Here is a 72,089-nt window from a genome sequence, read left to right as displayed (position 1 = left end):
CCATATCGTGTATTGATTTTAAATGAAATGGGCTGTTAGTGGCGTGCAGTAAGTGACATACTGTACTGATGTGTCCAGGAATTTCGTAACGTAGTTAGAACATTGTGTGGCAACTTTGATGAGCCTCTGGAGCTACCGTGAGTGAAACATTGTACTTTCTGTCAATCGCTTCCTAGTTGTCTAAAACGGAAGTGCTCTCTCTCTGTCCGGTGTGTATCGTGGTATAAACTACCAGACTCATTCATATATATATTTTTACTGTTGAAAATCTCCTTGACCATTGCAGCTGGGGTATGTTTTATTACTTTGTCCATTCCTAGTTTAAAAGAAGTACAACATAGTTGCAAGCAAAACTCCAGCTCACAGTACTCACCCAAACTGTCACACCTGCTAACCATGACATACCCAAAGGAATACAAATTTTTAGCAATTTCTGTCCTACATAACTTTGTAAACTGGAAATTGTTTATCTGGTGTTTGGTATTCTATAAAAATCATCTTCAAGTGGAAGGTATGGCGTTGGTAGTGTGAAGTCGCCCCATAAAGAGGGTTAAGAGTTGGTTTGGTAAAGATTAGACTTCATCAGGGTATGACCTGACAGGTATTCTACACTCCTTCGATATATTTACCTCGACACAACATTACAGGAAGTAGAGTTTTCCCCTAAACCTTTTTTCCTGGATCTCACCAAAAGACAATGGATGGAATACAGTGCATATATGTTCATGGGTGGGCACCATGTTCTAGCTGCTCGTGGCCATCCTAAGCCTGACCCGTGGCGTTTCCTAGTGCCTCTTGCACCAGTGGTTTGGGCTACTTTGTTAAAAGCATTATTGGCCGTGGGCTCAGCGATGATGCTCCTGCCTTTCTGCTTTCCTGCCCACACAGAAGAACCAGGCAGCGTCGATGCCAACACCTTCAATTGTGAGCGCGTTCTCCTGCAAGAAGGCAACTGGTGTAGCCTTTTCAAACTGTCAGTGATTTGACATTAACTTATGGAAAACAAAGTTAACTTGGGATATATAAAGTAAGGATTACAGTATATGGTTCTGTTATGTTAGTGCACTTGCAACATTCGAAGTATATGATTTCTTCTAGGTAGGGGGAAAAAAGCCTTTTTTTTTTTTTTTTTTTTTGGTTAATCATGCTCGCTCACTTTCATGGACGTAATCTTCATCAAGCACTTTAAAAATTTATAGGAAAAAGTCTAAGTCATTATTAAAATTCGGGAGGCCATCAACAACAATCGGGATCTCTCTTCTGTGTACCTAAATTCTCTGTCATCATAACAGATACAAAGAGAACTAAAAGTCGGTGGTGGTGGGATCGTGTGATGCTGGGGGTGTGGATGTTGATGATATTGGTGCTGACATAGAGCTACGTTGGCAACCTCATGTCCCTCCTGGCAGTCAGATACATCGATGAACCCTGTCAGAGACTTGATGACGAACTTGAAACTCTGATGTCGGGTCATTCTTGTCCAGAACACTTTCATCATCCACTATCTTAAAGTGAGCAGTTTTTTTTTTTTTCAGTGTCATTGTAAGTCATGTACAGTAAACCCTCTCTATATCAGATCAGTTGGGGGGGGGAAGCCCAATCCGATGAAACTGATAATCTGCAAAGTTCGATAGTCCTCCACTGAAGAGGGATTTAAAGCAACAGCGGAAAATAAAGGAGTATAGTAACATATTCAAGTACTAAAAATGAAAACTATACCCATTTTACACTCACTTGGCCCATATCCACACCCTTGTCATAGTATTTCTTATTGATTCGCCCAACTGTGTGGGAAAAACCGCCTCGAGCATTAGTGACTGTATTCTGAGTCGCCGCGCACACTGGAATCAATCTGGTTTGATCTGGTAGGCCAAAGCTGTCTGGAAGGTTGGTGTGGTTTTCCCCGTTTACTAATTGCAGGTATCCAGTATGTACAACTGTTCTTCCGGAGACTTTAAAGTATTCATTAAATCCTATATCCGGTCTAGCGGGGTATGGTAAGGGACGGATTTACCGTAAGGTTATTTTTTTAGAGCCAAGGAATTTTCAGGTTGTCAAGAAATACTACCCAGGATATGTTTAGACAGACTATAACTACACGAATCAGTGTCTAATCACTCATGAAGTATTCCACGAGTTTCTCACATTTTTCGTTTGTAACAGACTACCATACGTTAACGACCATTCTTCCCATCAGGAAACTGTTGTCAAAGCAGATTTTCTTTTTTTATCAGCCCTTCAGTACTTGCAGAGCAAGCAATTAACATACAAGCATGTCCTGTTCCAAAAGGTTAATTGACTTCCCAGTCCTAATCGCCAGTTATCTTTACAGTATGCCAAACAAGTAATTATCTGGTAAAACTTCAGAATTACTATGTCCTATGGAATGAATTATTTTTCCTTAGTTTCACCTCATTATGTAATAGAAAGCTTTCAATACATTTGAGGATTACTGACAGCCTTCTACATTTCAGACGGCCACGTCGGGTCCACTCTGCGAACTGGGGAACCTGATGGGTATGGAACGAGTGGCTTACATATCATTCCCTGAATTGCCCCAAAGCCTGGAGACCATTGTGCTGGATGGCAGTCATGTCGTGTTTGATATGGACATCATCTATAATCACATACTGCCAAGGAGCTTTTCCCGCACAAGTTATAATGTGGTTGTCGTGTTCATTGGAATTATTTATGGTCACACCTTTTTAGTAATCTCTAACATAAAATGTAGCATATTTACACTAAATCTCATGTCCGTGGGTGGAGGGGCTCATTTGGCTTCGTTAATTTAAAAAAATGGGGAGCGTTTTAAATACAGATCACTGCTCTGGCATTTGACAAACGGCATCTTATAAGTCTTTGCAAGAAAGAATCCCTTATTGTAATTAACAGTACAATAATCCTTTCACTACATGATTAGTAAATATATTGACAGGTACTTGTGATTTTTACATGTCACGGAGCAGCTACCTCACCACTCCTCAAGGCATGCTGGCTCAGGAGAACAGCCCCTTTATGACAAGGAAAACTCAGCTGAAAGTACAGAACAGTTTGTCAGGAACTAAATAATGTAGAAAACAGTGGTCATGTGTGTTGTTCTCACACATAAGAAAGTGAAAATACTTTATAATTACATCACAATCGTAAAGGACACGAGGAATAATTATTATGCCATATACTTACTAATGTGTCGAACCTAATACTTAAAACAGTTTTATTTTCCTCGATAGGGCTTATACACAGGTGAAATCTAGCCTATATTAATAAATGGGCGAAATTCGCACATCCCAACTCCAGAACCTGCAAGAACTCACCCACGATCATCACCGCCACCTCTGTCTTCTCACTCAGCAACCTGTGGGTAGGTCCTGCCACGGACTTTTTGGATGGCCTGGAAAACCACTAGTTTGTTAGATTTTACTTTTTAACTTCCATACGCGTTTGGAGACTTTGTGTTACATCTATCTATCTATATACCTAGGCTGCTCCCCCCAAAGGAAGGGAGCTAGCCGAGGCAGGACGACACACTCCCAATTTACTCATCCACATAAACACATTCATTCGCATTTTAGCCCCTAGGGGAGAAGGGACAGATCCTCACCGCACCAGACCACACAAGGGTCAACTGCGCAGTGCAGTCAGTGACATCCGTAGCAGGGTTCGACAGCAAAGCTGGTTTACCCCTGCCACATAACAATGGACCCACCCCCTTACCCGCACCTGACCTGATCAGCTGATCAGACCAAATGCTGGAGAATATCCCCTCAGGGCTGCGTCATCATTTATTCATTCACAAATTCTCTCCAATCATTTCTGTCAAGTGCAGCCACTCTTCCTTGCTCAACAAACATCCCTCTCGCATCCAATGATCTCTTCACACTGTCGTTCCATCCTATTCGTGGTCTTCCTCTCAGCCTTACACCTCTCACATCCGATCCAGCTAACTTTTTCTCCAATCACTCATCATCCATTCTCCCCATATGCCCAAACCATTGCAACACCCTCTGGCCAGCTCGATCAGCCATCTCCCGCACAACTCCAGTTCTCCTTCGCATTTCATCATTTCTCACTTGATCCATACGCATCTCTCCACACATACTCCTCAGACACCTCATGTTCATTACATTCAAACTTTTGCTCTCTGCTACACCCATATTCCATGTTTCAGCCCCATATAATGCAGTCGGTACCACAACACCATCATATAGCCTTCTCTTTACATCCATTCTAAGCGAATGACATCTAAACACTTTTTTCATTCTTCCAGGCACCTTTCCTACTTCATTCATTCAAAACTTCACTTCTAGATCTATTCTTCCATCCACAGCAACATGTGACTCTAAATACTTAAAACACTCTACCTCCTCAAGCAACTCATCATTCAAAACTATATTCAGCCTCCTAACGTCTACCAACCTCGTACACTTCATCAGTTTACTCTTATTCTCATTTACTTTCAAATTCCTCCTTTCACACACCCTTCCAAACTCCTCTACCAACTGTCTCAATATCTCCTCTGAATCAGCCACCAGTGCAGTATCATCTGCAAACAGCAGTTGATTCAGATTTCTCTCTCTACCATCAGCATTCACCAAACTCAGTCCTCCACCTAACACTCTTGCATTCACCTCCCTTACAACACCATCCATATAAATATTAAACAACCAAGGAGACATCACACATCCCTGCCACAGCCCCACTCTCACGGGAAACCAATCACTTACAGTATTTCCCACACTTATACACGCACTACTATTCACATAAAAAAATTTCACTCCTTTTAGCAACCTACCATCAAGTCCATACAATCTTAAAAGCCTTCCTATCGATTCTATCATACGCTTTCTCTAAATCCATGAACGCCCAAAACACATCCTTACCTTTCGCTAAATACTTTTCACACACATGTCTCACAGCAAACACCTAATCCATGCATTCCCTCCCTCGCCTAAAGCCACACCGCTCATCACCAATCACTCCCTCTGTATTCTCTCTGACTCTCTTAACACTCTACCATACACCATACCTACAACACTCAATAGACTTGTACCCCTAAAGCTAGTACATTCATACTTATCACCCTTACTTTTATACAACGGGACCACACAAGCACTTACCCAGTCAATTGGCACCATACTTCTCACAAAACACACATTCAACAATCTTACTAACAAATTAACAATTGGGTGAGGGGATCGGGGACCCCCTCCTCTGTTTTTATAGTTCCTATAAACCTTGGTTGAAAATTTACCAAGAATGTATTTTAACATTAATTTTGCATTAAACATGCCGCTCCATCCTTAGGTAGGATTTAGTTTACTGATGTTAATGGAATATTGCGGGTTGGTTGATAAAGGAAAGGATTACGGCATTATATGTCATGTTGCTCATTTTCAGGGCATGTTGGTGGTACTGAGGTGTGGATTCCAAGTGGCCGTTGTGGTGCTGGTGTTGGAGCAGATGTGTGGTGGGACCAGGTAGGGAGAACAGGGCCAGGAGTACATACATCCAAGACACACACACCACCCTCACTATCATCACCTCTGACAACACACATCACTAATACTGAGCACGAGCTTCACATGAAATTTATATTTCACTTTAAGCTTTCAAATTCATAACAACGCACAGATTATAAATATATTATTTAATAAATAAATACACAGTAATATCAGTACAAATGACAAGTCCCTGTAGATTCATATCACCACTTTTTTTTTTTTTTTTTATGGATATCTGCAATCGCCTCGAATAATTTCTGCAAACAGATATATTAATAAATATTTGAAATACGATGACTAGTTACAAAAAGAGTATAATCTGTCTGACAACTTAACTATAGACGAGAAATGGGATGATAGATGCGAAAATATTTGTTGCCAATAACCCAAAGATAAAATCGATGAAAGTTTGGTAAAAGTGCATAAGCCATCGACTCGACTGAACAAGCTTTTGTGATACAAACTTTTCTAAATGAAATTCGTCGCCGTATCAGGCCAGTTGATATATTTTCCAATGTTTTTGAAAAGCAGGCAAAAAACAATGATTGTATATACTTTTTAATATTATTCTGTACACAACTTCATATCATCATCATCTCAGTGCCTTGATATAAGAGTGTCAAGAAGTGTTCTTTGGTCTTAGGGGCAGGGTGACTCAGTGGTAGAGCACCTGACTCAAGACCGAAATGTGGAAAGTTCGCGTCCCGTCCACGTAGCTGCCCTGCTGGGAGAGGTAATGCTCTCCCTTTACCTTGTGAATGTTGTGGCAGCCGTGGCTCAGTAGATTGGAGCGCTCCGCTCTGGCGGAAGAGTCGCAGGTTCAAGTCCTCCCAAGGGTCATTGGTAGACATCAGGAAGGGCATCTGGTCATAAAGTGATACACGCTCCAAACCTAACTCCTCTAACCAGGGGCAACGCCTTAATTAGCCCTTATCGAAAACAGGGGACACGGCGGAAAACTCAAATAATAATAATAATAAAATAATAATAATAATAATAATAATAATAATAATAATAATAATAATTTCTAATGACAAACAATTATTAAATAATCTTTCTAAAATACTGGCCACATAATATTTTGATGGCTTTAAGGAGTTACTAAAGCGGTGACTGCAAATATTAACATGACACAAGCTTTGCTACCTGAAGGATTACTGTGTACAGTGATTATTTTATTGTATGGGCCACTTAGGAGTTATGCTTGAGATATCTTAATCACATTTTTACAGCAGTCAAGGTTTTACATGGCAAAAGAAAAAACTGTTTTGCCGATTCTGCTGTAGAATTTAACAATTTAGTGAAACAGATTGGTGAACTAGATGTGCACTAGGTGACGTGATGAGAGGGGAGGGGAATGTGGTCACTGACTGGAGTGATGGGAAGAGAGGGGAAGGTATTAACTGGCTGTGGTGAGAGAGGAGTGGTAGATGTTCACTGGCCACAAAAGGGTCAGAGAAGACCAGTCTCCACTCAGTGCTTAGCTGCTGCTTCACGCTGTTAGTCCCATTCCAGTTCCACCTACTGTACATCCCCACACCCTGACCGTGAGTAATGTGGCACAGTGTTGAGTAACCACAAGCAGTAGGTCGGTGTTAATAATCTCTGCCGCATTTAAACTACTGTGTAGCTTACTTTTCAAAATGAGATCCTCTGTGATCATAATCGGATGAATGATTCACAGTTGTATTTTCCCCAGAGATAACTGGCGTTTGCTAAACTTGGACACTGACAATTAATTTTTAGTTCCATAATAAATGCAAACCGCAGTTCATTAGCTGCGGATCATTAAACAGAACTGACAGGAAGTCAGTTTATATTCCACTATCGATAACTGGGGAAAACGTACCATACTGAAAGATTTACGAAGCATACGCTTGGCTCGTATACATACTGAGAAACTATACGCAAGAGGTACTGCTGAAGGAAACTCAAATTTTTCTCTGCTTGCCTCGGTGATTTTTCTGAAATTTAAATTGTGGTGTCAAAGGAAGGTGTAATAAAAAAAAGCTCAAGTACAGCATTTTGGCTGAGCATTTTATGGAGCAGTTGGTGAGTGTGGTGTGCCTGCTGATATGGATGAGAATGGCAGTGCTTTAGTGGATATTTGTGCCGAGAGGGGGTTGGTGATAGCCAATACCCTCTTCAGGCACAAAATGATCCCCAGGTATACATGGCGAGTGATGAGAAGGGTGGGTGGTGAACTGAATGAAAGGAAGGCAATGATTGATTATGTGTGTGTGGATGAAAGAATACGAATGTGTGTTATGGATGCAAGAGTATATAGAGGTTGGGGGAGTGGACTTTCTGACCACCACTTGGTGATGATCAGAATCAAGGTCCAAGTAAAATGTAGAAATAGAAGAAGGGAAGGACGGGAGCAAAGAGTAGATGCAAGAAGAGTGGAAAGGTTACAAGAGAATGAGAAAAAGGCAGAATATAAGAGAGAAGTGGAGGAGCGATAGGTTAAATATGGATTGGAGCAGATGGGGGATGTGGAAGGTGTGTGCAAGGTATTTACAGAAGAAATTTGTGCAGCATGTGAGGTGGTGGCTGGGATAAAAAGAAGACAAAAGTGGGTGCAAGGAACAGCATGGTGTAATGAAGAGGTGAGAATAGGCTGCAGTACAAAAGAAGAAAGCATATAGTGAGCGGATGAGAAATAGGGATGTGGAAGAAGTTGAGAGACGGAAGAGAGAGTTATATGTAAAGAGGAAGAGAGAGATGAAAAGATTAGTAAGAGAGAGTAAGAAGAGAGTGGATGAGGAATTTGGAAGGAATTTAAGTGTAAAGTGAAGGGAATGTAAGAAAATGTTCTGGAAAGAGGAAAAGAGAGTTAGACAGGGTGGCAATGAAGTTAATCAGGGCGTGAAAGAAAAAAAAAGGTAGTTTATTAGTGGAGAAGGGAGAAAGAGTGAGCAGATGGAGAGAACACTTTAATGAATTGTTGAACATAGAGAATGAAAGTAATGCGAGTAAAAGTGGCTGGGGAATGGCTGGGAGAAGGAGGGATGTGAGAAGAGAGGAAGGAATCAGTAAGATGTAAGATGTAGAAGCAATGAAGAAAGTCAAAATGGGGAACGCCCCAGGAATTGGAGTGTGTGGTGAAATGCCGAAGCATGGGGGAGAGATAGTAGTAGAATAGGTGTGGAAGATGTGCAGGTTGGTCTGGGAGGAAGGTAGAGTCCCAGAGGATTGGAAGTCAAGTATAATTATTCCCTTGTACGAAGGAAAAGAGGAAAAAGAAGTGTGTGGTAATCATATTGGATTTTGTTTTCTTAATGTAATAGGAAAAGTATATGGTAGGATACTTATTGAAAGAGTTAGGGAAATAACAGAGGAATTAGTTGGAGAAAAACAGGGAGGTTTTAGGAAGGGAAGAGGTTGTGTAGATCGGATATTGATTCTTAGGTCCTTAGTGGAAAAGTTTCTAGAGTAGGGAAAGAAGTTGTATGCAGCCTTCATGGAATTAGAGAAAGCATATGACAGGGTGGAGAGACAAGGATTGTGGAAAGTATTAAGAATATATGGAGTAGGTGGGAAATTGTTGAATGCTGTGAAGGGTATGTATGAGGGGGCTAAGGCTGCAGTGCGTGTGGGTAGTGAACTGAGTGAATTTTTCTATTTGAAAGTTGGGTTGAAACAGGGATATGTCATGTCTCCATGGTTGTTCAATCTGTAAATGGATGGGGTTATAAAAGAGATACTGGGTAGAGCAGTGGATATTGGAGTGGCTCTAATGAAAGAGGGCAGTGTTTGGAAACTTCCTGTACTGTTGTTTGCAGATGACACTGTGCTGTTAAGTGAAGACGAAGGGGAGCTGCAAGGCTTGGTGGATGAGCTTGGGAAAGTGTGCAAGAAACGGAATCTAAAGGTGAATGTAGGGAAGAGTAAAGTTATGGTCTTCGAGATAAGTGAAGTCAGTGAATGTACAGTGAGGTTGGATGGGGAGGAAATGGAAAATGTTAGTAGGTTTAAGTACTTGGGTAGTGTGATGAGTAAGGATGGAAGTATGGAGGGTGAAGTGCTTGAAAGGGTACAACAAAGAAGAGAGGTTGCTGGTTCTTTGAAAGCAATGATAAGGAACAAGGAAGTGAGCATGGAAGTGAAAAAGTTACTACATGACAGTGCTGTGATACCAACTCTAGCGTACGGAAGCGAAGTTTGGACGTTGTTGGAGGGACACAAGTCAAGAGTGAGAGCAGTGGAAATGAGTTATTTGAGAGGAGCATGTAGAGTCACATGGAGAGATAGACTGACAAATAAGGACGTGAAGGAACGTTGTGGTGTGGATGTGGATGCGATAGCAAGCGTTAGGAGAAACACACTGTGGTGGTTTGACCATGTGGTGAGGATGGAGATTGAGAAACTGACGAGGAAAGTGTATGTGAGTGAGGCGGAGAGGGAGAGGGGGAGGGGGAGGACAAGGATGAGATGGAGGGATGGAGTGGAAAGGTATATGAGGGAGTGGGGTGTGAGCTGGGAAAAGGGCAGTGAAATGGCGGGGGACAGGGCGACGTGGAGGCGATTTGTTTGTGGCCACCCCATATGGAATTAAGGCGTCTGGCAATAGACAGATAGTTAGATTTTATAGCATAGTTCGATACGCTTATGCCTTCTACATTATGAGATTGTGCACTTTCGTAGGGGAGGGCGATGTTATATTTGCCACCAAACTTCCATTTGAAATTCAATACAGCAATCTCCAGGTGCTACAATACAGTTAACTGAAAATCTATTGAAATCATATATTGGCTGTTGCTTAGAATAAGTTTATGATTTTGCGACATATAAAATAGTTCCAACAGAATATTCAACATCACATACCCTCCCTCCCCCCCAACCCCGTGACATTCAAACTGCAGTATCTCGCATAACGCAGCAGACACGATGATTTGCTTAAAGTGGAATTATGGATGTCCCTCAACGGTAACAGAAGTTTATGTGAAAACCATTTTAACAGTATTTGTCATCCTGTAAATAATATATATGGTCATCGATGCAGTAAGGTTCCATATTTTGTCGAATAAGTTTCAGTACATGGGAGCACACCGGTCATGCCGATCAACCTCCCTGACAGAACGCAGCAGCTTTATCTGGATGTGGGTGGGGGGCCTGTCAGCTCGTGCCATAGTTAGGGTAACCGCGTCCAGCATCACCACAGTCTGCAGGTGGCTCAGTCGGTGGAAGCAATAGGGACACGTTGAGAATAGGCAGCGCTCAGGCAATGCAAAATCATTAATAAACTTATCAAAACCTATCACTCATTCCACTGATGAGTTAAGCATATTTGATGCAAATCGCAGAGTAGTACATTTATAGTTTCAGTGAAACTGTGGATATGCTGAGTATGCTAATCTAAATTAATACTGAGCTTCACAAAGTTGGTGCGTTCACAAACTCAGGAGTTCCCAGTAATCACCAAGTAATTTAATTAGGACCTCGGTCAACTACTTCCCGTTCGCACAATCATATATTTTTTAAAAGCCCTTCCATGATGTTTAATAATGAAGACTACATAAGTTCTTCAATGGTTTAACCATTGGTTATTATGCCAGTTTCTTATATATGATTTACTAGGTAAAATACTGCAGAACAGTTACAAGAATGCATAAAATAAGTGGTCTGTTGGCATTCATCACAATTAAAAGTCTCGTTGCATGTGTAATTTGAAACACTTATCATTTAGTTATCCAAGTGACTAAGTTTCATCTGGCAAATGCTGCAGAGAATGTACCGACTATATATGTTATAAAAAAAAAGGTGCAAGTAATGAAGCCAAAATCATGCGTAAACGAAGCCACCAATCGAAATCCCAAGTATCAATGTTTCCTGGAAGTCAACAGCAAAACTTGGCATGGGCGCATGCATACAATCTTCATCTGATTCTTATAAATATTCTGCAGCCAAACGACTTCATGTTAGTATTATATTTAGATTTACGTCTAAAAGTGTTATTTGATTAAAAATGTAATAAAAGACATGGCTGGGAATGTAAGTAATCACTTTTAAGCTACAAGGAATATTGTTCCGAAGTTTAGACGGTTAGTTTTGTTAGTTTAGCGATTCTCTTCAATTTTATCCTAATGAAACTTTTTTCCTCATTTAACTGAGTAGATATGTTAATAAAATTGTACTTTTCAACAAAGTGATATAGGAAACACGTACAAAACAGTAGTTTTGTTTACTGCATTTTTATATATCAAATTATCAGGCGAAGATTGGCAACCTTTCGGTGTCTGTGGACGCGCCTATTGCGGACTCACGCCCACTTTTGTAGAAATATTCTTCTGCATAGTTAGTTTTGCAAACTGCTAAAATTTTGAAATACCCAAACGAACAGAATTAATCAGACAGGCTGTTACCCCAGTGTGGACCTCATAATTCAAGGAGCAGTAGTGGGTAGAGAAAGTAGTTCCTCACTATCCTTTGTAGAAAAATAATGTGTCCACGTTAGGAACACTCAAGTAGAAGACAATAGAAAGATATCAAAATGTAAAGGACAATATCTTTGCCTCCTGTTAATAAAGGGTTGATTTGTCTTTCAGTTGATCTCAATGTACACAGCATCATCATGAGAGACTGTGTTCGGTCAGCTTAATAGCCTTTAGCAAGATTAGACAGATATTTTGAATTATAATAATTATAGTTGAGTATTCTTTGGAAAAATTACTGTTGTATATATATACCAAGAATTTAATGTGTTTGTCGCACGTTGTTTCACCTTTTAAGCTGCCCGCTCACATTCATGAAAACTTATGTTTCCGATTTCTATGCAAGGTCGGGTCCGAATATGTCAGGGTTGGTTAACGAAGCCATGCACGTCTTATATTTTTGTTCCATTTGGTTTACCAGATTCGTAAATTACGATGTAAATTTTGACATGCCACTCTTTAAACTTATATGTGAGTTTCTTAAGCTGATAAAAATCAATAACAAAGACACTACAAGGTGACTTTCATTAAGGTGTGACATCACACCACCTTCTTCCCTCACTTCTTACCATGTAGATTATACTACACCAAGGGAGAAGTGGCTTCGTGTGAAATAGACAGGCTTATCAATTACATTCTTGATCGGCACTTTATTTGCATCTTCTTAACACAAAATACTTGTTAAAATAAATAGTAAAATAGTAAAAGATGGTGAGTTTCAGAGTTTTGTACCCCATTTGTATAATCGGCTATAAAACAATTCAGTGCTTAGTTCACCATGGGAATCTTGTTCATAATTTTGTCTGTCTTATATTTTCCAAAGATAGCAGATCCTTAACATGCAGGTACTAAAGAAAACAGACACACCTTTCATAAACAGTAATAATCTTCTCTAGAAGTTTGTGGTGGTGTGATGCTGACTGCTGCAGGGAGATTGTGGCTCAGTCTGGGAGTTGCGTGCCTTCTGGTACACGCTTGCCTGCCTCATACCTGAGGCAAGTTGACTCTAGTTGTACTCAGAGGGAATCGATGATGATAATTATTTTAGCATTTTCATCTTAGCTTTCCTGGATGGGTATCATTAAAATACTGGCCACATTTGGACAGTATGTAATTATTTACAATCATATAATACAATAAACTTGGTCTTCTTGGCCTTTATTCCATTAAAAATAAAAAGTTCTTCAGCCGTGACACAAATGAAGGACAAGGAAACTTTAAGCATAAGAGAAGTGCGACATTTCAGGTAATACCATTATCGTAACGTTTGCTTTTCCATACCTAAGATGCCTAATTAACTGTAACCTAATGCCAAATCAAACATAAAGAACATTCCCGAACCTCAAAAAATTTGTATTCTTTTAAAATTCTGCTACTCGACATTTCAGTGGAGAAAAAAAAAATGTTACTTGTTGTGAAAATACCAGTGCAGGTAATTCTACAAATTACCAAGATATTCCTTAATATTTTCTTTGGAAACAGGCCCATTTCGGTATATTTATTTTGAGGCCAGAATAGCACAGAGTAGCACTCGAGCTTCACGACCAAAGGGTTGACAGTTCGAGCCCATAGCATGGTAAGAGATGTAGCAGTCTCTCCAAAGATCTCCCCTTGCTCTCCAGAGATATGTGGTCCAATGCTCTTAGCTCGGGGGATTATTCCTCTGGCTATAATCTAACAATTATCTCTGACGTCTGACAACCCTTTCCATGTTCAAGATAAGTTAATTATACCAATTAAACACCAGTACCATCTTATCCTACACAGTGCCCTACATCTATACTTACTGTAAATTCATCTCTGTATTTGTCAGAGAGAATTCAAGGATCGCTTGAGAGTCGCTGAACACTGGATATCATGTTGACCACAAAGCAGTGTTCCCGCTCCTCCGTCATCCTGGTGACAGACGACTTTCCATGGGCATTCTCTATGATGCAAGTGCGTCAGTGTTAGCATAAAGCAAAGCTTGGGCATTCCCAAAATGGATTAAGGAAGATAGATTAGAATATATTCGTATAGTAAAAATAAGATCTGTCCTTACATTATATAATATTGGGAAGTAGGCTGTAGCACCATCCAGTCAGGGTGATAATCAAAAGGAGGATTGGAAAGCTGGTGACAGGGAGAGCTGGAGCTCCTGTTTCACTAGCCCTCAGGGCTCTCCTGACCATCCCCCTCTACTGACCTTTCCCTGTGTGTCACTAACACGGATAGTACACCAACATACTCTCCCAAACACTTTTCTCTAAGTGTCCAGTGTGGATAACATTACATGCACCTTACACACTACACATTGTACCCTACCACATCACAGGGGTTGGTGTCAGTACGAGCATGCGGCCGGAAAACTTTGCCCCTATTACCTATGCTTTCATCTGATGGAACTTGACTCCAAAAAGTTTAATGCTAAGTTGTGATTGCATGATGTATTCAATATGCATAATTTATGAAGCAGGAGGTTAGTTAGTTAAGATTACTCCATCTATTTGATTACTATGGACACGGGCAGAATGAAGCCCGTCAGGGTGGAAAGCGAGCTGAATTACGGGGGGCTATGGCTATCGAGGGGAAGGGTAGGAGGATACAGCATCAAGGAGGGCTGAGGTGGGGGACAGAGCTACAGTCTCAGCAGCTATATTGAAGGTAGACATTCTTCTTATGAGTCTGCCTCATAGGGCAGAGTGAAGGGCTGCTGTGGCGGGGCAGTTAATCACATAGTGGTTGAGAGGCCACTCTTCAAGTTGGTGACAGTGGGGGCAGGGTTCTGGTTTCCTCCCTGCTATTTGTGAGAAGCAGCGGTAGCCCATTCGAAGGCAACGCAGGCGCTTGATGAGTGAGTTAGGTGTGCAAGGTGGAGATGTGCCTGAAGATGTTGGCTGTGGCTCTCCGTTTGATGTGAGAGAGCCTCGTCTTGAGGGGGAAAGTGATGTTAGGTAGGATGGTTGCTGAGTGAGCAGCGGCGTTGGCTCACTCATTGTTCGAGATTCCCATCTGGCCAGGCAGCCAGTGGAGGTAAATCTCTCCTCCACTCTATGAGATGGAGTCAGCAACAGCTATGACTGAGGTCAGCAGATTCACATAGTCAGTGAAGTGTCGTGCTCGTAGGCCATGCAGATATGAGAGTGAGTCAGTGTGTATAACTATCCTTTGGTGGTGGTGTTGGCTGGCATGCTCGAGGGTGCCTAATATAGTGACAAGCTCCTTCTGGTACACAGAAGCTCCAAAGGGGAGCCACCAGGACTCGACACGGCCTACACTGACGAAAGCGGCACCTGCTGACCCATCAGCAGTAACTGGCCCATTTGTGAAGTATTTGGCTGTCCCTGGGGTCCAGAGTGATGCAATTCTCCTTACACCATCCTGTCATAGGACAGCAGGCACAGCTAAGGCACGCGATGGAGGGGGCAACATTCTGGATCACAGGGGACAGCCATGACGGTGAGGGTGTGTAGTTAGGGTCAGGGAGGTCAAGGCCTCCATGAAAGGCATCAGAAATGTTAAGGTGATGAATGATATTGGCAGTGGTGTGTGCCCAGTCCTTCCTTGGATGAGCATTAAGGGACCTCTTGAGGAAGCGCGGCAGGAGCATAGAAACAGGCAGGTGTGGCCTGAGCCTGCTGTCGCTCAACTCCAGATTCTGTGCAGAAGGGAGGTGAAGCCACTCTGCACCCCATGGTTCTCAATTCGCATCCAAGGAGGGGCTCCCAGCAACACCCATGCTGGGTTCTGTAGGACATCAAGGGAGCATGCTTGTGCTCCAGAGAGCCCTACAAGACAGTTTGCACTGTCGTCCACTAGGGAATGTATTGCGTCTGAGTAGAAGGTCTTAAGGACGGGATATGAGGCACCTAGGTTGCGGCGAGAGAGTGCTGTGAGCACTCAGATTCTGGAGGTGGCTCACTCCCGTAGGTACTAGACGTGGGTGGCGAAAGTCAGGCGACTGTCAAATCACACTCCTAAGTACTGATGACTGCGAACAATGTCTAGCTGGTGACCCTGAGAAGGAGTGGACGTTCAGGGGGTAGTAGACCGAAGGGCAACCATTTGGTTTTCTCAAGATTAATCTTGAGACTCAGTTTGCAGCATCTGTCATGGAGGCAGTTAAGAGCAGTCGGTGCATGACTGTAGCAGTCCCTACAGGAGAAGACTAGCGCTAAGTCATAAACGTAGCAAAGCAGGGTGATGCCCTTGCCGAAGTCGATCAATAGGAGGTTCTCAACGAGAATGTTAAAGAGGAGAGGACTGAGCAGTCTGCCTTGGGGAGTGCTATTTGCATGTGGGTAGGAAGGGGAGAGCTGCCCATGAAAGCGGACCCTGGCAGCATGTCTGACGAAGTAATCTCGTATCCAGGAGTGGAGTCTGCCACCAACACCTCTCTCAATGAGTGCAGCCAGGATTGCGTTAGGATCAGCTAACTCGAAGGCCTTCTCAAGATTAAGGAAGAAGGCCATACCCTGACCATTTCTCACCTCACTCAGAAATGAGGCAAGACACTGTGGGATGCTTCTGCCAGGGAGATAGGCAAAGAGCCGTGGGTGTAGCAGGCCTAATTTCCAGGCAAAGTGAGAAAGGATTAGCCTTTCAGCTGTCTTTGCCATGCAACTGAGGAGTGAAATGAGGAGCATGACAGCAGGCTCACGTGGCTTGGGGATGGGGTGAATGATGGCGGTCTTCCATGATCCAGAGAGGCGTCCTTCCACCCACGAGTGGTTGACCAAGCTTAGGATGTTGGATTTGCCCTACTGTTCCGATCTTGCAAGAAGTATGTCAGGTCATCAGCGCCTGGGGCTGTATCTCTTTTGCCGCAGAGGGCCTTGTCCAGTTCCTGGCAGGTAAAGAGGTAGTCGGTGTTGTCAGGACGTGAGCAGGTGGCGTCAAAAGAGTCCCTGCTCGGGCCTCCGAGTCGTGCCTGCTCATCTTGGACTATCTGTGGAAGGTTGGTGGGCGAGATCCTCATAGCAAAATGAGTGATAAGACGGTTAGCATCCCTTGCAGGATCAGGATGAGAAGGGGTCTTTGGGTGCCTGTTGTCAGACATGCCTGATCTTTGTGCACATCTCCTTTAGGAAGAAGTGTGCATTGAGAGAGCTGCACCATCTTATCCAGGCCTCGTCCCTCATGTGCCACTTTTCTTGTGATACGTAATGCACTACTGCAGCCAGGTATTTCCTGGTTATGGAGAAAGGCCATCTCCGATGTGCCTTGCGAGCTGCATTGAGCCTGTTTCAGCTCGCAGACCCTCTCATCGTAGAACCAGTGGTCTTTGACAAGAGAGGTAGGGGGCTTAGAGAGGGGAATACTGTCTGCAACAGTGTGCTGGAGGGCAAGAGAGACTTGCTCGGCATGATTATAGAGGGAAGGGAGGAGGTGGTGTCTCCTAACAGGCCTTCTACAGTCAGCTCGTACTCAGGCCAGCGAGCCTTCCAGAAGCCCCAGCCGGGGGGTGGGGGAGGTGGCAGTGTTGGTGGGATGGTTGCCGCCTGCAGCTCCGCCACCGTAGCAAAGTAGTCGCTGGTAAGGAAGGGGTGCAGGGATCATGAAGCACACGGATGAGAAAAGTGTGAGGTCCAAACGACCACCTCTGACATGGGTTGGTTCAGTGGGGTCGTTTAGTAGGGAGACACTAGCTATTTCCTCCAGTGACATGGCGAGGTGCCGCCCTGCCTCACTGGCAAGGAAGGGCGAGGCGAGGATAGGGTGGTGGGCATTCAGGTCACCACCTATGAATGTTGGTTCAGTAGCTGCAAGGGTCAGAATCTCACCAATATCAAGAGTGCCATCATGACTCCTAGATATGTTAAAGATGTTGAGGGAGGCACTGGCAATTTGCAGGACAACGCCCTGCACCTCGACATAGTACAGGAGGGCTGAACTCAGAGCTGGTGATGTGATCCTTTACCAAGATGGCACATCCCAGCATAGCATCCTGGATCTAGGGGAGAAAGTAACCCTTGAATCCCGAGTCTAAAAGTGGAGTTCTGGGGAAGGAGCGTCTCCTGCAAGGGGATGATGTGAACCTCCTCTGTGGCAGATACCTCTTGGAGGTGGGCAAGTTTGCTCCATGCCCGTAGGCAGTTACACTGCAAAACTCGGAGGGAGGGCTGTGTGGAGTGGGGTTGTTTGTGGGGTGGAGGGACTTACTCCATGGGGAGACGAAGGGTGCGTTTTTCTGTCTGTATTGCGGCCGTGGCAGGAGTTAGCCCTGGCCTGGCGGTGGGTTGGGAGTGAGGGTGAGGCAGAGTGAGAAGTGTGGGAGGCTGAGGGGCAGCAGCGATTGTCGCCTGGGTGTGTGCTGGGGGGTGGATGGGTTGAGTGGGAGTGTGGGTCGTGTGTCCAGTTGACGGCCCAGGGTGTCCCCTGTGGTCTGGGCCACGCCCAATGCCATTTCTCAGGCCATTACTCTGAGCTCCTCTATGGAGAAGATGATCAGGGAGAGGCTGAGTTGTGGTGCGTGTCAGGTGGCAGTGAGTGAGGGGGGCATAAGCCATGGTTCGGGGATGTGGGGGAGAGAGGAGAGGTGGGAAGGCCTCCGTTGCTAATGGTGGAGGCAGTGGGGCTTCTGCTGTCTGGGTTCCCCAGATGAAAGGGTTGTTGGTGTTTCGCTGTTGCTCCTGCACCCATCTGACTAGGTGGCAATGGCCCTGTTCTACCAGAACAACTCTAGACGGGCACCTCGGGTGCCAGGCATGATGCATGCTGGTGCAGTTTGGGAAGCGGGCAATGAACGTCTCCCCAGCCTTGAACTTGGCGGGGCAGATGTTGGTGTTGTGGTTCCTGCTGCATATCCCCGCTAAGGGGAGTCACCTGGACACAGTGGCGGGGCTTGAAGCAAGGCTAGTAGTAACACCTACTCTGGAGGCATGCCTACCTTTTTAGGGTTTGGCATCTGTTGGCCTTGTGGACAAAGCACCCCCTATGTCACTGGTGGAGAAGGCCTGCTGGTGATATTAGTCCCTGCCCATCTGCCATTTGGGGATGGACTGTTGCCTCCCCACATGTTTGCCGTGCATGTTGTCCTGTAATGCTGGGTGACAGGAGTCCTGGGGGGTGAGTGATGCTGCATGATGCACCTTGCAGCTAGCAATACACCTCTTTGGTCCCTTATTCTGGCTAGACAGGCGGCCTGGTTGGGCCCGACCAGGTCAATCGCCTTGTCATGCACTGGCTAGGGTTGAGTGGGCACTGGGGGGCCTGGTGGTTCCTATCATCCTGGAGTCACCCTTGTCCAGGTCCCCCAGTGGTTACCCGTGTATACTTGTTGCCACTCTGGAGCCCTTCCAGGTTCCATGTGGCTCCATGGGGGATTTGGCCTCCCCTGCCTTGCCTCCCCGGTCTGGTGGCTTCCGTAACAGGGGTCGCAAGATGGGTAAGGAGTGTACACGGCCCTCAGAGCCCCCATGTTAGAGATTCAGATAATTTTTTTATTGCTCCTCCTGCTGCACCTTTTGTCAAGTTCTTAGTCGTTCATGGCTCCGCCGGGGTAGACCTCAGAGAAAGTGTGATATTCTTTGAATACATCGAGAACTGGTCACTGTTTGTGGTGTGGCTCCTAAAGTTGTTCCACAGGCTGACGGCAGTTTGTTGGTAGAGGTGTCTGACCCTTCTCAGAGTGCGACTGTTCTATCTCTGTCCATGCTTTCTGTTCAGTCAGTTGCATGCTACCCCCATGCTTCATTGATATCATTCTTGTGGCATTGTCTATGCTAAGGAACTACAGATTTACGATGAGGCATGCCTTGTTGACGTGTTGTTTGCCCAGAATGTAATAAAGGTTTAGAGGATCATGAAGATAAAAGGTAACCTTGTGCCAGCTCCATCCATGATTGTGACCTTTGATTCATTGAACCTCCCTGCTGTTCTTAATGCTGCATGATACAGGTACAGAGGTAGTCCCTATGTACAGCTCCGGACAGATGAAACGGCTACACCCCATCCACCAGCGACTTGGTTTGGGTCTCAGTGGTTCTGGTAACAGTTGCAGGTGGAGGGAGGGGGGATGTGGGAGGGTGAGGAGGGGAGAAATGTGGGCGGAGTTCTATAGGGGGTAGTGTGGGAGGGTGAAGAAGCAGCACAGTCTGGCTGGTGGGAGGGGGAGACGAATGGTTGGGTAGCGGAGACGAGAGTCTGCTGGAGGGTAAGACAGGTGAGTGTGATTAGATGAAAAGAAATTACAAAAAATGAATTATCATAATATCTGCTGCATATATTGCATTTTATCTACTAAATAAAAACACTATCTATTATTCACCACCGTATTTGGGTATCCTACTCATTATTATTATCCTTTGGATATTAGGCAATAAATAAAGATATTGGACGGTCTTTCGGACCCGAACCAATTTTTTCATAACTTTTTTCTTCAGCTATTTCCGTATTCCTATTATCCCTCGTGCTTGAAGTCCCCCTTTTTATCACTTTATCCTACGCCCTACATTTTTTTTTAGGCATATGGCAGTTTAACTTTCTCTTTAAATAACCATATTTGTCAACAAATATTCCTTTCATTAACCTATTTAATTACCTGTTTTCTTTCAATATGCATTTGTCTAATAATGGGTGTTACACATTAATTGGCGCCGCTTTTTGACGTTGTGAATAAATTTGGTCTAAATTTACGCATATATTGCAGTCTCTCTCAAGTAGGCTGGCAACCTCACACATCCTCCCCCCTGCTTTCTCCTTCTCTCGCTACCCGTTCCCTCCTTTCCTTTTGTAGTACTGTTTATCTATTCTTTCTCATATTTTTAACCTCATTCCTTCTTACAAACTTTTAGTGCCATAGGAATTTCTCCCTTATCACCTACAGTCCTACTACATGAAAGTGGAAAAAACTGCCATCGGGAAAAGAATAACTGGAAATTTATGGCGAAGGTTACGATATTAGTTATTTAGAATGAAAGTGTTGGCAGATACGCATTCTTGACGTGATTATCACAGCCACAGCATTTCGCCTTCATAAAACAGAAGGACTGTAGGTTTCATGCATTACCTCCTTACGTCCAGCATTACTGTGCAGAACGCCATGTATAACACATTAAGGACCACAAGGACAGTACTGGTAGTCATCGTGATTCTCATGAATCTCTCCATAGGCTATTGAAAACAGTGCTTTATGCTCAACTTCAGAATTATGTTCTCATCATGGCAATGATAGGCAAAGATAATAAAAACTATATATACAATCAAATTATCATTTATTATACAACAAAGCTCAAACTGCCTCCGTGCTGCAGTCTCAAGGGTGTAACCAGCTCACACAATCACATGTAACCTGAAGAAATTAAATACATGATCCTATATATATAAATATTATTAACCATGAACAACACTGTTTGATCAAAAATTTATTGTGTTGGGTAAAGCAGAGGACACTAACTAGCATGGCAACCTACCACACGGAAACCACCATGTTGCACTACACGCCACAGAAACCGATGCACAGACCATGATATCAGCGAAAAGACTATGAGAAGAGTATTGCACGAAGCAGGGTTGCATCACAGGACCCTAGCAAACGTTATGTTGACAAGCCAGAGGATTTTTGGAAGTGTGTCACTGAAGGCGCAACTGCTGGAGAAGGAATAATACTCGGTGAGTATTATTTCTGAGGTTTTCGCTTGTATAAACTAAACTATTCAGTCATACATGACCATAAAAATATATTAATAATTACTGCAGGGGGACAACCAGTTTCGTTACAACGTCAGTCCATGCAGAGGAAATTACTTTGGGCATATAGGGTTACTCGATGTTAAATTTCATAAGTGTAGAGCCTGTATGATTATATATATATATATATATATATATATATATATATATATATATATATATACAGTATATATATATATATATGATCAGGTATTTAATTTTTTTCAGGTAGTACGGAGGCAGTTTGAGCTTTGTTGTATAATAAATGATAATTTGGTTGTATATATTGTTTTTATTATCTTTGCCTATCATTGCCATGATGAGAACATAATTCTGAAGTTGAGCATAAAGCACTGTTTTCAATAGCCTATGGAGAGATTCATGAGAATCACGATGACTACCAGTACTGTCCTTGTGGTCCTTAATGTGTTATACATGGCGTTCTGCACAGTAATGCTGGACGTAAGGAGGTAATGCATGAAACCTATAGTCCTTCTGTTTTATGAAGGCGAAATGCTGTGGCTGTGATAATCACGTCAAGAATGCGTATCTGCCAACACTTTCATTCTAAATAACTAATATCGTAACCTTCGCCATAAATTTCCAGTTATTCTTTTCCCGATGGCAGTTTTTTTCCACTTTCATGTAGTAGGACTGTAGGTGATAAGGGAGAAATTCCTATGGCACTAAAAGTTTGTAAGAAGGAATGAGGTTAAAAATATGAGAAAGAATAGATAAACAGTATTACAAAAGGAAAGGAGGGAACGGGTAGCGAGAGAAGGAGAAAGCAGGGGGGAGGATGTGTGAGGTTGCCAGCCTACTTGAGAGAGACTGCAATATATGCGTAAATTTAGACCAAATTTATTCACAACGTCAAATAGCGGCGCCAATTAATGTGTAACACCCATTATTAGACAAATGCATATTGAAAAAAAACAGGTAATTAAATAGGTTAATGAAAGGAATATTTGTTGACAAATATGGTTATTTAAAGAGAAAGTTAAACTGCCATATGCCTAAAAAAAAATGTAGGGCGTAGGATAAAGTGATAAAAAGGGGGACTTCAAGCACGAGGGATAATAGGAATACGGAAATAGCTGAAGAAAAAAGTTATGAAAAAATTGGTTCGGGTCCGAAAGACCGTCCAATATCTTTATTTATTGCCTAATATCCAAAGGATAATAATAATGAGTAGGATACCCAAATACGGTGGTGAATAATAGATAGTGTTTTTATTTAGTAGATAAAATGCAATATATGCAGCAGATATTATAATAATTCATTTTTTGTAATTTCTTTTCATCTAATCACACTCACCTGTCTTACCCTCCAGCAGACTCTCGTCTCCGCTACCCAACCATTCGTCTCCCCCTCCCACCAGCCAGACTGTGCTGCTTCTTCACCCTCCCACACTACCCCCTATAGAACTCCGCCCACATTTCTCCCCTCCTCACCCTCCCACATCCCCCCTCCCTCCACCTGCAACTGTTACCAGAACCACTGAGACCCAAACCAAGTCGCTGGTGGATGGGGTGTAGCTGTTTCATCTGTCCGGAGCTGTACATATGCCTCGTAGATGTTTCCACTGTCAGCATTTGTTTCATATTGGCTGACTTGTAGGCACCTTGCCATGGGCCTTCCAGCAGTCTGTGAGTCTTGTGGTTTAGATGTTCATGAGGATGTAGAATGCCCTGGTCCTGTATCTTGTGTCAACTGTAGAGGTAAGCACACTGCTTCTTCTAAACCTTGTGATCATTACAAAATAGAATATGAAATTTTGTCTTTCAGAGCCATGGAGAGGCTGAGTTTTACCGAAGCTAAGAACCATGTCATGTCTATGTATGTCCGCGCTTGTGTGCCCTTTGCTTTTACTGTATTCTTTCTACATCAAAGCCTTCTGTGCGCTGTCATGGGGTTCCTGCTTCTCTCACTGACCTTCCTCCCTGTCCTTTGTCCGATACTGGACGTCCTACTACTCCTCCTCGAGGTCTCCCAGGGACTGATACTTTTGCAGTCTGCGTCTCGTCTGGCTACAGAGTCCAGACTAAAAACTCTACATGCTGTCTATCATGCTGGTGTTTGCCTTGCAACTGGGGCTTTTTGGTCATCTCCGATTCCCAGCTTGTTGGTGGAAGCTGGTGTGCCTCCCTTAGATCTACTGCATCAGTCTGTTGCAGCACGGTGCTGGCTCCGGATTCGTCGCCTTCCAGACTCACTGGTCTGTGAGTGTGTGATGCAATGGTCTTGATTTTGTATTGCAGTGAACAATTGGCTATAGGGTTTGGGATATTATGGAGGAGTTTGGTTTGTTGGCATACCTGTCAGTCCTGTTCGGATCCTGAGGGTTGTGCAATGAATCTTTCCCATGGTAACTTTTTGCAGGTTTTTTGCAGGCTGAAAGGATTCTGTCATCCCTCAGCCTCTTTTACAGTTATTTTTAGAACATTCATCTAGTCATGTTGGTTCTGTGCCTGTGTATACTGATGGCTCTAAATCTGCCTCTGGTGTTGGTTCTGGAGTGGTGTTTCTCAATTTTGGTCGTGGAGGTAGTCTTCCTTTAGCTGCCTCAGTTTTTACTGCAGAGTTGTCAGCTATCATATTAGCCCTGAAGTTGGTGTTTGTTCACCATGGCAATTATTTTACTATTTTTTGCGACTTTCAAGGGGCGCTTTTGGCCCTCGACTCTTTTAACTCTTCCCATCCTATAGTTTTAGGTATTTTGGAATGGCTGTTCGTCATTCGTCGGCAGGTGAAGAGAGTGGATTTCTGCTGGGTTCCTGCACATGTTGGTGTCATGGGTAATGAAAGGGTAGATGTACTTGCTGAAGCTGCGGCTTTGCGACCTGTGCGTGCTCCTTGTCCTCTACCTGCTACTGATTTACACTCTCCAGTATTGTCTGCTCTTCGTGCTTGTTGGCAGTTGTGGTGGGACAGCATTCCTGTCGACAAGGTATAGGTAGTCACCAAGTTCGTCACTCTTATAATTTGCCCTACAATGCCACATAAGTCAGAGACTGTTCTGGCTCGCCTTCTCATTGGACATACCAAGCTCGCACATGAGTTCCTCATGTGTGGAGGCGTGCAGCCATTCTGTGATGACTTTTTGGTTCCCCTTAAAGGCAGGCATTTACTGGTTGAGTGTCCCAGTTTGGGGGACTTACGTCAGAGGCTGCTATTGAGGCACCGAGGGGAGGGTGGTGTTTACTTTCTGTCTTTGATGCTTGGGGGAGAGCCTGGTACCCCTGTAGATGATGTGTTTTCATTTCTGAAGGAGGTTGGTGTCCTTCACCTTTTATGACTGCATTGTTTTTACTTCAGTGTCTACTTTTTAATTTGGAGTTTTGCTTCTTCTTATTATTTACGTTTCTGCTGCCTATATTTTTGTTTATATGGCACGGTATGACCTTATTGTTGCGGTGCCATGTGTTCTATCAATCAATCAGTCATCAACAGCGGCAGGAGGCGTAGGGTCCAGGGCAGTGGAGGTGCAGGGGAAGCCTCAGTGGCGTCATCTTCAGTGGTCTCCATCTTTCGTGTATGCGAGCAGACTTGGAGAGGCGGGAGGCAGAGGTATCAGTTGTGGTGTTGGCATGGAGCTGAGCGGTGGCAGGGTCGATGTCATGACTGGCTGATGTGGAAGGGGGTTCTCCAGAGGTGGAGTCAGAGCTTCAGGAGGAGTGGTGCCTTTCCCTCTTGGTACCAGATGGGCGTGTAGTAGTGTAGGAGCTGTGCTGGGGGGTGGAGCAAGGTGCGGTGGCTGTGGCAGCAGCGGGGCACCCTGGCTTAGTGGTGAGAGAGCGGGGCTTGGAGGAGATGGAGGCAGCAGTGGTGGTGGGTTTCCTCGTGTGCATTTTGGTGGAGGTTGGGGGGGGAGGCTTAGAAGGCTTGGTAGCCAGAGGGGGATGGTCCAGAGGGCCGTGAGGGCGGGGACGACTGCATTGTGTGAACCAAGCAGGTGAGGAAAAAATAAATAAAAGGAAGAGGTAGAAATCTAGCAATCCTGCGGTTTCCTACAGTGACGGGGGCCTAATTCTCCACTCTCTACAGTAGATGGCGTCGCAAGAGACCCTGTCACTGCCCTGTGAGGGACTTGCCTAACCTTGCCCTAACAGCGCCTACCCTTGCCGCCTTCTATAACCAGGCCTCTAAAGTCTCCCCTCATGGAAGTGCCCTAACGGCACCCCGTCAGGGTTCGGCTTCGTACTACGGCAGGAATTCTAAGTGGCAGACTGGAAGGCCAGCTGATACAGCAGGAGAAAAGGAACGTGATGAGAAATGTGAACCCACGTTTCACTATCTCGGTGGCGGGCAGCGATGTGGTTGTTGCAACTGCTGGGCCGGAACTGAGTCGAAAAGATGTGAAGCAGGATTGAGTCCTTGGTTACTAGTCAGATCAGCACTCCACTCTGTGATTACACATAGTCATTAGCTAACCTGAGATGTCAAGGATTTTTTTCAGGTCAGAATAAACCTGCTTAAAATTGCCACCTTTTCCTCTTGAATGCTGAGTTGTAGCAAAATATTAACAAAATAGGTAATTCACTCATTCTCTTCCACAGATCTTAAGAACAGACTGAATCTCAACTCAGCTTGGTAGGTGAATCTGGCAGACCTATGGAATTGCTAACATGGAACTGGAAAGCTCTAAGTAACATAAAGTCATTTATTGTGGAGGATGTTTTCCACGATGGGAACTTCCAAAAATGTCCTCTGCAAAGAATATTAGTCATATTGAAGATCTGTTCATTGTTACGTGCTTTACTTTCACTGGAGTCAGTGGTGTAAAATGTATATAAATCATCATCATGCTTTCTATTTCAGGATCTAACGGGCTTACAAGCTTCGTAGAGAACGGATGACAAAAATACCAACAAGATACGTGAACAACTCTCCCAGGCTATCGCCACTGCTCAACTGGTAAGTGGTTACAGCATAATTATCAAGACTGATAAAATAGCTTTGGGAGGTAGACTAAGGACAATTGTGCGTGCGTGCACGTGTGTGTGTGTGTGTATGTGTGTGTGTGTGTGTGTGTGTGTGTGTTCTTACCTAATTGCTCTTACCTAATTGTATCTTTACAGGAATGAGTCAAGCTCGTACTGTCCCGTGTCTTAAACCATAGTTATCGTACATATCCTTAAATTTGTGAATTGTTTTGGCACACACTATTTCATTCGATAGTGCATTCCACTGGTCAATTGCTCTGTTTGGGAAACTGAATTTCCTCACGTCTTTATCACCTCTCTTCTTATGCAGTTTTTTTGCAGTGTCCTCTTGTTGATGCTTCCCCATATGTTAAGACAGTAATCATTTATGTCTATTTTCTCCTTCCCTGATATGCATTTATATAGCATTATCATGTCACCTCTTTTCCTTCTTTCCTGTTGTGTTGGTAGATTCAGTTTATTTAGTCTTTCTTCGTGGCTTAGATCCCTTAAGCTTGGTATCCATCTTGTAGCGGCCCTTTGAACTTTTCCAATCTTGTCTATGTGTTTTTTGAGATGAGGACTCCAGACTACTGATGCATACTCCAGGGTTGGTCTGATGAATGATGTTATTATCCTTCTTAGCATGTCTTCATTTATGTATGTGAATGCTATTCTCATATTTGCAAGCAGTGTATACATGTTCCGTACCTTCTCACTGATGTGGTCAGCCGGAGATAGTCTGTTATTGATAATCACACCTAGGTCCTTCTCTCTTTTTGATGTGTGTAGGGTTTTATTTCCTAACGTATAATCCCAATCAGGTTTTTTTTCCACTTTTACCAAACTTGATTACATGACACTTGTCCACATTGAATTCCATTTGCCATGTATTACTGCATTCATGAAGTTTATTTAATTTTTCTTGTAGCTCTTTACAAGAGTCTGTGTTAGTAATTCTCCTTTGTATTTTTGCATCATCTGCAAACATATTTAGATAGCTTTCATTTCCAGTGTTACTGTCTGTATCATTTATATACACTAAAAACATGATTGGTGCCAGCACTGAGCCCTGTGGTACTCCAGTAGTCACTTCTTTCCATGATGAGTAGTTTCCCCTTAGTACTGTTCTCATTTCTCTTTTTATGAGAAAATCTTGCATCCAACAAAACAGTTTGCCTCGAATTCCTCCTTGATGATACAGTTTCCATAAAAGTCTTTGGTGTGGTACTGTGTCAAATGCTTTCTTGAAATCCAAATCGATACTGTCCACCCAACCTTCTCTTTCCTGTATTAAGTCTGTTAGCTCAACAGATTAGCAACACATGATTTTCCTTTTCTGAAACCAAACTGTCTTTCTGTTATCATATTTTGTTCTTCTAGATGATTTACCCAAGCTTTTCTTATAAGCTTTTCTAATACCTTGCTTACAACACTGGTCAGTGATACTGGTCGGTAGTTGAGTGGATTTTGTCTATTCCCTTTTTTGAATAAGGGGACAATATTTGCTTTCTTCCAAATATCAGGTAGTTTACCTTGACTCAAGGATTTCTTGAAAATTAAAAATAATGGTTTACTTAACTCCTTTGCACATTCTCGTAGCACCCAACATGAAATTTCATCAGGACCATTTGCTTTTCCTCTGTCTAATTTACTTAACTCGTTCTGTATTACTTTTTCTGATATTTGTATATCTGATAGTATGTGTGGGCATGCATGTTCCACATAGTCCCTCTCAAAATTTTTTCTTCTGTAAAAACTGATTGGAAATTCTTATTTAGTGCTTCACAAATATCTTTCTCTTTTGTATAGGTGATTCCCTCGTCCGTAATGGATTCTACAGTATTATATCTTTTACTTTGGTTTTTGCTTCTGATGTAGCTGTAAAATAGCTTCGGTTGATCACTACTTTTATTTATGATATCCTCCTCAAACTGTTTTTGGGCTTCCCTCCTTATTCTTGTATAATCGTTTCTTGCCTTTTTGTAATTATTATATGCCCTTTCACTATTGTGTCTTCTGTATCTATTCCACAACAAATCTCTTCTTTCTTTTGATTTTTTACATTCTGTATTGAACCATTTCTGTATTTTCTTATCTGCTTCTTTGTGCTGTGGGATGTACTCCTGGACTCCTATTTCATAAAATTCACAGAATTTTTTATATACAGCATTTAAATCTTGCCCTCTAAGCTCATTTTCCCAATCAACTTCTAAGAAATACTTCTTTAGGTCATGATAATTTCCCTTTTTATAGTTTAGGCTCTTTTTGTAACTTTCATTGCTGTTAACTATGTCATATGCTATCCTGAAGTTGCAATTTAGTACTGCATGGTCGCTTTTGCCGAGTGGAGGGTGATATATTAAAGTGTCAATATCATTTTCTTGCCTAGTAAATATGAGATCTAGCCTTGAAGGTACATCGAGTCCTCTTTTTCTGGTGGTTTCCCTCACATGTTGCGTTAGGAAAAACTCTTGCACGAGATCAAGGAGCTTTTGGTCCCAACAGCTTTCTTGGCTTATTATATCTAGAGTATTCCAATTTATTTTTGTATTAAAATCTCCAGTTAGTATAATTCTTTCCGATTTCTCTTCCATTTTATGTAGTAATGCTCTTAAACTCCGAATTGTACTCTCTGCCAGGTCCTCATATTCGTCTCTTTCCCATGTGTTTGATCTGTGTGGCATGTACAAATTGGCTACAATTACTTTCCCTTCAGATGTGTTGATCTCTACTGCAATCAGTTCTATTTGTGAGGGTATATCTAGTTCTATTTCATTGACTTTTAGATTTTTCTTAGTTAATATTATAATTCCTCCTCCTTTTTTAAGTTTCTATCTCTTCTCCATATATTATATTCCTCTAATTTTAGTATGTCATTTGATATCCTTGGCGTTAATTTTGTTTCAGTTAGGCAAATTATATGTGGTTCATTTTCTCTGACATAATCATTCATCTCTAATAATTTAGATACCATTCCATCCTCATATGAGTACATCATCTTAATCATCTTGTTTATATACTTTTCATGACATGGTTCTACTACCTTCCTCCTTTTTACTCCCTCCTGTTTATGTACCACTTTCGTACCTGCAATCCTATTACTTTGTAAAAAAAAATGTGTTCTTCTATTCTTCTGATCTTCCCTCATTTTTTGATTTTGCTTCCTCCCTCTTCTCTTTCAGTAATTAGAGTTCCTCTTGTCTTAGGCATCTTTTTATCCATACATTTTTGAACTCCTCTTTTTCCATAAGATTTTTTGCATTTTTTAGTATTTCCTCCATGGTGTTTACACTCTGGAAAGTTACCTTTAGAGGTCTTGACTTGCTTTTCTCGTATTTCCCTAACCTTTTGTGTTCCTCTATGTCTTTACTACAGATTTCCTCTGATACTTTTTTCAATAGACTTATTACATTTGCCATCTCCTTTTTGTCTCTTGAGATCTTGTTTTTTACTTCTTCCTCTTCTATACCATTGATTACTATACATTTGTTGATATCTACTGAATCTATGACTAACTTTGGATTGTTTTGGATTATTCTTTTCACTTCCTTTTTAATGCTTTTTTCTTCCACCCTTGTTTCTAAGTCTTTCTTTACTTTCACCATTTCAGCATACCTGGTTTCCACATCATATTTGCAGCTTTGCACAACTTCATTCACCTGTGTTATCTTCTCCTCAATATCATTGTTCTGGTCTATCAGACTGCTTACTTGCCTAATTGTCTCTGTATCATTTTTGGACTCTTCCTTAATACTCTCGTGGTTGACTACTGTACTTGCCATTTCACTCATTTCCTCCTAACTGTACTCAATTCCACTGTTAGTTCACATATGCCTGTGTCTTTCTTGTTGACCTCCCTTCCTAGTTTTTCTATTTCTTTCTTTTGCAAGTGCATCAGCTTATTTATTTCATCAATCTCATTCTGGAAGGCCATCTCCAGTCTGTGTAAATGCTCTACCAGTTTATTGTGAGTCTCCATTTCAACCAGTTCTTGGTAGAAATCATCATCCTGCTTTCTACCTTTATCCGTTCTATTTTCCAAATTTGCTTTACTAAAGTATGTGGTCATTTTGCAATACTAAAAGCACAGAGTACTTACATTCCCTGGGGCAGTTGTAGTCTGAACAAACAATCAGCTGATTGAGCATATTCTTTCGCTACTCGGTTCTCTTTTCTGTTTGAACAAGTCTTCTTTAAACTTCCTCTTATATAATTTTTTTTAATAACAAAAAATTTAGTCTAACCTGGTACAGAGCTTGACTCATATAAAGATACTAACTTAGGTAATGCCACTGGCCGTGCTGGCTCGGTATGGAGCGCTGTCGGCCCGCGTCTGCAGTCCTTGGTGCAGACACTTGTGTGTAATTCACCGGGTCGGTCAGGATCACTCTTGATGGTTGTGATCGTCAACTTTTACCCTCCCGGAAGGGAGCTGAGAGCTCATATAGTCCGATCTAAGGGCAAGGCTGTGACCTTCACACACGCACACACCCGTCCCCTTGCTCAAGGGGGACAGTAACCACCCACTTCATCAGTGAAACTTTTCGCAACCTGAGCGAGGCGCGAACTCCCGTCTACCAGATGGCAAGCGAGAACGTTACCACTGCACCAGCGAACGGTGTAATGTGTGTGTGTGTGTGTGTGTGTGTGTGTGTGTGTGTGATTACAAAAACAGATTTAAAGCATACCTATTTAGAGTAATGAGCTTAAAACTGAAGCGGTTTGTTGACTGCTTTCTGTGCCATTAGCCTCGTACAGTGTCACTGTGGGTGACGTTGTTGGTAGTGAGCAAGGACTCAACCTTCCTCTTCACCGTTGCTGAGTCCATCTTCTAGAACCACCTCCTGTCAGTATACACAATGCTCGCCTTCACTCACCTCCCTCTTCATCGCCTCCACACCCTTCACCACCTTCCTGAGACTATCACGCACCAACGCTATACTTACATTTGTAACACAACTTGCAGCGCAACGGTCAGGGTCATATGCCATCGGACACAAACAGTAACTGAACAAAACATAGGTTAAAACACAACACTAAAAAGGAAGGAAAGCAAACAAGAAATAAAAATGGGGAAAATCAGAAAATGATATTTAAAAAACACTAAATCCTGCAAAGCAGCCCGGCCTCCACAAACAAGAGGATACGCCCTCTCATAATACAAGCATTGTCACTAAGCACAGACGAAAGACAATACACGCCATCTTCCACCTGGTAGCCAGAGAGGTATTAGCGGCATAAATGCTCAAGAGTGGGGCACTCCACCAGCAAGTGCTGTACAGTTAAGGTGACAAGACAATCCCTACAGACAGGAGGGGGAACAACCTCCATCAAGTAGGAATTAGAGAAAAGGTGTGGCCAATGTGAAGGCGGCACATGGCCGTCTCCCACTGGTGAAACAAGCTCAGGTAACTGAAGAAGCCCACTTTTCCACGGATTGTACACAGCTTGTTGGCCTGTACAACATCTCAACATTCCTGCAAAAACGACGAACCAGACCGTCAAGGTATGGGCGAAAATCAGATGCACGAAGAAGCTGAGGAGGCGGTAACCTCAACTTAGGTCCAGGCCGAGCTGCCACTGCCATAGCCAGCATATCAGCCAGCTCATTCCCCGAGACTCCAACATGGGCCGGGACCCAACAAAATCCCACCTGACGGCCACAACTGCCGAGGAGGTAAAGCCACTCCATAATAGAGAAAGCCGATTGATGAGGGAAAGTAAAAGATTCCAAAGCAGAAAGAGCACTAGAGGGATCGCTAAAAACAATAAATAAGGACTGGGGGAGAGTAAAAATTATTTGAAGAGCAAGTAAAATCGCAGACATTTCCCCAGTAAAAACCGAAACAATACTAGGAAGACTACCGCCCCGACAGAAGGAAGGGAAGACAACACCAAAGCCTACTGTACTCCAGCAGACTTAAAACCATCTGTATAGACAGGGATGGAGCCCTCATGAGTGAAGGAATGTTCTAAAAGCAGAGAAAGTGACACATGAGAGGTAAGAGAGCTCTTCTTATCAATAACAGACCCACAAACTGACACACGAGGAAGCAGCCAATAGCCTACCCTAGGGATACGATGGGGACAATCTGATAAAGAAGGGACACACAAGGCTGGCATAACAGACCCGACCCTGTAACCAAAAAGCTTTGGGAAACTCGGGCGAGTGACCTAAAGAGAAGAAAGGGAATGCTGGGAGACAATGGAACAGGGCACCGAATCCAGGAGACTGTGAACCCGATACCAACACCTCAACATTAACGACTGGTGGCGCAAATCCAAGGGGAGGTCGTCAGCATCCACCAACAAACTCGAAATCAGGAGCAACCTAAAAGCTCCAGTTCCCAGATAAACACCAGCATGGTGCTAGAATCCAAATACATGGAGACAGGCCTCCGTAGTGGAAGTGTAACCCCACACTCATACTTAAGTCTGGAAAGAATAAGAGATCTGTGCAAGAGATGGAGGGTCTGATGGTCAGCACCCCAAGAGAAATAAGCCAGAACTCTCAGGAGACACATGTCCTTAATAGGCCGACTTAATATATCGGAAATGAGGAAGCCAGGTTATTTTGTCTATCAAAGATAAGGTCCAGAAACCGAGTATCTTCCACACACGAGATTCTGTGACCATAAAGATATTGGTCTGGGTCCAGATATATCTGTGCTGTTTACTTATCCCCTAATTCTACTGACTATCAAAAATTCTTCAACTATCTTACTTCTACGATGGAACACATTCTATCCATTTCTCCTTTCTCTGAAATCTCCATTCTTGGAGATTTCAATGTTCACCACCACCTTTGGCTCTCCTCTCCTTTCACGGATCCACCTGGTGAACAAGCCTACATCTTTTCTATCCTTAATGACCTAGAGCAGCTTGTACAGCACCCTACCCGTATCCCTGACCGCCTTGGAGAGAGCTCCAACATACTTGACCTCTTCCTCACAACTAATCCTTCTGCTTACTCTGTTAATCTTTTCTCTCCGTTGGGCTCCTCCGATCACAACCTTATTACCTTAACCTGTCCTATCACTCCGGTACGGCCTGTGGACCCTCCAGTGAAACGTCGTCTGTGGCATTTTGGAGCCGCGGACTGGGAGGCCCTCAGGCAGTACTTCTTTGATTTTCCCTGGAATGATTATTGCTTCCATGGCCGTGAGCCATCTGAGTGTGCCTTGCGCATTACGGAGGTTATTCTCTCGGGCATGGATCATATCCTTTGACTAATGCAAGAAAGCCTTGGTTTAATCACGCTTGTTCTAATGCTGTCCGCAACAAGGAGAGGGCCTACAAAAGGTACCGGAGCCAACCCATCCCTGAATCACATCATCTTTACGTTTCTGCCCGGAATCGTGCTAAGTCTGTTCTTCGCTCTACTAAAAATAATTTCATCCATACTAAATGCTCTCAACTCTCCAACTCGAATTCTTCCCGCTCCTTCTGGCATCTTGCCAAAAATCTTTCTAACAACTTTACCTCATCATCCTTCCCTCCTCTTTTCTACTCTGATGGTTCTGTAGCTATTTCTTCTACTGATAAAGCAGATCTCTTCGCACAGACTTTCTCCTCCAATTCTACCTTAGACGATTCCGGTGCTGTTCCTCCATCACTTCCCCCCTCTGACTTCCTCATGGCTGACATTAAAATTTCTTCAGTTGATGTATTTTCTGCCATCACTAGCCTCAGTACTAACAAGGCATATGGGCCTGATGGGGTCCCTCCTGTTGTTCTCAAGAACTGTGCTTCTGTGCTTACACCCTGCCTAGGCAAACTCTTTCGCCTTTGTCTGTCAACTTGTACCTTTCCTTCTTGCTGGAAGTTTGCTCTCATTCAGCCAGTCCCAAGGAAGGGTGACCACTCCCAACCCTCCAACTATCGTCCAATTGCTTTAACGTCCTGTATCTCAAAAGTTTCGAGTCAATTCTTAATAGAAAAATTTTAAGGCATCTTTCCTATCACAACCTTCTTTCCGATCGTCAGTATGGGTTCCGTCAGGGACGCTCCACTGGCGATCTTCTCACCTACCTTTCAGACTCCTGGTCATCCTCCTTTCGGGACTTTGGCGAAAGCTTTGCCATTGCACTTGACATCTCAAAGGCTTTCGATCGAGTCTGGCATAAATCTTTAATTTCCAAACTGCCCTCCTACGGTTTCTATCCTTCTATCTGTGCCTTCATCGCTAGCTTCCTTTCTGGTCGTTCTATAGCCGCTGTTGTAGACGGCCATCGTTCTTCTCCTAGATCTATCAACAGTGGTGTTCCTCAGGGCTCTGTCCTATCACCAACTCTCTTCCTTTTATTCATCAATGATCTTCTAAGCTGTACATCTAACCCTATCCACTCATACGCTGACGACTCCACCCTTCACCTTTCCATTCGGTTTCCGCAACGCCCATCTCAACAGTTACTTCAACAAGCAAGGGATGAGGCTGTGGCACACCTAATGTCTGATTTGGCTCGTATCTCTGACTGGGGTAAAAATAATATGGTTGTCTTTAATGCATCTAAGACTCAGTTCTTACACCTATCAACCCGACAAAATCTTCCACAGGTATACCCACTAATGTTTAATAATATTCAGCTTAATCCTGCATCATCCTTGAACATGCTTGGGGTTTCATTTACTCGGGACTTATCTTGGAAAGATCATATTACATCTCTTGTAAAATCTGCTTCCAAGAGATTGGGTGTGCTAAGCCGACTCCGCTCTTTCTTTACCCCTGCACAATTGTTGACTCTATACAGGGGTTTTATCCACCCTGTGTGGAGTACAACTCTCATGTGTGGGGAGGCTCCCCATATACAGCTCTTCTCAATAGGGTGGAGTCAAAGGCTTTTCGTCTCATTAACTCTCCTCCTCTTACTGACTCCCTTCAACCTCTGTCTCTTCGCCGCACTGTTGCATCTTTATCTCTTTTCTATCGCTACTTTAATGGTCACTGCTCCTCTGAACTGTCTGCTTGCATTCCTCCACCTCTACGACGGGCGCGTAGCACCCATCTGGCAGCAAACTCTCATCCTTTTTCTGTCCAACTCTCTAATGCAAGAGTTAACCGTTACTCCCAGTCTTTCATTTATGCAACAGGTCAGCTCTGGAACTGTCTCCCTCTGTCTGTATTTCCTGCTGCCTATGATCTCCAGTCTTTCAAACGCAGTGTGCCCAGGCATCTCAAAATGATCGGATCTTGAATTTGGCTCTATATTGTATTTTGTTTTTCTCTTGGAGGGAACTGTTACTGAGGGCTCATGGCCTTTGGTTCCTTCTTCCTCGTATAAAAAAAAAAAAAAGATGAACACCACAAAGACGATAAAAGTGTATAGCCACAGTCTTCTCAGAAGAAAAGCGGAAACCAAGAGTCTCAGGCCACTGAGAAATCCTATTAAGTGCCAGCTGCAACTTCCTCTCAACCAAAGATATCCAAGATGCAGAGACGGAAACTGACAGGTCATCAATATACAAAGAGCCACGGACCCCATCGGGGAGTACACTGATAACACCGCTGATAGCCACAGCAAAGAGTATGACACTAAGGATACTTCCCTGCGGTATCCCATTTTCAAGAGGACGGGCATCAGAAAGCATGCCCCCAACCCGCACCCTTAAAAAACAGTTATATAAAAGCTGCCTGATAAAAACAGGCAAATGGCCATGAAGACCAAACCCATAAAGAGAAAGTGAAATACCATGATGCCAGGCATGTCGTACGCCTTCTCCAGATCAAAGAAGACCGTGACGTGATGTTGGCTTGTGGTAAAAGCCTCACTGATAGAGGATTCCAAGGACAGTATAGAGCATCAGAGGTAGATCGCATTTAACGAAAGCCATACAGGACTGGTGTTAAGTAATTGCCCTTCTCTAAATACTACATGAGCCATCCATTTACCATCTTCTTCAACACCTTGCAAACGAAGACATCAGAGAGATAGGACGATAATTTGTTGCCTCAGATTATCCTTTCCGGGTTTAAGGATGTGGATAACCACAGCAACACTGCAAGAAGATGGAAACTAACCAGCTCACCAAACTCTGTTATATAGCACCAGTAAAATGTAGAGATTCGTCAGATATATGATGCAAAAAGCGTATGGAAAGTCATCATAGCCTGGAGACGAATCACGACACTGTGACTATGCTGCTTGAAGCACAGAAACAGAGAAGGGGATATTATAAGATTCATCCCCAGAAGAAGTGAAACTGACACCACAAGATTCCAAGCGCAGATGATGGCATGCCCAAGTCGATGCAGTGTCTTTTTTTAGACACGCCAGCAAACTGACAAACAAAGAATTCGGCAACAGCAAAGCAATCAGTCGCAGTCCCATATGCACCTGATAAAACAGGAGGGGAGGGAACAGTAAATTTCCCAGAAGTTTTCCTCACCTGGTTCCACATCTGGGTGAGGGAAGTCCGTGAGTTGTGCGAGGAAACATATGTCTTCCATGATGCACATCCAGCCTCTTTCATTACCCTCCCTGCCTGAGTTCGATCCGTTCGAAAGGCCACCAAACACTGAGAGTCCCCACAATGGTGGCAAAGGGAAGAGAAGGCGACACAGCTCTAACTGCAGAGGTGCATTCAGGGGTCCACCAGGGAACTGGACGTTTAGAAAATCAACAGGAAATGTTGCGATGAGATAAAGGAGCTGCCAAGTGGATTGCATTAGTTACATATGGCACTGTCCCCTCGGTACTACCAAAATCGCCTACAGTGTGGTCAGTGGCACATAACTCCCTGAAAAGTGGCAAGTTTGTCTTATCCAGTCGCCATCAAGGAAGACGACATTGGCTTACACTCATCAGAGTTTAAAAGAATCAGGAATTGGTCACTGCCATGCAAATCTGGCGACACACCCCAGCTAAAATCTAAGACAGGAGTAGCTGAGCACAGAGACAACTCAATGGTCATGAAAACGCCAGTCTGACTATGGAAGTACGTCATCTCACCCGAATTCAACAGAACCAACTCCTCATCCTTCACCAAAGAGTCAGCATAGAACCTCTAGAGTAGGTCAGACTGTCGCCCCACAATGGGTGATGACCATTCAGAATATCCAGTAAAAGAAAGGGGTATGGAAGGTCATGAACAAGGCAAACAAGATCTACCTTCTTAACAGAAGCACAGGGAGGGAGATAAAGATTCCATACCATATATCGACAGCGAAGGAAAATCTGGAGTGCGACACCCTGCATGGGAGTGGAAAGATTTATGTTAGTGAATGGGACATCACATCGGCAGAGTATACCAGTATCTCCATGATGTCCTTGGCCTGGAAGAGGATCAGAATAAAACATATGGTAAGCATGAGGACCAGAAGGAGCAGATTCACCAACCATGGTCTCCTGGATACACATACATACTGGTGAATATTGGGCAATAAGCCAACGCATATCCTCCCAACTAGCACTCAACCCCCGACAATTCTACTGAATGATATTACCCATAGTGGAGGAAGAATCAGGATGAGACAACTCTGCCCTCAGCAAGCAACCATATATTGTTTGATGCTTAGAAAGGCCCTTAGAACAGGGCTGCCTGGCACTGTTATGCTGCACGTTGTGCCGACCATCTGAAAACAACCTGGAGGAAGAAGAAGAGGGCTGGTCTTCTTCTGTGGTGGAGCAAGAGATGGCTTGGCAGGGGGACTGCAAGCTGCCCAAACCGGAACAGAGCAGGCAGTGCCACCACAAGAAGGAGCATGATCATTAACGCACCCCACAGTACTCAGGTCCTGAAAGGGGAAGGCCAGATCAGGTGCATCAATGACCCGGGCAGCACCACTGTCTGGTGGTGGCCAGACTGTCAGTGAAATACCATCCTCATCCTGCATTCTCCCAGACCCCTGAGAATCCCAACTAGGATCCCGAGTAGTGGGTTCCACAACAGAAACCTTTGGTGGTAGGGCTCCAGTCTCCAGGACTCCAAAGAGTCATGGCGATGCTTGCCATGCACAGGAGGGATGTCAAGTTCCTCGGACATGTCAGGGCAAGGAGAAGCATTGACATGGACGTCTGCCACAGGAGAAACCAGGATGAGGGATGCACCCCCTGATGCAGGAAGCACCACCCTAGAAGAGACACCCTGAGACACAGATACCCGCCCCAAAGGAAGGACAGCCACCCCCAGGCCACATCCCCACAGTGAAACCCCCCTGCCAAGGAGGTCGGGAAGCAAGACCCCGAGAAGCAGATGGAGCTCTGTGCATCGGGAGGGGCACCCACTGGACACTTCTAGAGCAGGACAGGGTAGCAGCAAAGGTGACCCCAGAGTGAACGAACCTCTCACCCACACCAGCCCCCACCCCAGAAAAGGAAACCCTCTCCTTTGCACAGAGAGAAACAACCTCACCCTCGAACCCGCGCACATTGCAACCCCCAGAAGAGGCCGCATGCATCCTCCCACAGTTCAAACAGCGAGAAGGCCTAGACCAATCCATCATACCTCGGAAAACACCACCACAACCTCCAGAGACTTCAGGAAGACCAGACGCCCCATGCCGGCTAGAACGGCATACATGACCAAACGTCTGACAGCAGCAGCACCCTCCAGGTCGGGGAACACAAGGCCCGACCCCAAGCCTCCACCACGCATCAGCAACAACATCCGGCAAAGCAAGGTGACCAATTGTCAAGGTAAGAGAGAGTGCAGGCATCAAAATTCCACCAACACCCCCCACAATTCTCCACACCGCCACTCCCCAAGGAGCCAGCCCCTCCAGGAGGGAAGAACTTTGTTGTCGACAATGCATCACCAGACCTTAGGTAGCTTCTGTAAACAAGAACACTCATAAGAGGTGTTATTCCTCACTTTTATACAGTGGCTTAATTTATATTGATTTATTTTCTTATCAATTCATTTTTTTTTGTGTGTTAGGAGCATCAGAGTACCCTAATGGCTACCCACCAATGATTCAGAAACTCGGCCATTACAGGTAGCATCGCGGAATACTGACCTAAATCTGAGTCTAGTCTACCCACCAAATCTTTTTCCCAAGAAATTTTTACGGTAAGCTCTTGTTGTCTGTAACTCTCGACGATCCGTAAATAATATGTGAATGCTTTTATCATATTGTCTTTGTTCAAAATATATTAGTTTATAATTTTTCACATGAAAGTATAGATCCAATCAACTGGTATAATGGACAACTTTCCATCTATAGTATATCATACTGGTAAAAAATTTGAATGCTAAACATAAGATGAAATGCCACTGACCATTTCACTGTACTGGTTTGATTAGCCAGTACTTAGTTGTTGGAAGGTATGCTCCATTTATTGTGAGGGTAGTCCACGGCTGATTCAGACTACAACCCCCTGCTGCACATTACCCCACTGACCACATGTGATGGTGGCAGCCGAGGAGTTCCCTCCGAAGTAAAACGGTCATGGTAGATGACCCAATGAAACCTGGCGGTAAGTGGTTTGCTATTACGAGTATAGCGGGGTATATCATGGAAATACTGTTTACGGCTATGAAATTCATGTGAGTTGTTGGTTGCACACATTCTTATATAAACAGTTGTTTTCTTGGCTGTATTAAAAGACTTTATAGCACTTTTTACCTCCGCCAAGGAGGTTATGTTTTCACCCCTGTCCGTTTGTTTGATTGTTGGTTGATTTGTGAGCAAGATTACATGAAAACTACTGGACGAATACGAAATGTGGTAGAAGAATGGGCATTGGCCCAGAATAGACTCCATTAAATTTTTGTGCAGATCTGGATAAAGGTGCTGATCCAGGAATTTTTATTTCACTTTCTTTAACACTGTGAGATAGGGCATTTTTCGACATTTTCGTAAAATTTTCAGTGAATATTGCATGGATGTTGATGAAAAAAAAGTCAGGCATATTTAGGATGTTGATACCTACGAATGGGTATAGTTTGGCACGGGTCCATGCAAAATTCCAGATCTAGCGGATTTATATATGCTTTAAAAAGGAACTGCATGTTGGGCCGTGGAGGAAGTATGCACACTACTGGGTGCCATGCTAGTTCCTTATTGAATTATGTTGCAAATCACAGTTTAGCATTCTTTTGTGTTATTTATAATTATTTTATATGGACTTAATTTGCATCAACAATATACATTGAGACATTAAGGGGTAGTGTTTATTAGAATCACAAAGGAGATGTTCTGATAATCTTTAAAGCCATTTACAGCATGACCCATGGTTAGTTTTAATGACAGTATTGAACAAATCAAATATTTTGTAAGTGCTTTCAAAACTCTCTGGCAGGTACACATACCTGAGAGCTCAGGACAAAAACTGGGGCCTGCAGAAGAGTGATGGGACCTGGTCGTGAATGCTGGGACTTATCACACGTGAGGTGATTTACCGCATCTATTCAACTAAATAAACCTAATGACTTGGCTTTCTTAAACTGAATAAAACCGTCTGGTAGAACATAGATCAGATTTAAATGGTAGGTCAGTCTTCTGCTGAGAGCGTCTTCAAAGTACTGCTCTGTCTATTATTTTAACCCCTAGGTACCAGGCATGGGTAGACCTATGCACGTCCCAGAACCGGGTTATTTTTAGGAAAATCGATTTTCTCCAAAATATTTTTTTTTCATTACAAATCCATCACAAATTACAAAAAACACATAAAAAGTGCATACATACTCTCTGTTGGCAATTTAGAGGTGGTGGTGTGGTGTGAGAGAGCAGGTGTGTGGTAGCTGGGCTGAGCGTGTTTAGGTCGCGGTGATGAGTTGGCAATGGTTGGTGGAGGGAGGAGGGATGATATCTCGTGCCAGAATAAGTGCTGAGTGTGTCTTCATTTCTCTCACTAATTCACAATGCTGTATGAACACAATATTACAACTAAAATAGCAAAAAAACACAGTAAAGTAACTAATAAAGATCTGCTTATTTTATGTTTTCCATGATATTAATTTTCTAACAAAATTTTGTCTGTTTAGGTTTTCACAGTCATTTACACAATATTTACACATTATTTCACTATTTTTAGTACTGCTTGACAATGTGATACTCCCTAAAGGCTGGCTATGGTCAGTACAAGTGTTTTCAAGCACCCATACACTCTCCTCCACACTCCTCATGGCCCCCTAGTAGCCCTCCCCAACACCCCACCCCACCCACCCCTCCCGACACCTACCCCTACCCAGAACCAGTATCAGCTGGTTCCAATGCCACAATCTCCCTACGCTGGCCTCCCACCACCCTCCACCACAGCCCTCCTCCCTGCTGGGCTGCCCTCCCACCCCCAGGCCCCCTCCTCCTGCCAGCCAGCATGACCCCACACACCAGCCATGCTGAGTCAATACTCTGAGTCCATTTATTGCGCTATGAAGTTCAAACATGCCAGTGAAATATTAAAACGTCATATGACGTGGACTGTAGGCCTCTACCAACATGTCATATGACGTGGACCGGCGCCTAGGGGTTAAGAATCTGAACTTATGTTCACACCCAGTCAGTCATGCAAATTTCTTCCAATTAAATCCTGCTAGGATAATTCATAGAACTACTGACAAATTATTCACTGATTCATTCATTATTACACATTTGTATAAAATGTGTTCCTCATGTGTGGAACCTACGCCTTGCGAACAAACTCTTTTTTTTAGAGAGAGAAGTCAATAAACACTAAAGATAGCATGATGAAGATTAAGGCAGGAGACTTCAGAAACCTGCCCCCACTATACTCATCACCCTTAACCCCTCCATATCGTGTACTGATATTATATGAAGTGGTCTGTTAGTGGCGAACACTGAGTAACATAATGTACTGTTGTGGAGTGTCCAAGAATTTAGTAAAATAGTTTGAATATTGTCTGGCAACTATAATGAGGCTGCGGAGCCACTGTGAGAAAATTTGTGCTTCCTCTCAATCGCCTCCTAATTATCTAAAAGGGAAGGCTGTTGCTCAGTGCTTTCTCCCCGGTCTGTATCATGGTAGAAACTGCCACACTCATTCATATGTATGTTTTTACTGTTGGAAACCTCCTTGACCATTGTATCTGAAGTTTGGTTTATTACTTTGTCCATTATTAGCATAAAACCAATACAGCATATCTGCAAGGAAAACTACAACCAACCCAACCAACGTGTCACACTTCCTAATCGTGACATACACAAAAGAATACACGTTTTAGCTACTACTGCTCTATATAACCTTGTACGCTAGAAACTGTTTATCTGGTATTTGATATTTGTATACTATTATCTTCATGTGGAGGATATGGCTTTTGTAATGTAAAGTGGCACCTCAGAGAGTGTTAATGCTTGTTATAGATTAGATTTTTGGAGGGTATACACATGTATGTATTCAATTCTCCTTTGATTTACTTACCTTGACATTTCAGGAAGCTGAGTTTACTCCTGGACCATTTTTCCTGGATCTCACCAGATGCCAGTGGATGGAATACTCTGCATGTATGTTCATGGGTGGGTACCAAGTTGCAGTTGCTCGTGGTCATCCTAAGCCGGACCCATGGTGTTTCCTAGTCCCACTTGCACCAGTGGTTTGGGCAATTGTGTTAATAGCATTGTTGACCGTGTGCTCAGTGATGCTGCTCCTGCCTTTCTGCTTTACTACCCACACACAAGAACGAGGCAGCGTAGATGCCAACACCTTTAACTGTGTGCATGTTCTCCTGGAAGAAGGTAATTTGTTTAGCTTTTTAAGTTCAAAGCAGATCATTTCTTTTAGGGTTGGAAAAAAAAAGCCACTTTTTTTCTTTGGGTTAATCACGTCCACTCAGTCTGATAGATATAAACTTCATCAAGCACTTTAAACACTTACAGGGAAAAGTTTAGGTCATTATTAAAATACGGCAGGCCATCAGCTACAATCAGGATTCCTCTTCTGTGTAACTAAATTCTCTGTCGTCAAAACAGATATAAGGAGAACTAACAGTCGGTGGTGGTGGGATCGTGTGATGCTGGGGGTGTGGATGTTGATGATATTGGTGCTGACACAAAGCTACGTTGGCAACCTCATGCCCCTCCTGGTAGTCAGATACATCGATGAACCCTATCAGAGATATGATGAAGTTTTTAACAAATCTGATGTTGGGATAATTCTTGTCCAGAACACTTTGATCATTAGTATCCTAAAGTGAGTTGTTTTTGTGATGTAATTGGAAATCATTTGCAGTAAGCCCTATTTGTACTGCAACAATTGGGGGGAACCTCAGTCTGATAAAGCTGATATCTGCAAAGTTCGATAGTCCTCCCTTGAAGAGGGATTTCAAGCATTACGGTAATGGAAATTAGAGAGTAAAATAGATTATGCAAGTACTAAAAATGAGAACTATACCCATTTTACCCTAACATGGCCCATATTCACACCCTTGTCATAGCACTTCTTCATGATACTCCCAACCAGGTGGGAAAAACCGCCTTCAGAATTGGTAACTGCATTATTAGTCACCCTGGGCATGGAAGGCATTCAAGTTTGTTCTGGTTGGCCATAGTTGTTTAGAAGGTCTGTTTGGTTTTTCCCCTTTACGGAATGCAGGTATCTGGTACGTACGAGTGTTCTTCCAAAGACTTTAAACTGTACATTAAATCCTGAATCCAGTCTAGCGGGGTATGGTAAGGGTAGGGTTTAAGGTACCATTATTTGTTTTGTGCCAGAAAATTTTTAGGCTATCAACAAATGCTATCCAGGTTATGTATAGACAACCCAGTACTACATGAAATAGTGTCTGATCACTCATGAAGCATTCACTTCTCTTATAATTCATTCGTAACGGAATGCCAAACGTTTAAGACCATTCGTCCCATCAGGAAACTATTGGCAAAACATTTTTTTATCAGCCCCTCAGTACTTATAGGGGAAGCAATTAACTTACAGGTGTGTGCTGTTTAAACAGCTACTTGACTTCCCAGTCCTAATCACCAGTTACCTTCAAGGTATGTCATGCAAGTAATTGTGAGGTAAAACTTTACGACTACCATGTGCAATGGAATCAAATATTTGGCCAAAGTTTCTCCTCATTATTTAACCAAATGCTTTCATTACAGTTGACGATCACTGACAACCTTCTGTATTTCAGACGGCCACGTCGGGTCCACTCTGCGAGCTGGGGAACCTGATGGGCACAGAACAAGTGGCTTACGTATCGTTTGCTGAATTGCCCCAAAGCCTGGAGACCATTGTGCTGGATGGCAGTCATGTCGTGTTTGATATGGACATCATCTATAATCACATACTGCCTAGGAGCATTTCTCACACAAGTTATAATGTGGTTGTCTTGTTCACTGGAATTATTTATGGTCACACCTTTCTAGTAATCTGCATTATAAACTGTAGCATATCTACACTAAATCACCACCTCTGACCACAGTGAGGGGAGGGGCTTATTTGCCTTGGTTAATAAGAAAGCATTTTAAATATGAATCACTGCTTTGGCGTTTGATAAATAACATTTCGTAATTCTTTGCAAGAATGACTCCCATATTCTAATTAACGGTATAATAATCCTGCCAATATATCATCAGTAAATACTTTGACAGGTACTTGTGATTTTTACAATCCCAGAACAGCTATTTCACCACTCCTCTAGGTATGCTGGCTCAGAAAAACAGCCCCTTTATGCTAAGATTAAATCAGTTGTAAACACAGAAGAGTTTGTCAGCAACTAAATAATGTAGAAAACAGTGGTCATGTGTTTTTGTTCTTACACATAAGAAAGTGAAAATACTTCATATTTACATCATTGTCAAAAAGGACACGAGGAATTATTACTACGGCATATACTTACTGGTGTGTCAAGCATAATACTTACAACAGTGTTATTTCCTTATCGGGCTTATACACTGGTGGAAACTGGCCTATATGATGAATGGGTGAAGTTCGCACATCCCCACCCTAGCACCTCCAAGAACCCACCCAGGATCATCACCGTCAATCCTGCCTTCTCACTCAGCAACCTGTGGGTAGGTCCTGCCACAGACTTCTTGGATGGCCTGGGAAACCACTAGTTTGTTAGATTTTACTTCTTAAGTTCCCCAGTTTGGTTTGTGTTAAATATTAAAGTATAACTCTTTCTTATAAATTTACATTCGCATTAAACGTGTCACTTCATAGGTAGGATTTAGTTTAACTGATATTGATAGTGGGTTAATTGATGAAGGGAAGGATTACGGCATTATGTCACGTTACTCATTTTCAGGGCATGTTCGTGGTGTTGGGGGTTGGACTCTAAGTGGCCGTTGTGGTGCTGGTGATGGAACAGATGTGTGGTGGAGGCAAGTTGGGAGTGCAGGGCCAGGCGGACACCGAAGACACACACATCACCACCACCATCTCTGACCACACACATCACCAATACTGACCACAAGTTTCATCTGAAATTCATACTTCTCTTTAAGCCTTCACAGGTCGTAAATATATTACTTAATTGGTAAATACACAGTGATTTTAATACGAATGACAAATCCTTATAGTGTAATTCACCGTGATTTGTTTTTGTTTTTTTGTTTTTTTAATGGATGGCTGCATTCTCCCGCATCATTTCTGTAAACAAATGTATTAACAAATATTTGAAATATGATGACCAGTTGCAACAAGAGTATGATCTGTCTGACCATTAAATAATGAAAGAGAAATGACGTGGTAGATATGAGAGTATTTCATGCCAATAAACCAAAGATGAAATTACTGAAAGTTTTGTAAAAGTGCATAACCCTTTGATTCGCCACTGAATGAAATTTTCTGTTGCTAGTCTAAATGAAATTTTTAACCGTATCAGGATCGCTTGACGTAGTTCCCGAGGTTTTTCAATGCTAGGCAAAAAAAAAAATATATATTTTATATGCATTTAAAATTATTTTTAAATTATTTTATTACCTATCTTCTAATGAAAAACATTAATCACATAAGCTTTCCAAACTACTGGCTGCTTATATGATGGCTTTATGGATTTGCTAAAGTTATGACTACAAATATTGACACAAATTTCACTACTTGAAGAATTACTACGGACAATGATGATTTTAAGGTATGGGTCACTGCAGAAGTTTTGCTTGAGATATCTTATGTCAGCATTTCTACAGCAGTCTAACTTGTAACTGAAAAAAAAAAATTTATTACCGTTTCAGTTGTAGACTTTATTTTCATGAAATAGATTGGTGAGATAGATGTGCACTAGCTGAACTGTTGAGAGGGGAGGGGAAGGTGTTCACTGACTGACGTGATGAGAAGGGAGGGGGAGGTATTAACTGGCTGGTGTGGTGAGAGGGGAGGGGGAGATGTTCACTGGCCATAAAAGGGTCGGGGAAGACCAGCCTCCACTCAGTGTTCAGCTGCTGCTTCACGCTCTAAGTCCCATTACAGTCTCAGTTGCACCCCAACACCCTGACGGTGAGTCATGTGGCACAGTGTTGAGTAACCATAACAGTAGGTCGGTGTTAGTAATCTCTACCACATTTATATTAATGTGTAGTTTACTTTTCCAAATGAGATCCTCTGTGATCATAATCGGCTGAATGATTCACAGTTGTATTTTCCAGTTCCCAGAGATAACTGGCGTTTGCTAAACTTAGACACTGGCAATTAATTTTTAGTTTCATAATAAATTCAAACCAGCCATCATAGTAGTTCATTAGCTGCGGATCATTAAACAGAACAGACAGGAAGTCAGTTTATATTCCACCATCGATAACTGGGGAAAACATACCATACTGAAAGAGTTACGAAACATCCGCTTGGCTCGTATACATAGCGAGAAACTTTATACAAAAGAGGTACCGCAGAAGGAAATTCAGATTTTTCATTGCTTGGCTCAGTGTTTTTTTTTTTCAGAAACTTAGATTGTGGTGTCAAAGGAAGGTGTAATAAAAAAAAAAAAAGAACTCAAGTACGTACTCTGACTGAGCATTTTATAGCACAGTAGAATACGTATATGCCCTCTACATAATGAAATTGTGCACTTTCGTAAGGGAGAGTGAAATTTATCTTTGCTGCCAAACTGCCGTCTAAAATTCAATACAGCAATCTCCAAATGCTATTATACAATTAACAGGAAATCTAATGAAATCATATTTTGGCTGTTGCTTGGAATGTTTATGATTTTGTGATACATAAAAGTTGTAGCTGAATATTCAACATCACATACCTTCCCTCTCCCACCCCACCCCGTTGACACTCAAGCTGCAGTATCTCGCATAACGCAACAGACAATATGAATTTGCTTAAAGTGGAGCTATGGATGTCCCTTAATGGTAACACAGAATTTTATGTGAAAGCCATTTTAACAGTAGTCTTATCGTCCTTTTAAACAATATATAAGGTCATCGATGCAGCAAAGTTCCATATTTTGTCGAATAATTTTCAGAACATGGGAGCACACCGGTCATGCCGATCAACCTCCCTGACAGAACGCAGCAGCTTTATCTGGATGTGGGTGGGGGGCCTGTCAGCTCGTGCCATAGCTAGGGTAACAGGGTGTAGCGTCGCCACTGTCTGCAGGTGGCTTAATCGGTGGAAGCAGGAGGGACACGTTGAGAACAGGCAGCGCTCAGGCAGACCTAAAAAGGAAAAACAATGGAAAATCATTCATAACCGGATCAAAACCTGTCATCCTCTAGCACTCCACTCTGATGGATTAAGTATATTTGATATTAATTGCGGATCAGTACATTCAGAATTTTAGTATAACTGTGGATGTATTAAGTATCCTAATCTAAATTGCTGCTGAGCTTCACACAATGACGGACAAGCACGCTTTCGTAAAAAATATTATTCCTATGCATATTTAGCTTTGTGAATTGCTTAAAATTTGAAATACCCCAGTGAACTGAATCAGACAGACAGCTTCCCAAACGTGGACCTCATAATGCAAGAAAACACTGCTGGGTAGAAAACGTAGTTCCTCATTATCCTTTGCAGAAATATAATGTATCCACGGTAGGAACACTCAAGCAGAAGTCAAGAGAACGATATCAAAATATAAACTACAATAACTTTGGCTCCTGTTAATAAAGGGTTAATTTGTCATTCGGTTGATCTGAATGTACATAGAATCACAAGTAGAAAGTGGGCCCAGACAGCTTAACAGACTTGAAGAAAATTCGACAGTTATCTTGTGAATTAGGATAATTATAGCTGATTATTCTTTGGAAAAATTTCTGTTGCAGCTATGTACGTACCAGTAATTTAAGGTGTTTGTCACATATTGCTTCATCTTTTAATTATCTCGCTTACATTCATGGAAACCTATGTTTTCGATTTCTTGCAAGGACGGGTCCGAATATGTCATGGTTAGTTAAGAAAGTCATGTACGTCTTATATTATAGTTCATTTTGTTTTCCCTGATTCGTAAATTTGATGTTAATTTTGATATGCCACTCTTTAAACATACATTTAAGTTTTCTTAAACTGATAGAAATAAATCCTAAAACACTGCGGTGTGACTTTCATTCAGCTGTACCATCACACCACCCTCTTCCCTCACTTCTTACCATTTACATTATCTTACACGAAGGGAGAGATGGCATCGCATGAAATAGACAGGCTTATCAAATACATTTTCCCAAACAGATCGGGTTTCCCCTAGTTGATTCGGCGTAGAGAGGGTCTTCTGATCTTCAAATGATCCCAGATTACTGTCTCCCAGTCAGACTGTTGAGAAAACAATAGCCAGATTTTCCACGCATTCTTTTAAGATTAAGTAAAAATGTATCTTCTTGTCTTGAGGAAGTAGATGTTCCACATAAAACCAAAAAACTGGGGTGACAAATGAAAACTTAGTGGTGTACATTTCTGATTAAGACTCGTATACGAGTCACCGAAAAAAAAAAAATAATAATAAGAGTGAAAATATTAGCTGCCGATGAGATCTGCACTTTCTGTGCATCTTGTCTACATAAAATGCTTGTTAAGATAAACAGTAAAAATTATGGTAAGTTTCTGAGTTTTGTATCCCACTTGTTTAAACGGCTGTACAACAGTTCAGTGCTTAGTACACCAAGGGTATCTTGTTGATACTTTTCTCTGTCTTACCTTGCCCAAGGGATGCAGATCCTTAACGCGCAGTAACTGAACAAAACATACAACACTATTTGTACACAGTAATTCTTTTCTAGAAGTTTGTGGTGGTGTGATGGGGGCTGCTGCAGGGACATTGTGGCTTAGTCTGGGAGTTACGTGGCTTCTGGTACACGGCCGCCTGCCTCATACCTCAGGCAAGTTGACTCTAGTTGTAAAAAAAGGGAATCAATGATATTAATCATTTTATTATTGTTAGATTTCCGTAATGTGTATCATCAAAACACTAGTCATATTTGGATTGTATGTCATTATTTTAGATTCATTACTGCCATGTGGTATAGATAAACCTGCTCTTCTGTAGTGCCACAAATTTGATATTCATGTATGTATTTAGAAGTACTGTAATTTTTCAGTCAGATAGGGTGTAACCTGAATATTAGTTTATAAGTTCCTACCCTAAGTAGTAATTCATATGTTAATGATTAATGTAGGGCTAACTCTATTTTTATATGTATGTATCTCTGTATATATGCAGTGGGTGATGTAATTGTGGATGTTGAGCTATGGGAATTCCTCGTCTGGTAGAGTAATGAGTAACAGATGCGCGCAGCTCTCCCCCCTTGTTTGTGCGTCGTTGCCGGGCGCCGAGTTTAAACCTTAAACAGAATAATGATGAATATACAATTCTTTCCGTAACCTAGTTGTAAAATGTTTACTAATGAAGCTGCTAGAACCCAAATATGTAAGATTAACAGTCCAAAAGGCCTAAATAATGTCATTTGTGAGGATTTAAAGGTCCCATTTATCTTAGCCGTCACTAGATGGCATAAGCTACCCCAAAATTCAAAGCAAAATAGTGATAGAATCAGTATCTAAATTAAGTAAGGATTAAATCCCAAATTTTCCCCAGTTCAATCAAAAGTCCTGGCGTCATGGGTACACTACTAAATAAATTGTAAAGAGAATTGAAACCCACCATATTTCAAAAACACCACCTCATTTGACTTAGCAGTGGCGTCGCTAGCGTACCCAAGGAGCCCACTCGAGGCCCAGACGTAGTATATAATGGACGTTCGTTCAGGTGAGCCATCCACATTTCTCCTTCCCCCCCCCCTCCTTTTCTTTGTTTAATCCTTATTTGTCATGGACTATATGAAGTAATATTGTTGAAAGTTTAACGTAGCCACTCGAGGCCCAGACGTCGTATATAATGGACGTTTGTTCAGTCCACAGACACCGGCGACGTCAGTGTGAACATGAGGCCTTCCCATAGTATTGTCCAAAGACTTGAGCATACACACATTACACTATCCATGAATTATTATATAAACCAAATGTAATTGTAATAGTATTATTGATCTATCAAGTGAATTTCATTTTGTAAATAAGAAATAGAAATTTGAAAGTGATGTAATCTGGTAACGGAAGAGCGAAATTCAAAACCATTAACCGTTTTCTTTCTTGTAACTAAGGTTAGGAAGTTAGGAGCGTGGAAGGGAACTTAGTGATTGTGAGCAATGATGTAATTTTGAAATGAACCTCGAGGCTAGACAAGCCCGAGTGATTATGTATTCTTGATGATTGTACAATGTTTGAATAGTACCTCGAGGCTAAACAAGCCCGAGTGATTACGAATTCTTAGTGATTATGTTTTTTTTTTTTTTTTCTGAATTATTCCTCGAGGCTAAACAAGCCCAAGTGATTATGCATTTTTAGTGATTATATAGCAATGATGATTATGAACTGTAAATAGTACTGAACTAATATTGGATTCTGGAGAATTGCATGATGAGAGTATATTATATGGATGAAAATGAACACGAGTAATCATTCTTATTGGTTCGAGGCTATGCCAGCCCGAACAGATAACCCATGCTCGTAAAAAGGTCCCTGACTTGAGGCTATTGTCGAGCCCAAGAATAACTGACAAAAAGACAGTATGGTACAACAACTCCATACATCGCTTGTATGTATCAAATTGTTTTCGCCTGGTAATAATGTTGGAGGAATGATCATCCAAAACCCTGGTAACATGTACAATCTTCTCACATACTAAAAAGGGTCATGTAATTAAAAATGTTTTGTGGAAATTAGCATAAAATTAAAGTATATCTCTTTTCTTATTTTCTTAGTGTACCTAATCAAGGGAATTAAGTCCCCAAGCTTAATTCACTCCCCTTCCAATTCAAGATTCCTTCGCTGAGGGAACAATGACCACCTGTGGTACTGATTAAATCTAAGCTCGGCCAAAAACTACAAACGCTACCACAATATTTCTTAAATAATTACCATCTACTATACTAAGTCGAGTACCACTTGTATTATCCATGGATGAGTTGATCAGTACCAACAACCAGTAAGATTATAAATATCCGTCATTACACTGATTGAAGAATACCGGTGGGATAAAATCACTAGCATTACACTGGATGAACAATAACGGTGGGGATAGTAAAAATTCTTACCATTACACTTCTTGGTCTCGATTCCATTAAAAAAGATGTTCTTGAGCTGTGAGAAAAATGAAGGATGAGGACATTTTTAGTGTAAATGAAATGCATCGTTTCAGGAAATATAATTTTGTTACGTTTGCTTTTCCATACCTAAGCTGCCTAATTAACTGTAATCTACTGCATAATCAACCATAAAATTCATACCCGAACGTCGACTAATTTTAGTATGTGTTTATCTTTCAAAATTCTGTTGCACTGTGGTAGGTCTCCATATTATAATTGCAAATCATACTAGATAGATAGATAAATAGATAGATAGAGAGACAGATAGAAGCAGGAAGTCAAATGATGAGAAGGTGTTGTGTTTGCGAGAAGCGAGCAGCGCTAAACGCTTACACGGAGGAAAGCTGACGACAGCAGCCAGTAAGGAGATGATTCAGTTAGCTGTCAGCAGTCCTCTCGTGAGAAAGTTCTGTTGCCATGAGGAAGATACGTGACACACACACCCTACTACACGAGATTTTAGGAAAGAGAGTTTAGAAGGAGACAAGCGACCCTAGAGAGAGGTCGAGACGGAGATTAGCTTTAGAACAGAGAGAGAGAGAGAGATAGCGAGACAGGGAGGTAGCTACCCAGGACTTATACTATTATACCTGTTTAATATTTCCAAGACAAATAAAAATAGTCCCATACTATTCTTTACCTCTCCCGTCACTACATGACATCTGGTGGGGAAACTACTACAAGATATAAAAGCCGCTCGACCACAAGTCTAAAATATACTTCTCTACAATTAACTACAAAATCTTTATGACAGCACTGCATTTCAGTGGATAAAAGAGAATGCTACGTGTTGTGAATATATAAGTATAAATCATTCTACATATTGCAAAGATATATTTCCTAATATTTTCTTGCGAAATTGGGACGTGTTGGTGTATTACTCTTGAGGCCCGAATACCTTCTTGGGACCAGAATAGCTCAGTTGTAGCACTCGGGCTTCACGACCATAGGGTTGGCAGTTCGAGCCCACACCATGGTACCGTATTGCTGGTGAGTCATGTAGCGGTCTCTCCAAAGATCTCTCCTTGCACTCCAGAGCTATATGGTCCATTGGTCCTAGCTAGGGGGATTCACCTTCTGGCTATAATCTAACAATCATATCTAGCATTTGACAACCCTTTGGAGGTTCAAGATCAGTTAATAATACCAATCATACACATGTACTGCCTTTTACTACTGAGGGCTCTACATCCATACTTACTGTAAATTCTTCTCTGTATTTGTCAGATAAAATTCGAGGATTGCTGGACAATCGCCGAGCACTTGATGCCATGTTTGCCACAGAGCAGTGTTCCCGCTCCTCCATCATGCTGGTGACAGACGACTCTTCATGGGCGTTCACTATGATGCAAGTGCGTCAGTGTTATCATGAAGCAAAACTTGGGCGTTCCTAAAATGGATTAAGGAAGTTAGATTGGAATATACATTAAAAATAAGATTTGTCCCTGAGATATGTAACTGCTTCACATATTCTCTGTTAAGGATCCTAAGACCAGACTAAATCTAAACTCAGCTTGGCAGGTGAATGTGGCAGACCTATGGAAGTGCTGATATGGAACTGGAAAGCTCTAGGTTACATAAAGTCAGTTGTTGTGGAAGATGTTTTCTAGGATAGAAACTTGCAAAAATGTTCCCTCCAAAGAATATTAGCCAAATTCAAGATGCATTCATTGTTACACGTTTACTTTGACAGGAGTCAGAGGCGTTAAATGGGTATAAATCATCACCATCCATTCTTTTTCAGGATCTAAAAGACTTACAAGCTCCGTGGGGAGTCGGAGTGTTTGGGGTGACAAATAAAGAACAAAATGCCAACACGACCCGTGAAAACGTCTCCCAGGTTATCGTCACTGCTCGACGGGTAAGTGGCTACAGTATGTCAATGCTGAAAAAATAGCTTTGGGAGGCAGACTAAGGACATTTGTGTGTGTGTGTGTGTGTGTGTGTGTGTGTGTGTGTGTGTGTGTGTGTGTAATAGCAAAAACAGGTTAAAAGCAGACCTATTAAGAATAATGAGCTTCAAACTCAAAAGGTTTGTTGATTACTTTTTTGCCATTAGCTTCTTGATGTGTCGTGGTGGGTGACGGTGGTGGTAATGAGCGAGGACCCAACCTTCCTCTCCGCCTTCGCTGAGTTCTCCTTCAAGAACCACCTCCTGTCGGTGCACACAACGAGGCTACTCGTCTTCACTCGCCTCCCTGTCCATCGTCTCCACACCCTCCACCACCTTCACAAGACTCTATCACGCACCAGCGCTCTACTTGCTGTTGTTGACGATGCTTCACCAGTCCTTAGGCAGTAAACATTATCTATGGATAAGAGCACTTATTTGAGGTGATATCCCTTACTTTGATACATTGGCTTTATTCATATTTATTTATTTTATCTTTTCATTTTTTTGTCAACAGGACCAGAGTGCTCTCATGGCTACCATTCACTGATCCAGAAACTCGGCCTTTGCAGGTAGCATCGTGGACCACTGACCAAAATCTAAGTCTAGTCTACCCACCAAATCTTTTTCCCAAGAAATTTTTACGGTAAGCTCCTGTTGTCTGTAACTTTCGACGATCCTTAAAGTAATATGTGAATGCTTTTATCATAATGTCTTTGTTAAAAATATAGTAGGCTTTATCATTTTTCACGTGACGTGAGTGTGGATGCAGTCTGCTGGTATAATGGACAATATTACATCTATAATATATCTTACATAATTTCAACGCTAGAATACGAGATGAAAAGCCACTAACCTTTTCATTGTTACGGTTTGATTTCCTAGTGCTTAGTTTTTGGAAGGCATGCCCGGTTTTTTGTAAGGGTCGTCCATGGCCGCATCAGACCTCAACCTCTTGCTGCAGGTTCCCCCACCGGCCCCATGTTATGGTGACAGCTGAGGAGTACCCTTCGCAGTCGGCGGTCATGGTAGACGACCCAACGATACCTGGCAGCAAACGGCTTAGTTTTACTGGTGCAGACGAGCATATCATGGAAATACTGTCCACGGCTATGAACTTTACGTGAGTTATTGGTTGAACACATACACAGCTGTTTTCTTGGATGTTGTAAAAGACTTCATAGCACTTCTTAATTACTGAATTATGTTGCGAGTCACACTTTAGCTTTCTCCTGTGTTATGTATATTAATATTGTATGGGAATAGTGTGCATCAGTAATATACAAGGAGACATTAAGGTATAGTGTTCAGAAGAATCGCAAAGATGTTCTGATAATCTTCAAAGCAACATACAGTATGATCCATAGTTCGTTTGAACGACAGTATGCAACGCGGACCTAATGGTAAATCAAATATGTTGTAAATGCTTTCAAAACTCTCTGACAGGTACACATATTTGAGATCCCCTGACAAAAGCTGGGGCCTGCAGAAGAGTGATGGGACCTGGTCTGGCATGCTGGGACTCATCACACGTGAGGTGAGTTTCTCGATAGCGTGGTCTTAGGTACTTGTAGGGAGATAGGGAATTCGATTATGGATCGTTAACCTTAGCCAGAATAAAGTACTGAGATGTAATGTCAACGAGGTTACAGCACTCTTGGGTTAATGACTTTTTATTGCATGGTTATATCAATAGTGAGTTACAGCGTAATGCAGCATGACCCTAGTTTCAGACCCTCTCTCTAGCCCTTCTCTCCCCTTTCTGACCTGAAGGAAATCTCTCCGACATTATTATACTGCTTGGATAGGGTGTGGGTGTGTGTTGTAGTGTCTGGTAGATTTCCATCCACGTGGACTAACTGACTAGGGCTGGTTACTTTAAGTGTTTGAATACGTCAAGAAATTCTTGGTCATCTGGACTACGAGGATGTTTAAGATACATCACATGGTTGAGGATTCTTGATGATCTGGGCAACAAGATTGTGGATATACATTGTGAACTGACATTCCTAGTGAGAAACTGTGTATGTTTCCAGCAGACACTACATTCTGTACATTGTTTTTATGAGATAATGTACTAATGCCTATATAATGTGTATATAATGTCTACGGGTCACGCCCACTGTCGTACCAACGACAGTAAATATTGTCATAATAAATTAATACATACAATATACACACTACAATCAACTTGTAAGGTAATCAAGTGAAATACATAATATTGTAGTTACATAACTGTGATAATGTAGTCACTGTAGTTATAAAATTGTACATGTGTAATATAATAGTAATATTAAACTAATACAATAATGGCAAGTCTACTGTAGTCAATTATACAATACACATGAGGACTTGCTGGATATATACATAAATGAGATATGATAGTATAAAGTAAGCCTATATGTGTAACCCATATTTTGTTATTTTATATAAAATATATATATACAATATTTACAATATTTACTCAGTTTGTCTCACTTGTACAGAACAGTTCTTAAACACTGATTCCAGGTTAGCAATCCTTGCTGCATTCTGTGCATGGGCAGAATTAATACAGTAAACATGATGGAGAAAATTGCAAAGATGACTGGAGCTGGGCTGTATACATAATATGGGTTGAACATAATCCTACTGTATTCTTCTCAAGGTTGTATTGTCTGATTTATTAGTTGCGTGGTTTCATGCTTGGATGAAGTCTACTTAATGTGTGTACTTACATTTAAATTCATCCTAGGGAATGGCTGGAAGTATTTGTGTGTGTGGTGGAGAATGGCATAATGGTTTTTGGTGGGCAAGGTGGACACTTTAGGTGTCAGGACTGCACAGTAATCTGGTGAGATGTGTAAACCAGATGCTGATGTAAGGCCTGGAAGTGTGTCTGGGCAAGTCACAAAACTGATGTATTTTGAATGAAGTAGAAAAACTGTGAAGAATGAGTTGATGATGGATGGTTTTTTCTGGAGCAAATCTGAAGTTGCAATAATGGGAGATGTCATGATCTTTTATGAAGGCCATTTCACAAGGGACTGTCTCAGCTGGCTGAAACGTGAAAATGTACTCAGGACAAAGGTGAAATGCATGTAATGATGTGCAATATTTGTGTTCAATTGTTGTTTCACTAGTGAAAGTGATGCCGTCCTGTTTCTTGGAGACCATGATGACTTCTGTTTTGATGTTGATGGTGACTAATGAGTCATCTTGCTTAGAAGGAAAAGGGTATAATTGACAGACTGTGAAAAAATAATCTGTTACGAATGGTACATGAAGTACTATTGATGTTGTTGTGAGCGTTGCTTCCAAATATGGATAATATAACATCAGACATCTTTCTTCAAACAAAGGTTTCAAGCCATGCTTATGTATGCCTTGACTAATTATTTGCCGGAGGTGAAATAATTAGTTGTGAATGGGTAGTAAATTAATGGTGATCCTTCCGTTACCAGCATTAGCAATTCCTTTCATGAAGGCCTGATACTGAGCTCTAGTATTGTCTAACTGTAGTATTATTATGTCAGTATGTTCTATGTTCACAGAGAGGTGTTGGGATAGTAATTGTTATCTTCTAGGGCATTTACTTTCTCCACAATTCCTGGAGTTGATGCTTCTGCCTTCCTTAGGTTCTTTACAATCGTCAGCATTTAGGTGTTCTGAGTATCAGCTAACTTATGTTGGTATGAGAGAATTTGTGCTATTTGATTAAATTTGTTATTTATTTCTTCTAGATCATTTTCTGTAGCTAGTCCAAAAATGTTGCTTAAATTTGCTCCACCTAGGAAGAACAAACTGCGTCTATTACGTGTATTTGTGATGCGGTTTCCTGTCTCAAGTGTGTTACTGCCAGCTGATGGGATGTCCTGGATCATGGTGATCATTACGTGCTTAGCCTGTTCTAACTTCCAGTCAGTTACTTTAATTAATTCAGCTACTTCCTGTGTGGGGTGATCATGTGAAGAAGGGTGTTTTAATACCGCTTCCAGAGTTCTAAGTGGTCATAATAATTTCAGCAACATTATTGATATGTCTTGCAGTACGTTCAAACTAACTTCGGTACATATGATGTCCTGTACCATTAGCACAGCGGCTAAGGGAAAGAATTGTGCACTTCTTGACAAAAGTATGAAACTTGGCATATATGTAGCTCATGGTATGTATGTTAAATTCAAGCTAGGTACCCATCGCTATCGCCATGGTAACCGGCCGCCATCTTGGATTTTAAAATGGGTGCCATAAAATTCCTTGATCCGCGGTATCTCAGCTTGTAGATAACATATAAACATGATCTTGGTGTCTAATTTTACATTTTCAAGGTCAAAGAATCCATTTCTGGGATGCTCTTTATCATCACATGAAGCTGTATTGATCAAATCATCTTGTAGGCTCCAAAAATTGGCAGCAAAAACACATATCTATAATATTAGTATATATGTTGGTATACCTAATTGTGTGAACTTCTTTTACACGTGTGTGCTACAAGCCTATTAGAATACCAGAATTTGTTCTACATTTCAGCTTCTGTACACTATAACGATGGCTAATGTTTCAGATACCTCATCTACATTATTTCAGATGGCAGTTCACTCCAAGGTAGGAACTGGAACTGATGGTTTTACAGTTCAACCGTTCAATCCAGGGAAGGAACTTCAAGCTATACATCGAATGTTTGCTGCAGATTCTTCCATGGCTCTTTGCACTCGACCACACCAACTACAACAGATGGCTTCCTGTGCACGTTTTAGACATGGTCATCCTTGGAAAAACATCCTGATGTCTACAAGGAATATATGGATGGCCATTTTGTTGTGCACAAAACCCAGAATGTCTTCTCTGCCATGGCAATGGACCAATGCCATGAATAACTCAATTATCTCACTAAGGGCGAGGGCGGTGCTGTCGGCTTGACAGAGAATCCACAGGCTCTTGAGAGATGGATGGTGGCAGGACCAGAGATCTCCCGTCTTGTGTTTGAGTTTGAAGAAAATTTCCATCCAGTCAGTCAGAAAAAATCAGCAGCACACCACGAGAGACACAGAAGTATCCAGAATGTTTTTGCCAATGACGTCCGCTCTTTGATGTCTACATTGGAGGAGATGGGATATCCTTTCCTTGAAGACAGTGGGGACATGATCACCCTTGACACAAAAGTCATCATGAACACTGATGTCGTGCAAACAGTATATACCATTGAAGATGTAGGCAAGAAGTTGATGAACGTCTTCGAAGCAAGCCAGATAAGCCACTGGGCGACATTGGGACAATGAACAAATTGCTGCACTTCAGCTCACTTCATGCAAAGCATTTGTCACGAAGCAAGGAACAATTTGCATCTATGAAAACAAACTACACCCTCTTTTCCATTGCATGTCAAGCCAGACAAGGGGACCTTGACACGTTCTTTGAACATGAGAACCTGAAATTTCCGCCATCCATGTCGGATATGGGCCAACTCTGGCAAGGAAGTAAGTCAGATTTGCTGGAATGCCTGGAAAAGTTGTCTCCCTCGTCACATCATGCTCCTGATGTTGAGGCAAAGGTGCTTGATGGTGCTGCTGTTATTCATATGCTGAAGCCACTTGGCAGCCGCACTTTTGAAGATTACCCCCACCAGATATTCATTCCCTACCTTGCTTCCCAAGTGGAGTCTGTCAGAAGAATTGACCTTGTATGGGACAGATACTTTCCTGGAAGTCCGAAGCAGTCCACATGTGATCGCAGATTGCAAAGCAGGTCCAGTCAAAGGCAACGTGTGCTTCCAGAATCGCCTATCCCAAGAAATTGGGAAAGTTTCATCAGATTGGACCAGAACAAAGAGGAATTGTTCCATTATTTGTCAGAGTGTGTGAAAACATACAATGCTAATGGAAAGGTGGTTCTGAGCACACAGGGCAAGAGAATTGTTGCCAGTGATCAGAGTGCACTGTGTGATGTAGTCCACCTACAGCCTTGTGCACACGAAGAGGCAGACACACGCATCATGTTGCATGTGGCACACTGTGTGAAACAAGGACTCCAAAAGTTGGCTATCCGTACAGTAGACACAGATGTGGTGGTTTTGGCTATAGGACACTTCCATGCTCTTGGGGTAAATGAGTTGTGGATTAGTTTTAGTGTTGGTGCAAAATTTCGACATATTGCTATCCATGAGAGTGTGAACAAGCTGGGCTTAAAAGCAAAGGCTCTTATGGTATTTCATGCCCTTAGTGGGTGTGACACAGTGTCAAGTTCGCGGAAAGAAGTCTGCCTGGTTAGCTTGGTGTGCATGTCCCACTGTAATGGACGCTTTCCCTGCTTTATCAGCTAGACCCAGTGATATTAATACATATGTTCTCAGTGAAACTGAGAGGTTCATCATTGTAATGTACAGCCAGACCTGTGCACACAGCAAAGTGAACGAAGCACGGAAGCAGTTGTTTGTGCAGGGCTCCAGAGCAATGGAATATATTCCGCCAACAAAGGCAGCATTATGTCAGCACATAAAGAGGGCAGTGTAACAAGCAGGGAACGTAATTATGGTCTCAAGCTCTAGTACCTGATCCACTTCTCCCTAGCCCCGGACTCTGGGGGTGGAGTGAAGAAGGTTCTGGATGGAAGCCATTCCGGACGACCTACTTGACGCATCAGCATCATGCTTTGAACTGGTTCGCTGTAGCTACAGAAAAGGGTGCAGGGGAAAATGTAAATGCCACTCATCCACCCTTCACTGTACTGAACTCAGCAAATGTGGCAGTGGATGCAGTGACTTAACCATTCCTGAGGTGAAGGCTGTGTACATTTGTGTGTGTGGCCTGGGGTAGCAGGATCATGACAATGCATATGTTGCCAATGTTGTATATATAGCTAATTTTGACTTTATCCATGCATATCGTTGTTTCCCGTCATATAATTTTTCTTTTTAATGCCAGTTGAAAATGTATGTTTAGACACTAAAATCATGCTTTCATGGTGGCAATTAGCTGAGACATTGTGAGTTTCAGGTCATAAATGCGGCCAACTTGAAATTCAAAATTGCGGCCGGTTACCATGGTGATAGCAATGGGTACCTAGCTTAAAATTAATCTACATACCATGGGCTACGTCTGTGCCAATTTCCTTACTTTTGTAAAAAAGTGCACAATTCTGTCAAAATCTGGTCCTTCGCCGCTATACTATATTGCTGTTGAGGCTGTCGGGGCGATTAGGCACCCTTGTCGGACTACATGTTGAGGATGTAAGTGAGGTGATCCTTTTGATATCAACAGGAACATGATCCATGGAATTATTCGCCTCATCTTTACCTACCAAAAGAACAATCGTATTAGATATCTAATCCACTGTTGTTAGCAAGTTATGCTAAGGGTGATGATAGTGGTGTTTAATACAGATATCTTGGCCTGTTTAATCCTATTACCTATAAAAGGAGTCGAAATCGATTCCTAAGTCATGTAAATGCCTTGTTATGGTGAGAGCTGTATTGGTTGCACCTATGCTTGTCTGTTTGTTATGCGACCGCAAGTTATTCCGATGTGTTAATTGCGTCAGACTATTTTCACCGGGTGTACTAGGGTTTGGGCATATGGAGAGAATGGATAATGAGCGATTGGTGAAAAAGATAACTAGATCTGATGTGAGAGGTGTAAGGCTGAGAGGAAGACCACGAATAGGATGGATGGACAGTGTGAAGAGAGCGCTGGATGCGAGAGGGATGTCTGTTGAGCAAGGAAGAGTGGCTGTGCGTGACAGAAATAAATGGAGAGAAATTGTGAATGAATAAGTGATGACGCAGCCCTGAGGGGATATTCTCCCGCATTTGGTCTGATCAGCTAGTCAGGTCAGGTGCGGGTAAGGGGATGGGTCTGTTATGATGTGGCAGGGGTAAACCAGTTCTGCTGTCGGGCCCTGCTGCGGATGTCACTGATTGCATTGCCCAGTTGACCCTTGTGCGGTGTGGTGCGGTGAGGATCTGTCCGTTCTCCCCTTTGGGGCTAAGATGCGAATGAATGTGTTTGAATGGATGAGTAAATGGAGAGTGAGTCGTCCTGTCTCGGCTACCTCCCTTTCCTTGGGGGAAGCAGCCTAGGTATATAGATAGATAGATAGATAGTACTAGGGTTTTCGGTCGTGTCTGGTGTTTTATAGTTGCAAGCTAAATTTCTTGAGACCTTTTTTAAGTGATCACTATGAGTTTCTTTTTCTTCGTCACTCGATAGTGACTTAATCACTACCTTATTGTCTCTTCTCTTAATTACCCTGTATGGACCTTCAATTTTCGGTGACAGTTTGTTGTTTCTAGTGTGAATGGGGCTATAGACAATATCACCTATGATGATGTATGATTCTTTTACCTTCTTATTATATGATTCTGTCATTTCTTCCTTGGACATTGTTAACTGTTTCTTTACCTTTGTGTGTATTTCTTGAAATTCACGTAAGCGAAGTTTAGGATAATCGTCAAAATTACATACTGGAATTTCCTCGCCTTCTAACGTCTCGTAAGGGAGACGATTGTCTGATCCGTAAATGATGAAATGAGGTGTATCTCCTTTTGATTTATTAATTGCACAATTGAGTGATGTTTCAACTCTGGGGATCCAGTCATCCCAGTTTGCGTAATTTTCATTGAGAATGTGCCGTTGTACATCTAATATTTTTTATTCTGCCTTTCCACCAATCCTTTGGAAACTGGATGGTAGGGCAATATATGAACTTTATTTATTTTGTATTGTTTTCATATTTATTGCAAACTTTCAGGGTTAAATTCACCACCATTGTCGTTTATTAGCACCTTCGGTGTGGTGGCGGTACAGATCACACTATCAATGAATACCCGCGCGCCTGTTTCTGTTGTTTTATCCTTAACTGGAACCAAGATCACATATTGTGAGAAATGATCAGCTGCAACAAAAAGATATTGATTGTGATTGGTAGTTTAGGGTAATTTAAGTGAATCAACCGCAACAATGTGCCACGGTTGTCTGGGTACAGGATATTGTTCTATATGTGCAGGTGATAAAGTGTAACCTTTAAGTTTCGCACATGACTCGCATCTGTCTATGTGATTATGTATGTCTTTGCGTAATGTTGGCCAATAATATGACATACGAGCCTGCCTGACTGTCCTGTCCTTGCCAGGATGCCCTGCATGTGGACTATCGTGTATTATCCTTAAAATGTGAGGTATCATTATACTAAGAATAACTAACTGCCTAATATTTTTCCTATGATTTGTTTGTTCTGGATTTACCCTACATAAGGCATTGTTTACCATTGTGAATTGTTGAAGTGGTACTTGTAACTTGGGTAATGGTCCATCATCGCCTGACTCGAGAGGATATATTGCTTTAGACCATACTGGGTCCTGTCTTTGTGCCTGTAAGATTTCTTCATTTGTGGGGATCGTTTCAACATTGTTGGAGAGTGATTCCCGTGGACTTATTGTAGCGACATTGGGTAATGGATTTCGTGATAAGGCATCCACTGCCACATTTAATTTACATTTCATGTAGTGAATATTTACATCGTAATTCTGGATCTTACATTTCCATCGTGGTTTCCTCCCAGAGAGGAGTTTTTCTTGGAACATGCCCACGAGAGGCTTGTGTTCTGTGTATAGGTGAATTTTGTATCCGTACACGAGGTCACGAAATTTCTGTAGAGCAAATATTACCTCTAGGGCTTGTAAGTCTGTTGTACAGTAATTTTTCTTTGCTCCTTTTATTTGTCTACTGGCAAAAGCAATGGGCTGGTATTTACCTCGTTTATCCTCTTTCATCAATACAGCACCTAAACTTCTGAGGGAGGCATCGACGCAAATTATAAATGGTTTTGTGAAATTAGGAGATGCCAAGCAAGGTGCACATGTAAGTTTATCTTTTAATTCATTAAATAATAGTTTTTTTTCCTCTCTTCCTACTGGAATACAGCCTTTTTTTTTAGTAGAATGAATAGTGGTTGTGCTATATGAGAGAATTGGTTAATAAAGGGGCGGTCATAACCTGCTAGCCGCCCTAATTGTCTTACTTCGTCTATATTTGTTGGTTCTGGGAAATCCCTTACTGCCTGCATTTTGTCCTCAGACGTGTGAATACCTTGGGCATCTAGTCTGTGGCCAAAGAATTTTATTTCCTTAACCCGTCACGTCCAGAGGTTTTCCGCACCTCCGACATCCCCCAGTCCCGAGCCTTTTTGGAACAAATTTTTTTTGGCTAAAACTTCCGCTTTGGTTGAGAAACGAAGGAAAATCACCAAGAAAGGGCTTACCGTGATCTATAAGTGGTCGGAACAGGTGAGGTCCCCCGCGCCAGGTATCGTATTCTTTCACTGACGTGTCAGGCGCTCACGTTTTCTATGGTAGGGAATACTGGGAGAAACAACACACAACACCTCTATATTTATTGAATTTGAACTAATAAACAATAACAATAACAATATAATGGATTACAGACACATATATATGAAAAACAAGCATTGTACCATCGCTCTAGCATAGCGAGTTAGGTCCGAGTCGTAACATGCTATATGCTAAGTTTCTTGTATCAGTCAACCTATCATTTTTTCTACTTGTACACTTCTGTTTCAATGACATTTTACCAATTACAACTGTTTGTAAGTGTTTTCAGATGTTTTCATTCATTATGATGACATGCAGCATAAGTCTAGCGCACATCAGCTTAGTAAGCGCACTCGCTATGACTCGTATTTCAACATACCCAATTGTTTTATCACTTTCCAATTATTTTTCCCTTTACATAGAACCTTTCCTCCACCAGTGTAAATATTTTCAATTATTTACATTCATTACGAGGGCATTTAGCGATATGCTAGTGCATATTCACGTAGCAACCACAATCTCAAACACTCGTGTTTCATTTTCTACTTTATTTATTCACTCCAATTATACTTTCCCACTTACATTACACACGTTTACACCCCTATACTGCACTGTACATACTGGCATTATTTATTCAAGTGAGCGTGAGAATATCGCATGAAAATACCCTCGCAATGAATGTTTCGACCAACATAATACTCAAACACTTATATACTAATTCTTCACATATGACACACTTTCCCACTTGTTGACTTCTATTTTCATTATTACGGGCCTTATTCATTTAACTGAGCGTCAGGATATCGCATCTCCATACACACGCTATGAATATTTTGACTTAGAATATATTTCAGCACTTACAATAATTTGAACTTATACCCGTTAGCATTTCCAGTAATAATAATTACATATTTACGGGCCGTATTTATTGCACTGAGCGACAGAATATCGCATCATAAAACCCTCGCTATGTATGTTTCCACTTACAGCATATTTATACACTTACAATTTTTGCACTTATGTTATACCCGTATGCACTTTATACTAATATTTGGAGATCAACATGACTGATAATTTCACTGAGCGTCTGTCTGTCGCATTTACTTCATAGTTTCAGCATCCTGTCGCATTCACACCATATTAGAATTGCATCAACGTGTGATATTCGCTGAAACATGGGTGAATACAGAGACCCACGTCACACTCCACGCACTCATAGCGGGTGTCCTTCCTCTGCTTCGTGAGTCTCACCTGGGAATTGCTACACACGTGACATCTGCGTTGGGGCCTAGGTCTGTTTGGCTGGGGAGGGATAGGAGTGGAGAAATGGCGGCCGGATATTCTCAGGGGAGTTTGTGCAATAGGGGCAGTGCGGGTGCGCTGTTGGGGCCTTTCAACAGCATAACGTGCAAACATCTCTCTTGTGAGCTCCCTCACAAACCCTTCAAAGGTTTCCTGAACTCCTGTTGTCATGGCGTGAAGGTGGTGGCAATTCAGAGCAGTGATGTCTAGCAAGTGAAAGAACAGTTTCTTATACCACTTCATCGATGTCCTGGCACACTCTACCGTCGATATCATGGAGTCTGACTGGTCCACCAGGCGCATGTTTATGTTATAGTCCAAAATACTGCTCTTTATCATGGTTCTTACAGGAAATCGACACGTCCAATAGATATCTAGTAATTGGCCGACAAAGTGAGATTACTCAGAATGCTTTTGACTTTTACCACAAGTGAGACAAAAAAAACATTCCATTTGCCCGCCTTTTCCTACAAAATATGCTCCCAAAGGCTTATATCTTGGTAATGAACATACATAGAATTTACTGTTCTTTATCATTGTTCTTACAGGAAATCGATACGTCCAATAGTTTTCGGGTAATTGGCCGACAAAGTGGGATTGCTCTGCCTTGCATTTTTTACTATTACCGCAAGCGAGGAAAAATAAACACACTCCGTTCCTCCGCCTTTCCCTACAAAATATGCTTCCAAAGGCTTATATTTTGGTAATGAACATACGCAGAGTTTACTGCTCTTTATCATGGTTCTTACAGGAAGTTGATACGTCCAATAGTTTTCGAGTAATAGGATGACAAAGCTAGATTACTCGTCCGATCGCTACCTAGTTTTACCACAAGTGAAAAAAAAAGAAACACTGTCTTCCCCCTCCTTTGCCTGAAAACTATGCTCCCAAAGCTTTTTTCTTTTTTTTTTCCTTTTATGTACAGACTGTAAAATTTCCAAGGGTTGTTACAACCTACCAGACATGAACACTACTTTCTTCTAGTTACTGCTAATGAAGCTGTTCTTCTGTCATATGTGTAATATGTAGGAGAAAATGGTCATTTGTGTGAAATATATAGGGGTATTGATAATAGGTCAATAAACATATCAACAAAATTTGGAGAACTCACTACTTCCAGGGGTGTTGAGGGGCCTGAAGGACCTTGTGGGATTTGAAGATGAGGAGTTATGTAGTGTGTGTGTGTGTGTGTACGCTCCACTAGGGAATACTTCGCTCAGTATGGTACCGTTTGAAGCAATCACCCACGCAAAGTGGCACATCACAAACAGGACACATGAAACTTGTGTCCCTCCTTATCATCACCAGGACACACAGGGCGCACCTGAGCCTCCTCCGGTTGGGGATCCTCTCCCATCGATGGCCCAGTGTGTGATCCAACTGCACTCTGTTGTTGATGACTCTACGATGCTTGGTTGGATGTCCTCCTGGTCTTCCCCGGTCCTGTCATCCTGGATGTGCAGCTACAGGGCCAGGCATGGCAGCGGCAGCAGGTTCTCCCAAGAAACCAGGAACTGCTGCTGGTCATCTCAGCACCCATGCTGTTCTGCAGGCGATCGTGGCGCTGGCTCCTGTGCTGGTCTTCCTCCTGGAGATGGTAGTATTGGCACCTGTGCTGGTGCTGGCCCAGAAGACGGTGATAATGGCACCTGTGCTGGTGCTGCTGCAGGTGCTGCAAGTGCCGGTGGTCCTGCTGGCCGTCGGGTTGAAAGGTCAGGGGCATGGTGGATGACGTGCCCTGATGCGGGCCACTCTGCTTCATCAAAGTGGAGGAGCTTGTCCACTATCTCCTCCACAAAGTCGAGCAGACTGACTGACCCACGCAAGCACTTCTTGTACAGGGCGAACGCATTGAACATGGCCATCTGAATGAAATAGAAGGTTATCTTCTTGGTCCATTTCACGGTCCGCTGCTGGATGGGGTAGTATTGGATCATCTGGTCAAAGTGGTCCACCCCCCTCATGTATCGATTATAGTCCTCCACCACGACGGGCTTGTCCACGGTCTTCTAGACATATGTTGTCCTCCCGTCAGGACCCCTGGTCTTCCCTCGAACCTGCGTCTGGATGGTGCTTGTGCTGTCGAAGGTGGAGACCATGTTGACGATGCGCTTGTCCTTCCACAACAACACCATCACGTTGTCCTTATGCATCACTGCCATGACCCCCTCTGGCAGCTGCTTTGGTGCTCCTCTTGCCAGGCGTAGGGTCCCACACACTTAGGTTCTTGCACTGAAGAGGAGTTCGCACAGGGATACAGAGTTATAATAGTTGTCCATGTAAACTTTGTATCCCTGATCCTTCAGCGGCTCTATAAGGCTCCAAACGGTGGTCTCCAGCTCCTTCTTCTGCCATGTATACACCTTGAAATTCCAGATGTACCCCAAGGAAGCCTCAGCCAGGATATAAAACTTGATGGAATACTTCGAGGGCTTCATGGGGTTGTAGACACGGAAGCTGAGGCGTCCCTTCCACACCAGTGAGCCCTCATCCAGGCTGAAGTGCTCATCAGGTAAGTAGATGTCCTGGAACCGCTGAAGGAGGTACTCAATCACCGTGCAAACCCTGATCAGCCTGTCACAATTGTCCTGGGGTATAACAATTGAGTTGAAGGTGTGGAAGTGTTTCAGGATGGCCTGGGACGCCTCCCACTCATCACTTGCTGGAAAAGGAAGTAGTTATGGAGATGGGATCTCCTCCAATAATGCCTGATGGTTGGCATATTCACCGCCCCCATGAAGGAATACAGTCCAACACAGTTTTCAGGAATGACTTGTAGCTGTTGGTCTCGCGGGTGAAATACATCAACAACTCCCTGGTGAAAAACAGCTGGAAGAATTGGAGAGGTGTTGTTGGCGGATCCACCCTCATTCCTGGGGATCCTGTGAAGTGCTCATTAGCTGGTGTGAATGGGCCACTGCTCCACCCTGGATCCTCTGCGGCAACACCTCCTGCAGTGGTGGCAGTGGGTCGGTGTACCAACGCCCTTTGGACTCCTCGGACACCCCTTGGCCGCCCCCCATAGCTGGCCCTTGGACCACGCCGGTCTCGTCGAGGTGGTGAGTGTTCCAACGATGAGGGCGAGAATGTCTCCTGCTGCTGCTTAATGTCGGGGGGGATGAATGCTGTCAGAGACAGCACCCTTGTTGACCAGGCAGGGAATGACGACACAGTCGCATCCTGTACCAGTTGCGCCACAGACACTGCGCCGTGTGCAGGTGCCAGTGTCATGTAACTAGGCCCTGCTACCAGTGACATGGGCTCGGCCAAGGGGGAACTGGTGGCTAGAGGTGGAGAGACCGTGATGGCGCTGGAGCGAGAGGTCTGAGCAAAAGCGATGCCTGTCATCCAAATGAAGACGATGGCTGGGCTGATAGTCCCGACACTGGTGGTGATGGTGTCTGCTTTCATCATGGTAGGGGTGGGGGCAAAGCCACCCGAGGGGAACGGCAATAGACATCGTCCCAGTCCTCCTCACTTAAAGCATCGCTCAGCTCCTCATCCTCCTCGCTCTTGGTCTCCTCCTCAAAGAGAACCTTCTGCCACTCATCAGAAGACAAACCCCAATTCTCCACTGTGGCAAGCACTGACACACAGAAAGTCCAGTATGAGCTTTTTAGGTTCTCACCTGAAAAACAAGATATAGTATTCACTGTCACGCAACACCTTCCATTGAGAGTAGCACTACACAAGTGATGTTATGTCTTTCTGTACAGCCAGTCGCGCACCATTTATGAGCAGTTCACATAAACGATAATTTTTCAGTGTCTTTGCACTGTATTTAGCTTGTCCACTTTCGTCCGTGGGTGTGTGCCAAACATATATATATATATATATTTTTTCCTCCCTCCCACAAGGTTCCCCCAACACATGAAAATATCTCTCGATGAGCACACGTATCACAAACATTTTATTATAAATCATAAAAAATCAACAATTGTCTTAGCAAGGTATAGTACCTGTCAACTGACATCTGTCATTGCCCAGCGTGCTTACATCACCTGCACACCTGCCGCTAAGGTATCGCTGACATACGCTATGCACCCACATCCCACAACGAACACTCATGACATATCACAAACATTTTATATAAATTATAAATAATCAACAAATATCTTAGCACGTTACAGTACGTGTCCACTGACGTCCGTTGTTGCCCTGCATCCTTACATCACCTGCTAAGGGATCGCTAACCTTACACTACGCACCCACAATATCCCACAAAGAACACTCGCTGCACATTTCACGTTCATTGTACATAAAGTATAACTTCTCACTACATGTTTTAGCAAATAACAGTACCTGTTCAATGATGCACGTGCTTGCCCGGCGTCCTGACGTCCCTATGCACCTGCCACTAAAGTATCGCTAACCAATGCTATGCACCCACCGAATTCCTTCATGGACACTTCCTGCACATTTCACGTTCATTGTACATAAAGTATAACTTCTCACTAAATGTCTTAGCATGTTACAGCACCTGTTCAATGACGTCCGTCATTGCCCGGGGTCCTTACGTCCCCACACACCTGCCACTGTGGTATTGTTAACCTACGCTATGCACCCACAATACCCCACAACAAACACTCACAGCACATTTCACATTTATTGTACATAAAGTATAACTTCTCACTAAATGTCCTAGCAAGTTACAGTACCTGTTCAATGACATCCGTTGTTGCCCAGCGTCCTTACATCCCCACACACCTGACACTAAGGTATCGCTAACCTACGCTATGCACCCACATAGTTCCTTCATGGACACTCGCTGCACATTTCATGTTCATTGTACATAAAGTATAACTTCTCACTAAATGTCTTAGCAAGTTACAGTGCCTGTTCAGTGATGTCTGTCATTGCCCGGCGTCCTTACATCACCTGCACACCTGCCACAACCTGTATCGCTAACCTACATTACACGCTGTAAAATTATCCCTTCACGAACGCTCACAGCACAATTCACTTACACATTACACTAAATCATACATAAATACATGACTACCACAATGAATCCACCCCTACCTCCGCAATTATTTACGTTCCTTAATATGGTACAACATGACCGTGATGCAGCACTTTCGCCTCGAGTGTTACGACACACTGCTACGTTGGCACACGCCACACTCCTTCACGAACACTCACAGCATGTTGGCCTTACATTTCACACAAATTCATAAGCATATACAGTGTCACAATCACAATAGCCATCCCTAAACACCTCTAATAATTCTTTCCCGACTATGGCATACAGGTAATGCCATCCGCATTCCACACTCTGGCTATGGCGTACGTAACGCATGCTAGTTCCAATATACAATGGCTGCAGAAAAAAATTTTACATTTTTGGCACAACAAAAAAGTTTACTTAACCTTTTTGTGTAAAGATTTTACTTGCACTATCCAGCAACAATCAGTGGGAGGAGGTTGGTATAATGTGAGCCCCTAGGCCGAGCTTCTGGTCACCAGCCAGCAACTTGGTTCGTGCCAGTGAGCTATGGGCTCTGATTGAGAGAGGTCGTCCTGTATGTCTCTCATCCAGCAGCATTTTTTCACTCGCGGACTTGACTTTGATTCAACAGTATAGGTCAAAACACATTGACAGTACAGGAGAAGACCTTTTGCTTGACCCTATTAGAAGAGAGAATGTTTGTGATACATGTAGCTGCAAATGTGAAGGTATCCAGACAGGCAGTTTACAACCTGAAATTTGTGGCAGCTGCACTACCATCCAGTGCAATACCATAGAGGAAACACGGGTCTGATGCACCACAGAAGACTTTGCCAAGGACAGACAAGATTCTCAAGTGTGAAGTGTTGTCTGACCTTGCTATAACAGCTTCTACACTGAAGGAGAAGCACCCAAACCTCCTCAAGGACGTGTCAATCAGGACCAAATAGCATCGTCTCCAGAAGGACCTCGATTTACCAGCTCGGTGCGCTGCTAGGAAGTTTTTATTCACTGAGGCTATGAAGAAGAAAAGGATTAATTTCTGCAAGAAATATCAGCACTGGGCATCAGAGGACTGGAAAAAAGTGATGTTCAGTGATGAAAGCACCTTCAGGCTGGTAAGGGGAACCTTGAAGATTGTGCATTGGCCCTGTACTGTGTCACTCTATGACCCAACATGCACTGTGAAAACAGTGAAACCTCCAGACAGTGTGATGGTTTGGGGTGCATTTAGTGGGAATAAGGGCAAGGGAGGTCTGTACTTTCTTCCAAAGAATGTGACAATGAAATGAAATAATTAAATTGATGTGTTAAGGCAACATTTGCTATTACACTGGGAATTCCGTGAGTGTAATTATTTTATGCATGATGGTGCTCCTTGCCACAAGTCAAAAGCAGTGCAAAAGTTCCTCAGTGACAATCAAATAGATGTGTCTGTGTGGCCAGGTAACTCCCATGACCTAAACTCAGTTGAAAATACTTGGAACATCATGAAAACCAAGGTGCAAGAGGCCAGACCCAGGAACATCAAGGACCTGCAGGAGGAACTGAAGAAGCTGTGGGTTAACATGGATGTCTCCTACTTTGCCAAACTCGCTGAATCAATGTCAAAACGACTGAAGAAGGTATTGAAACAGAAAGGCAACATGAC

At 42.6% G+C, this 72,089-nt stretch overlaps 1 protein-coding gene across 1 annotated transcript in view; it reads left to right on the top strand.

Annotated features, from left to right (window-relative positions):
• The first annotated feature begins 71,457 nt into the window (after nt 1–71,457).
• The window catches only part of LOC145409890 (glutamate receptor ionotropic, kainate 2-like), a 9,214-nt gene continuing 8,582 nt past the window's right edge, over nt 71,458–72,089 (top strand). Inside the window, exons 1-2 of the mRNA XM_080280159.1 lie at nt 71,458–71,692; nt 71,885–72,063. Coding sequence (XP_080136285.1) covers nt 71,458–71,692; nt 71,885–72,063 — 414 coding nt within the window. The remainder of the gene's footprint in view (nt 71,693–71,884; nt 72,064–72,089) is intronic.

The sequence above is a fragment of the Coenobita brevimanus genome, chromosome 83, assembly GCF_032717465.1.
Source record: "Coenobita brevimanus isolate Jiangsu-jjx chromosome 83, ASM3271746v2, whole genome shotgun sequence".
Lineage (NCBI taxonomy): Eukaryota > Metazoa > Arthropoda > Malacostraca > Decapoda > Coenobitidae > Coenobita > Coenobita brevimanus.
This window is presented reverse-complemented; position numbering and strand designations above follow the sequence as displayed.